At 42.5% G+C, this 72,089-nt stretch overlaps 1 protein-coding gene across 2 annotated transcripts; it reads left to right on the top strand.

Moving 5' to 3' along the window:
* Positions 1–35,258: 35,258 nt before the first annotated feature.
* Positions 35,259–49,539, top strand: LOC140199880 (cytotoxic T-lymphocyte protein 4-like). 2 transcript variants are annotated; one of them, XM_072262388.1, is made up of 5 exons: positions 35,271–35,451; positions 42,957–43,313; positions 45,467–45,555; positions 48,481–48,542; positions 49,066–49,539. In XM_072262388.1, exons 1-5 carry the CDS (start codon positions 35,385–35,387, stop codon positions 49,070–49,072), a joined length of 582 nt encoding a protein of 193 aa, XP_072118489.1. In that variant the 5' UTR covers positions 35,271–35,384; the 3' UTR covers positions 49,073–49,539. The 2 variants fall into 2 exon arrangements, with proteins under 2 accessions (XP_072118490.1, XP_072118489.1); XM_072262389.1 differs by lacking the exon at positions 49,066–49,539 and having other exon boundaries at positions 35,259–35,451; positions 48,481–48,546.
* Positions 49,540–72,089: the final 22,550 nt, after the last annotated feature.

The following is a 72,089-nucleotide window of genomic DNA, read 5'->3' as shown; positions in this document are numbered from 1 at the left end:
TAGCCTAATGGACATTTGAATTCTCTTTAATATTCTTCAAGTTAAAATTCTTAATATATACATAAAAAGAAGCAGATCGTTGAGTTCTATTCATTTGACATAAGTATTTAGTACACATGCGCACTCCCCCGTTAAGCGTGTGCGCGCATGTGGAGAGAGAGGAATTATAGGATGTAAAGGTGATGGCTCTCAGCCTTTGAAGGAGGACGTTGAAAGTAAAGTTGTTTAAACAAAAGAAAAAAAAGAGGAGTCCTTGTTCGAGCGTTAACAATGCACTCTTCCCATTACTAACATGGAGAAACTACAGCTGCCTAAAGACCCACAATCAACATTTTAGGAACAGCTTCTTTCCTCTTTGTCATTAGATTTCCATATGGTCTATGAACTCATCAACACTACTTTGTTATTCCTCTTTGTGCTATTCATTTATTTATTTTGTGGCTTTTAGTAATCTTTATATCTTAAACTGTACTGTGGCCACAAAGCAAATTGCATGATCTATATGGGCCAGATCCGGCCCATGAGCAATTTTTCCTTACTCTGAGTGTTTCACGCGACCACACTGATGGACATGGATGGCGTCTTGTTACACTGGCCCCAGGTTCCATTTTGTTCCAAACCAAACACTGGTATATACAAATGACGGGAAGGCAGACTACCTTATTAATATGTATTAGATACTCTATGTGCATGCACGGGTTTTCAGATGGGATTGTTCAAATTTGTAAACAGAAACAGCATCACTGTGTTTTAACAAGAAATCCACGCTAAATATCCAGATATTTACATGTGCTACAATACTTGTTGAATATCTCGCATCTCAAAATAAAATCAAAGAAAAAAATTCCAATGGTAATGAATGCAAAACGCAGGAAGGTAGACACTGAGTGCCAAAATTTCCAAGACACTTGGACACTAGATTACTTCTTCATCGAGCAGGCTGGGAAACCAGTTTGTCTCATTTGCCTAGAAAATGTTGCTGTGAAGAAGGTGGCAAATATCAGGCAACATTACGAGACCCGCCATAGTGGAAATTTTAAAAAGTTTACCGGGCAAACAAGGAAAGACGAAGTTGAGCGAATGAAGTCTAGTTTTGGGAAAACAAACGTCATTTTTTTGCCAAGAAAAGCAGTGAAAATGAAAGAAATACCCATGCCAGCTACGAAGTCTCAAAACGTATTGCAGAAAAGATGAAGCCTTTTACAGATGGAGAGTTTATCAAAGAATGTTGACCATGCAAAAAAGATGGCATCATTGTTTGGCAGCACTTACCTGTGTGAGCAATTATTTTCAAAGATGAAGCAGACCGAGAACCATTTGAGAACAAGATTGACTGATGCCCATCTGGATAACGTCTTGCTCTTGGCATCAACAAGTCTGACACCCAATATTGAGAAGCTTTCAAGCAACAAACAGCATCAAGTTTCACATTGATTTATCGACTGTTGGCATTAAAATTTTCCTTTTTATTATACTTAATTTATCACCATTCAGTGCATCATGTTCATATGTTTTATGTTTAAAGATTCGTTGTGTCCTTTTAATATATTCAAAAGATGCCTTGATTGAAATAAATTGCAACTAAAATGAATTCTTTCATTACTAATTGGCATCCTTGGTTAAGCACGTGATTTTCTAGCATGTGTTATTCATTAATTTGAGGCAAAACATAACTAGATGTATTTAAATGGATCATTCCCATATTTCAATTTTTTATGGCACTTATCTGGCCCACTGTCTGCCCATTAATACACAATCCAGCCCACAGAGGCAAAAAGGTTGCCGACCCCGAGCAATATCAGTGATGATAAACATTATTTTGAATTGAGAGGCAAGTTTCATGTGGAATTTAATACAGTAAAGAGTAAAGCAATACAATCATAAGGTTTTCATAGCTGGGGACAGGTAGAGGAGACAATCTCCCACTACCTATTAAATGCTCTCAAATGGCCTCTGACGACTAAGTCCAGCAGAACCGCTTCTACTGATACAAGAAGGGGCAAAGGTGGGTTACTGGCACCTTAAAACCAGTCACTTCAGACAGATGGGGCTCGTCAGCCATGATTGGCAGTTCACCTAAGAGAAGGAAAACTCTGATCTCTAACTTCCACAGTCTTGCAGTTATACCCACTCATGGTGAAGGCTTTGGGAGTAATCCCAAGGAAGAATCTGGAGCTGGAGTCCCTAACGCAGTCCTACGTTGAGTTCAACATTGACGGGCAATTCCTGCAACGCCGCTGATGCCAAACAGTATCAGTCTCTGCAAATCTTTTGGAATCAACAGCTGCGTGGAGAAGGAGAGCCTGCTGCATGGGCAATAAGGGTCAACCTTCACTAATCCGGCACCACTGGGACCTGAGGAGTGCCAGGTTAGTGAAAATGCCGAATTACAGAAGGATCACATTAAGCATAATCAGTGCCGGATTATCGAAGGAACCGGATTACAAGTAGTCAGATTAGTGAAGGTCGACCTGTAGTTTGCTCTTCATATCCTACTGCCCTGGTTTGCATATCACATAGACAGCTAGGATGCAATATCCATGGTCAACCCCAACCAGTGGAGGACCTCGATACACTTCAGCAGAGACAACATGGACTAAATGCAGATTGCAAAAGTATATGAAGACTTGAGATTCATAAAGAAACAAAGTATGAAATATGATAAGTTTCATTGACATTGTATAAAACAATGGCTGGATTATACATAGAAAACTCTACTCGCTACACTTCGGAAAGATCTAGATTTTTCAGATATAGATTTACTGTAAAGATTCTAGGAATGAACAATCAGGACTGGAAAGCTGAAAATGTTCTTGTAGAAAAGGTTGAAAAGAGATTTAAGTGTAGTGGACAAGATCAAGACTGGTTTAGAACGTGATAGATAGCAGGAAGCTGTTCTCAATTGCAAATGGTTCAAGGACCAAGGAATACAAATTTATAATTTTGAGCAAAGGACATAAAGTGAAACTATATGAATAAAATATTTTAAAATGCTAAAAGTGATCAGGTTCTGGAACAGAGCAGATGACTGTTGCAGAAAAATAATTCATTTGTGCCTTAAAACTACAATAACCCAGCATTCATGGAACTTTGGTAGAGCTGAACTAGATTTTACTGCTAATATACCCTAGCACACTTCTATTTCATATTTTAAACATGTCATAAGTAGTAGTATAATTTTCCAGTGAACCAACAATTTTAAAAGGGGCAGAAAAATATATGAGCACTCTGGGGCCACAAACCTACCCACGTCTCTCACTACATTGTTCTGTACCCTGGCTTTGGCAGCACTGCACACTCACAGCTCCAGCTACACACCCTTCTTGCCCTCAGGACCTCCAGTGTGAGTGCATGTGCAAACACACTTGAGTGGCTTCAGTTCATAGTTGAGAGGAGTGAAGTTGTTCATGCCAATTCGGGAGCCGGATGATTGTAGGGTAATAACTGTTACTGAACCTGGTGGTATGCGACCTAAGGTTCCTGTATCACCTGCCCAGAGGTAGTAGCGAGAAGAGAGAATGGTCTGGATGACCGGGCTCTTTGATGAGGGATGCTACTTCCTTGTGGCAGCACTCTTTGTAAATGTGCTCAGTGGTGGGGAGGATTTTGCCTGTGATAGACTGGGCTGTATCCACCACTTTCTGTAGACTTTGGTATTTCCATACCACGCCATAATGTAACCAGTCAGAATATTTTCCACTGTGAATCCTTAGAAGTTCGTCAAAATTTTAAATGGCATGCCGAGATATGAAAACTTCTAAGAAAGTAGAGGTGCTGTTGTACCTGTAGTCGATAATTAGCTCTTTGGCTTTGCTAACATTAAGAGGTTGTTGTGACACCATTCAACCATATCTTCAATTTTTCTCCTATACGCTGATTTGTTACCACTTTTGATTCGGCTAACGACAGTGTATTCCCTCTGGATTCTTATTTTTGTTGGTCTGTTCTTTGAACCCATTGTTTTGTGTCTCCTGTGAAAACAGAGTTGTTTAATTCTTCACCCATTTCTTTATTCCTAGAAATAAATTCTCCCTTCTCTGCCTATAAGAAGCCCACACTTGCCCTAGCTTGGTATTTCCCTTTTACATGCCAAGAAGCTCTTTCCATCTGTTTTGTTTCTTACCAGTTTGCTTTCTCATTCTGTCTTCTTTTTCTATCAATTTCCTATTCCATTGCAGAATTCTTTGGTGCTTCCAATCCATTGACCTAACAGATTTTTTCCCTCTAATTTAATGCTGTCTTTAATTTCTCCAACAGCTGTAGATGGGCTACTTTTGTTAATGGCTTCTTGTTGCTTAAAGGAATACATTTCTGTAAATTAACTGCTAGGCAATGCCTTTCCATTATGTATTCCAGTCTTAATAGTTTTGTTTGTTTACATTTAAGACCCTAGGTTTTTGAATTGTTTTTCAAACTGATCATGAAATTCTTTTGTTTGTGGTTTCTTTTTCCTAAAATCCCCCTTACAACAAAACTGGGAATTAACCCTTTTCTCATTGCATAAAGTGAGATCTAAAATATTCATTACACTTGTTGGATCTTAAACAAAGTGATCTAAAATTTCATATCCATTCATGCATTTAAAAACACTTATTAGTTCTTTTGCTGACCACGTTCCTTTTATAACAGGTTATAACAGTGTACCAAGTGTGACAAGAATACACATAGATTACGATGTAGCTGTCCTGTGTGATCAGCAGTTGGTCTGCCACCTGTCTTCAGGAGAGAGAGAGATAAGAAAAACAATGGAGCAGCATTTGGAGATGTGTAATGAAGGGGAAGGAGAGCTGTCAAGAGCGGCTCCCCCTTTGAACCCTGAACTGTTTGAAGTGATGGACAGGCGATACCCCAGCAGGGGGATAAAAAGGGACAGGTTCGCTAAGGCAGGACACACACGACACCCGAGGTAACGAGACCCTGGAAGCAGTGCGCCTCTCACAAGTCAGTGGGAAGTACCGGGCCATAAACGCACAAGGTGGAAAGGCACGATCGGCGGGAACCTGGTGTGTGTCCACCCTTGCCTGGGTGCCAGGTTCAGCGCAGAGAAACGGTCGTATCTGGAAACGGAGGGGTCACGGTTGGTGACCTCAGATGACATCACAAAGGACTCGCCGGAAAGCTGACTGCGAAGGTCTGTGTGTGGAAGCTGTTTTGAATATTCATTTGTTTTGCTCTCTCTCCTTCCCCCACACTGTCCATCTCCCACAGCAGCGATTACTGCAAACTGAACTGAACTTTGCGTCACTTTGAAACTGGTCATTTGCCCCTAGACAACGATAGAGCTTGATTGATCCTGTTATCTGAATTCTGTGTACATGTATGTTTATCATTGCTGAACTGTTGCATTCATTATCCTTTTGATTAGAGTACTGTGTTGCTTGTTTCTTTAATAAAACTTTCTTAGTTCTAGTAATCCAGACTCCAACTGAGTGATCCATTTCTGCTGGTTTGGCAACCCAGTTACGGGGTACGTAACATAAGATACACTGAAAAGCTTTATTTAGCAACCCATTCAGATAAATCATTTCAAACATAAGAACATCAAGGTATTACAAAGGAAAAAGGAAGTAATAGAGAAAGTGCAGTGCAGGTAAACTAATAAGGTGCAAGAGCCACGATGAGGTAGACTGAATTTGTCTTTATTCCACACAATCTGTTTAAGAGTAATTGAGATGTATATGAGTAGAACTGTTATCATGCATCTAATGAATAGACATGCTGAGAGCAGCTTGCAGAGACACCACACACCATTGCTATCTTGCTCTTTATCCTCTGTCTTGATCTCTCTGAAGTAATAGTTTTCCTCTTGTATTCAATCTATACCTTATATGGGTTTTTAAACGTCTCTGTCAAATCCTTCATATTATCTTCTCTGTTCCAAGGAGACCAACCTCATTTCTTAAATATTGCCACACAACTAAAGGCCCTTATTCTCCAATAATTTTACTAAATTTCTAATGCACACAATCTAAAGCCTATCTGTGAGATGTGTAGAAAAAGACACAATACTCCAAATGTATCCAAAGCAGTATTGTTTAGAAATTAGTTGTGATTTGCACATGCTGTTCTGTGTCTAAATTTATAACTCCAAAGGTCCCATATAATTTGTTCCAGGATTTAGGTAATGAAAAATCAAAACACTTTTGTCAGGATAGAATGTAACTAGGTGTGGGAGTGAACCTGCAGGTGATTGTGCTCCAGTGACATACAGACTTAGTTCTTCTGGTAGATGCTTCCAATATCATCTAGACAACTAACTGAAGTGCATCTGTATACATGGTATGATGGCATACAGTACAGCTTCCATGCACTTGTGTTGGAGGAAATGAACATTTTAGGATATAGGGAAAGTTAAACAGACTTTCTGTCTCAAATATTGTAAGGACAGCATTTGTCCAATGCCATTACACTCTTAATCTGACAGAATATTGCATAGTTGATAACCATGCTGCACGCTTACTAATGACACAGAAGGGAACTATTACAGGTTTTCAGCAAATTGTTTGCATTCCCCTCATTCCTCTGAAGCCTTACAGCTTATCTCTCTCATGTGCTATCTAACTCCCTTTTGATTACCTTGAAGTTTACCTACACTGATTGGTAATTTACAGCAGTTAACTTATCAACCAGCACAGTTTTGGGATGTGGGGGACAAAGTCCTCGTGATTACAGGGAGAATTTCCAAAACCGAGAGATCACCTAAAGTTAGGATCAACCCTGGACCCTTGAAGCTGTGAAGTAGCAATACTGTTTGTTGTGCTATATATCTTTTATATATCTTCAATCAGGATGTGCCCTCAGCACAGCTGTAGTTAAGTTTGTCAGATGGTAGTTGATTTCTTCCGCTCTAGAGATTTGAGTACAAAATTCTGACCAAAACTCCAGTGTGGCACTGAAGGTATTAAAGGTCTCTTTGCCCATATATGCCTTCAGATGAATATAAAAGATGCCACCGCACAATTTTGGAAAAGAACAGATGTATTAATCCTTGATGTTCTCATCAATAGTTACCTCTGGGCCAATACACACAAACTCTGATTGTCATCACATCACTGTACTGTATATCAGAATCAGATTTATTACCACCAACATGTATCATGAAATTTGTTAGCAGCAGTTCAATGTAATACATGGTAATATAGAAAGGATAAATAAATAAATTACAATAAGTATGTATGTGTATTTTGAATAAATTTAAAATAGTGCAAAATCAGAAATAACATATATTAAAAAGTGAGGTAGTGTTCATGGTTCAAAGACCCTTTAGGAATCGGATGGCAGAGGGGAAGAAGCTGTTCCTGAATTGCTGAATGTGTGCCTTCAGGCTTCTCTACCTCCTTCCTGAGGGTAAAAATGAGAAGAGATCATGCCCTGGGTGATGAGGGTCCTTAATAATGAACATCACCTTTTTGAGACACCACTCCGTGAAGATGTCTTGGGTACTATGGAGGCTAGCACCCAAGATCTGACTAATTGTATGACTTTCTGTAGCTTCTTTTGGTCCTGTGCAGTAGCTTCCCCCTACCAGACAGTGATGCTCTCCATGGTACATCTATAGAAGTTGTCTGAATTGTTACTGCTGTCAATTATTCCAACAATAATTGCAATTAAAACAGTTATTATAAGCAGTTTAATATAATCTAAGGTTACCAAAAACTAGGAACTTCAGCAAAATAAAGACTTTCATTTTAATTGGGTGTTCATGTTATTAGATGAGCAGACGGACATATAAACAGATGCAGTGTCTACAAGACACCCCTACAGCAACAGGAACATTCATTCCCCCAAATTCTGCTAACTTGAGTAGTTTCATCAAACTAATGAAGATTCTCTTGGAATTGCACCCTGAAGCAAACAGGTCAGGAACTAATTTTTTTTAATAATTAAGGTAAATAACTGCTCTAGAATGTGTATTGTTCTCAATCCCTTTTTGTCTTAAGACTTTTTATCTAAACTTGCTCTCAATTATATCTTGTAAATTCATTGTTTCTAAAATATATTTAATATTTAAAATATTAAAATGTTTAATTTGCATTCCTATACATTACATTTACTTTAGCTCTTTAAATTTTATTTGAATACATCCTGCTTTGTATTTTGTATTCCCAATGTAGACGAAATAGATGCTGAATACACATTTTTTTTGTTTAAAAATGTAATGAATATGCCTTCGAATTTTTCCTCCATTCTTGAAATTACTAACTTCTAGACATTACATCAATGTGCCGGTGCTTCTGTATTTTTCACACGTGAAGCTAGAAGTATTCATTGATAGGCTATTTAAAAATGAAGTGGTAGATGTAGCCAAGCCTAGGTCTGTTATGTTTTCATGCTAGCTTTCAACAAGGAGTGGCAAAATACAAGAATCTTTGTGTATTCCCTCTTGTAGCTTACTGTCTTACTGTCACAATTGGGTCAGCTAACTCAGCTTAAGTTAACCTGTGAATAACTGAGTCGATTATGGATAGTTACATATTGGGTTTGTAACACTTAAGGGGAATCAGGTATAGCTTGCTTTACAGGAGATTACATGATGCACATGCATGCAATATGTAGCTTAACCTTTTATATTTCTATGTTATTGTAGCTGTGAAGTAATTTGTAATTTGATTTGTGTTTAGGAATGATATCATTCAAGCATTAAAAGAAGTAAAGGCAAATAACAAAGGTTTTCTGAGTGGCTTGGCTCTGATCACAATTGTCGAATTGGCATCTGCTATCTTAAAACGACGGTTATCTTCAAATACCAAAGAATAGAGGGTATGTGTTAAGTGTGTCCAGAATTTCATCTTACATTTTCTTGGAGCAGAATTAGTCCATTTGGCCATTAAAGTGTGCTCCACCATTTCATCATGGCTGATCCATTTTCCCTCTCAGCCCAATCTCCTGCCTTCTCCTCATATCTCTTCATGCTCTGAATAATCAAAAGCCTTAGTATACCCAATGACTTGGCCTCCACAGCCACCTGTGGCAATGAATTCCACAGATTCACCACTTTCTGGCTAAAGAAATTCCTCCTCATCTCCATTCTAAACAGGTGTCCTACTGTTCTGAGGCTGTGTCCTCTGGTCGTAGACTCTTAGACTCCCACACCATAGGAAACATCCTCTCCACATTCACTCTATTGATGCCTTTTAACATTTGATAGGTTTCAATGAGGTCACCCTCATTCCTCTAATTCCAGTGAGAACAGGCTGAGAGCCATCAAAAGCTCTTCATATGACAAGCCTTTCAATCCTGGAATCTTATTTGTGAGCCTACTTTGAACACTGTTCATTGTCAGCATATCCTTTCTTAGATAAAGGGCCTAAAACTGCTCAGAGTACTCCAAGTGAGATTTCACGAGTGTTTCATAAACCCTTAATGTTACATCTTTACTTATATTCTAGTTGTCTTGAAGTAAATGCTAACATCACATTTGCCTTCCTCAGCACCAACTCACCCTGCAAATAAACCCTTAGGAAATCCTGCACAAGGATTCCCAAATCCCTTAACACCTCAGTTTTTTTTGTATTCTCTCTACATTTAGAAAATAGTCTACCCATTTATTTCTTCTACCAAGGTGCATGACCATGCACTTCTCAACATTGTATTCTATCTGCCATCTCTTTGTCCATTCTCCTAATCTGTCTTAAGTCCTTCTGTAGCCTCTCTACTTCCTCAAAACTACCTGCCCCCCCACCTAAGTTTGTATCGCCCACAAACTTTGCCACAAAGCCATCAATTCCGTCATCCAAGTCATTGACATAACGTAAAAAGAAGCAGTCCGAACACAGACCCCTGTAGAACACCACTAGTTACGGCAGCCAACCAGAAAGGGTTTCCCTTTATTCCCACTCTTTGCCTGCTGCTTTATCCATGCTAGTATCTTTCCTTTAATACCATGGGCTCTTAACTTGTTAATGAGCCTCATGTGTGGTACCTGGCCAAAAGCCCTCTGAAAATCCAAGTACATAACATCTACTGATTTTCCTTTGTTGATCATGCTTGTTATTTTTTCAAAGAATTTCAATAGATTTGTCAGGCAAGATTTTCCCTTAAGGACCACAGCCTATCTGATGTTGAATTGAAACAGTTTATGAAAATTATTGAGCCTTTTGAAATCTTAGTTGTAGAGTGCGAAGCGTTATTGACAGAAGTATTAATGATAGACAAATGTACATTAAGAAGAAATTTGGTTGCATTGTAATATGGGCCCTGAATTACCATGAACCTATTTTGTACTACTGATGTCAATCAGTTTCACTTCCATTATGTATTAGGCAGATAATTAAACAATTTACTGCTTTATAAACACAAGAGATTATGCAGATGTCATAAATCCAGAATAACTCACACAAAATGCTGGAGGAGCTTGGTAGGGCAGGCAACATCTGTGAAGAGGAATAAACAGTCATTGTTTCGGGCCTAACTCTTCATCAGGACTGGAAAGGAAGAGGAAAGAAGCCAGAATAAGAGGGAGGAGGGGAAGAAGTACAAGCTAGCAGGTGATAGGAGAAACCAGGAAACCAGGTGAGAGGGAAGGTCTGTGTGTGGGAGAGGAGTGTGAAGTGAGAAGCTGGGAGATGATATGTGAAAGAGGTAAAGGGCTAAAAAAGAAGGAATCTGATAAGAGAGGAAAGTGAACTGGAAGAAGGGGAAGGAGGGCACCAGAGGGAGTTAATGGGCAGGTGAGGAGAAGGGGTAAGAGGGGAGCCAGAAGGAAGAGGGTGAAGAAATATCCAGAAGTTAGAGAAATTGATGCTCGTTATCAAGTTGTTTAATGACTTAAGTGTTGTTCAGTGCTTAAAAGGACGACTGTGCTCATCAAACCATGATCCCATACAAGAGTACTTGCTGATTTGTTATAGTGTACTAGTTTATGCAAATACTTTTAAACCATGTCTGCGAGCATTATTATCCTGAAAGTTTAAGTCACCGAAAGATTTTGGCATTTAACTTGTAATTTAGTCACATTTTACATTGCTGATGTTATTCCACCTCTTCCCTCAATTTACTGAAAAATACCAGAGGGTACAACAATAATGTAGTGGGGCAGAAAGATGTAGAGGGAATAATAATGGATTAAATAGACAAAATAATGATAGATTGTATTGTATTGTGAAGAACTGTGAGTCATTGATCCTAAGAAAATAAAATCATTATTTTCTGAATGATTAGAAGCTAAGAACTAGATATACATATATTTATAGATTCTAGTAAAATGGGGTAGTACAAAAATGGGAATAGAATTTTGTCCTCAAGAGCAAAAGCAGAATAAGGTTATATTACAATAGGCACAGATAGGGTCAATATGAACATTCAAGCCCTTTCTCGTAGTTAAGTTGAATACTTAATTTGACTAAATTATGAACGAATGCTGAGGGAAATTATGGCATTTCTGTCACTGCTTAAGCTCAGGTCGATGAATTTAAAATTAACCAGCGATTACGCTGAATAATTTAAGTACTCCCAATGCATTATTATATCCTAGCTTCCACAACTCACTAGGTCATTAGGGGAGCATATACTGTATGGTTGCTTTCTTGATATTTGAGAATTTGAAATGTGTTGTGCTATAAACAAATTAATTGTGCTTTGATGCTTGTTGCAATTTCTTTTCAGTGTTCATGAAGAAGGAGAAACACCACTAATAAGTCCTGATTTCTGTTAAGCTTGAGATGTTTGCAACCTTGCCTTTCATTTTTCATCAGTTTCATTTTGCCTTTGAAGAAATAATCCAGACTTGGAGGATTCTACATTTGTGGCACAATGCTTTTTAATGTTGTTCTGCTAATTGTGTTGATTATTGGACTTGTTATTCTTTTTGAGCTCCTCCTGTTTTGTGAGCATGTTGAATAAATTGATGAGAAGTAAATGATACGTCCACTGAAGTACATTTGCGCAGAATCACTTTGAATCAGAGCTTTGCATAATATTTAATTTCAACTTACATTCTACATTAAGAAAAAAAACCTAAGATTGAACCTTTTTTATAAATCAGACCTGCTGTTCCTGGTCACTATCCTCCTGTTGGAAGTACATGCTTCTTTAGGTAAGGAGAACAAAATTATACACAGTACCAAAAGGACAGAGTATAATCAATATATATGGAGATAATAATTAACAAGCAAAAAAAAAAGGTGGTGAGGGATGAATCAGTGTCATACAACACTGCAACACAGAAACAGGCCCTTCGGGCCATCTTGTCTGTGCCAAACCATTAATTTACTCCATCCCATCGACCTGCACCTAGACAATAGCCCTCCATACCCCTCCCATCCATGTACCTACCAAATTTCTCTTAAATGTTGAGATTTACCGTGATCCATCACTGAGCAAAGTAAATTGCAAAATTAAACTAAAATGTTTGACAATAGACAAACAGTGCAAACCATTGGATCTTGTAAATCAATAAATGTAAAATCCATTGAGAAGTTAAAGTTGCACAGGTAAATATATCCATTAGTAGCGAAGGAGAGATATTATACAATTATTGCACCTCTCTCTTTAGAAGGCAAAGTGTTCCAGAGAAAAATGGGGGACTAATAATTTAAAGATAGTGATGAACCTGAGTATTTAATGTTGGAAACAAAGTTTTTTTAAAAAAAAGGAGTAGACCATCAAAGCCTGTAAAGTAATTTGATGTGACCGTGGCTGATCACACAAACTCAGTCCCCTGTTCAGACATTTTCCCCTATCCTTGATCCATCTAGCCCAAAGAAAAATAACTTTGTTTTAATAATTTGCCTTCAACCTTTTGCTGTGGTAGAGAAATACTACAAGTTTATGATTCTGGAAGAAATTTCTCTGCCTTTCAATCTTAAATGGCTTTCCGTGTCTTTTAAACTGCAGTCCCAGATCTTGGACTCCTACCATTGGGAACATGCTTCATCTAATTCATCCTGTACTGTTACTATTTTATAGGTCCAGTACACTCCTATCTCATTATTCTAAATCCTAAAAAATGTAAGCCTAATTGACCCTATCTCTCATCACTGAGCACCTTATATAGAAAGAATATCTTTTCTTAGATAAGGAGACTAAAACTGCAGATAGTGTTGCAGCTAGGTCTCAAGTAGGTCATATACTACAATTGCAGCAAGATTCCTAAACTCATTTCCCTCTTTTGGAAAGCCAGCATTCTACTTGCCATCTTAGGTTACATCTACACTACGCTGGATAATTTTGAAAACGAAGCTTTTTCTCTTCGTTTTGACCCTCTGTCCACACTAAAACGGTGTTTTCATCCCCCGAAAACGGAGATTTTCAGAAACGGTCTCCAGAGTGAATAAATCTGAAAATGCCTAATAGCCGTTGCAGTATGTACGGGGTAACCGGAGCTTTCTAAAACTGCTGTCATGATGTGCCGCAATAGAAGGCAGCAGCACGGCATTTCATTGTTATTATTATTATTATTACTTTATTGTTGCCAAACAATTGATACTGGAGCGTACAATCATCACAGCGATATTTGATTCTGCACTTCGCAGAACCTAACAATTTCAGAACAGACGGCAACAAGACTGAAGCCAGAAAAGTTAGAAATGCACTCACCAAATACTTTGACCCATAGCTTACTGAATAAATAAGTATACTCACTTTCCCCTGTTTTCTGTCCTTGCTTGTATGAAGGTAAGGACAGAAAACACCCTCTGCCACCTCCAGTTTAAATTCCATGCAGAATATTTTGGAGGATCAAGAACCAAGGTGGTTTACCTATTTATGCAAGTACTTTTCTGACAATAGATGTGTAACAGCCTAATGTAACATTGTATGGAAATACAAGATAACACTGATGCAGACATGTTTTATACATTTAACAAGGTGCTTTATTAATGCAACAGAGTTAGTCAGTTTTTCAATGTTCGTCGTCAGCTGGGTCATACTGTCCATGAACTCCCTGTCAGTTGCCTCCATACGCTCCAGTATTTGTTTTTTTTTAGTTTTAAGTCCTGCGCGAGAGCCAAGAGCAATTCCTTTTAACTTTTTCTACTCCGTAACTGGACAAATGTGCACCAAGTATACCGTTCCCTCTTTGCTTGTTTTCTGTGTGTCCTGCGCATACCCAGTAGGAGGAGATAACGCCCAAATATCCATCTAATGTGGACAGAGATATTTTGAAAAACGCTTAATGTGGACTCCTGTCGTTCTTACTCCAAACTGGCATTTTCAAAATTACCAGGCGTAGTGTGGACGTAGCCTTAATTGCCAGCTTTAGCTGTCATGATTGCCTTTAATAACTGGGGCACAATGACACCCAAGTCCTGTTGGACTTCCTCCTTTCCCAATCTATGTTAATTCAGATCACCTGTTTTTTCTGTTATTACTACCAAGTGAACAACCTCACATTTGTCCTCATTATGCCCCATCTGCTCATTCCTCAATGCCCAATCTCCCACCCAGGTGTGTCATTCACAAACTTGGAGATATATTTAATTTCCTCATCTGAATCTTTGATGTATATCATGAAAAGATGGGTTGCCAGCACTGAGCCTTAAGGTACCCCACTAATCACTACCTGCTGGTCAGAAAAAGACCCATTTATTCCTAATCATTGTTTCCTGTAATCTGCATCTTACTCTCAATCCCCTATGCTTTACTTTTGCATGCTAATCTCTTACCTGGGACCTTACAAATTCAAATGCACCACTGGTTCTCCCTCAATTATTCTGAACTTGTTTTTTTTCTTCCTAAAGGAAGAGAAGACATTGAAGAATATACAACTAATGGGTAATAAACAAATGCTGACATTGGAGAGGGTCCAGAGGAGATTCACAAGAATGATCATGGAATGAAAAGATTAATGTGTGAGCAGCATCTGATGGCTCTGGGCCTCTAATCACTGGAGCTTAAGTTAAGCTTAAAGGGGGATCTCACTGAAATCCATCGAATATTGAAAGGCCTAGAATGAGTGGATATGGAGAGGATGTCTCCTATAGTGGGGGAGTCGTGGACCAAAGGACACAGCCTTAAAATAGAAGGACATTATTTTAAAACAGAGATGAGGTGGAATTTCTTTAGCCAGAGGGTGGTGAGTCTGTGACCAAGTCAATGGGTATAGTTAAAGCAGAGTTTCTTGATTAGTAAGCATGTCAAAGGCTATTGGATGAAGGTAGGAGAATGAGATAGTATCAGCCATAATGGAATAGTAGAACAGGTTCAGTGGACTGAATAGCCTAATTCTGCTCCTATGTCTTATGGTCTCAAATTTTAGACTCTAAATCATGACTAGCATTCCCAGCCTCTGAAAGATCTGGTTGCAACTGGTAGGTGTTTAGTAGATCTTTCCAGTATGTTCCCTAGATTTTAGTTCAGTCCTGGTAGATTGAAGTGAGGAGTTGAGAAAATGGCAATCTAGAACAAAGTTCCTCTACCATCAATAATGACTATCGACCTGTGGATCTGACGTCAATTGCTATGAAGTGCTTCGAGCGATTGGTTATGGCACACACCAACCACAGCCTACCAGTCAACCTTAACGCTTTGCAATTTGCCTACCGGAGCAACAGGTCAACGGCAGATGCCATCTCTCTGGCCCTACATTCCTCCTTAGAACACCTGGAGAATAAAGAAGTGTACGTAAGGCTCCTTTTCATTGACTACAGCTCTGCCTTTAATACCATCATTCCAAATAAACTGATTCCTAAGCTCAGGAACCTGGGCCTTAGCACTCAGATCTGCAGCTGGATCTTCAACTTCCTCACAGACAGGACCCAGGCTGTAAAAATAGAGGACAAGCTCTCTTCTACAATCACTCTGAGCACCGGTGCCCCACAAGACTGTGTACTCAGTCCCCTGCTGTACTCACTGTACACCCATGATTGTGTAGCCAAGTTTCCATCAAACTTAATATATAAGTTTGCTGATGTCACCACAATTGTAGGCCATATCTCGGGTAATGATGAGTTTGAGTACAGAGAGGAAATTAAGAACCTGGAGGCATGGTGCGAAGACAATAACCTATCCCTCAACATCAGCAAGACGAAGGAATTGGTTGTTGACTTCAGAAGGAGTAGTGGACTGCACGACCCCATTTACATCAGTGGTGCGCAAGTGGAACAGGTCAAAAGTAAGTTCCCCGGGGTCAATATCACAAATGACCTGACTTGGTCCAACCAAGCAGGGTCCACTGCCAAGGAGGCCTACCAGCGCCTTTACTTCCTGAGAAAGCTAAAGAAATTTGGCCTGTCCCCTAAAACACTCACTAATTTTTATAGATGCACCGTAGAAAGAATTCTTCTAGGGTGCATCACAACCTGGTATGGAAGTTGTCCTGTCCAAGACCGGAAGAAGCTGCAGAAGATCGTGAACACAGCCCAGCACACCACACAAACCAATCTTCCTTCCTTGGACTCGCTTTACACCGCACGCTGTCGGAGCAGTGCTGCTAGGATAATCAAGGACACGACCCACCCAGCCAACACACTTTTCTTCCCTCTTCCCTCCAGGAGAAGGTTCAGGAGCTTGAAGACTCATACAGCCAGATTTGGGAACAGTTTCTTTCCAACTGTGATAAGACTGCTGAATGGATCCTGACCGGATCTAGGCCGTACCCTCCAAATATCCAGACCTGCCTCTCAGTTTTTTTGCAGTACCTTACTTTCCATTTTCTATTTTCTATTTATGATTTATAATTTAAAATTTTAATATTTACTATCGATTTTTACTCCAGGGAGCGCGAAGCGCAGAATCAAGTATGGCTGTGATGATTGTACGTTCTAATATCAATTGTTTGGCGACAATAAAGTATAAAGTAATTGTCAGAAAATGCAATAATATTATTGCAACAGAATAATCAGAAACTAAATAAATCATGAATCTCTGGTTTTATGGAGGGTAAATCATAATGCAAAAATTGGGAATTTTGAAGACAACTAACAGTGTAGATAAAAGAAAGCTAGAGGATTTAACACTGGGAATTTAAAAGGCACCTGATTTGACACAAAACAAGGTCTTATAGAGATAGAATAACTAGCCCAGATGATAATTAATTAATCAGTAGGTTTACAACAAGTGAGGTACCAAGCAGATCAGGAATTGATCTCAGCAATATAGGATCCATGTTAATGACAAATTAAAAGACAAAACCCTAGAAATTCTAGTCTGTTTTCCTCATGTAGGTAATGTGTAAATGAAAGTCAATCCTGTCACAGTATGTTGACAGGCTGACTAGGGGGAATGCCATACTAGAGCTAGTATTAGGTAACAAACCGGGTCAGGACACAGATCTCTCAGTGGGTGAGCATCTGGGGGACAGTGACCACCACTCCCTGGCCTTTAACATTATCATGAAAAAGGATAGAATCAGAGAGGACAGGAAAAGTTTTAATTGGGGAAGGGCAAATTATGAGGCTATAAGGCCAGAACTTGCAGGTGTGAATTGGAATGATGTTTTTGCAGGGCAATGTACTATGGACATGTAGTCGATGTTTAGGGATCTCTTGCAGGATGTTAGGGATAAATTTGTCCCGGTGAGGAAGATAAAGAATGGTAGGGTGAAGGAACCATGGGTGACAAGTGAGGTGGAGAATCTAGTCAGGTGGAAGAAGGCAGCATACATGAGGTTTACGAAGCAAGGATCAGATGGGTCTATTGAGGAATATAAGATAGCAAAAAAGGAGCTTAAGAAGGGGCTGAGGAGAGCAAGAAGGGGGCATGAGAAGGCCTTGGCAAGTAGGGTATAGGAAAACCCCAAGGAATTCTTCAGTTATGTGAAGAACAAAGGGATGACAGGAGTGAAGGTAGGACCGATTAGAGATAAAGGTGGGAATGGAGGCTGTAGAAGTGAGTGAGGTCCTCAATGAATACTTCTCTTTGGTATTCACCAATGAGAGGGAACTTGATGATGATGAGGACAATATGAGTGAGGTTGATGTTCTGGAGCATGTTGATATTAAGGGAGAGGAGGTGTTGGAGTTGTTAAAATACATTAGGACGGATAAGTCCCCGGGGCCTGATGGAATATTCCCCAGGCTGCTCCACGAGGTGAGGGAAGAGATTGCTGAGCCTCTGGCTAGGATCTGGCTTTATGAAGGGCAGATCGTGTCTAACAAGCCTGATAGAGTTCTTTGAGGAGGTGACCAGGCATATAGATGAGGGTAGTGCAGTGGATGTGATCTATATAGATTTTAGTAATTCATTTGACAGGGCTCCACACTGTGGGTTTATTCAGAAAGTCAGAAGGCATGGGATCCAGAGAAGTTTGGCCAGGTGGATTCAGAATTGGCTTACCTGCAGAAAGCAGAGGGTCATGGTGGAGTGAGTACATTCGGATTGGAGGGTTGTGACTAGTGGTGTCCCACAAGGATCGGTTCTGGGACCTCCACTTTTCGTGATTTTTATTAACGACCTGGATGTGGGAGTAGAAGGGTGGGTTAGCAAGTTTGCAGACAACACAAAGGTTGGTGGTGTTCTGGATAGTGTAGAGAGTTGTCGAAGATTGCAGAGAGACATTGATAGGATGCAGAAGTGGGCTGAGAAGTGACAGATGGAGTTCAGCTCAGAGAAGTGTGAGGTGGTACACTTTAGAAGGACAAACTCCAAAGCAGAGTACAAAGTACAGAGTGGACGGCTATGTGCGGAGCCAAAAGAGATGGGGGAGATTTTGAACTATTTCTTTTGTTCAGTATTCACTAAGGAGAAGGGTATTGAATTGCATAAGGTAAGGGAAACAAGGGTAGTTATGGAAAGTATGATGATTAAAGAAGAGGAAGTACTGGCGCTTTTAAGGAATATAGAAGTGGTTAAGTCTCGGGTCCTGACAGGATATTCTCTAGGACCTTGAGGGAAGTTAGTGTGAAAATAGCAGGGGCTCTGACAGAAATATTTCAAATGTCATTAGAAATGGGGATGGTGCCAGAGGATTGGAGGATTGGCATATTGCTCATGTTGTTCCATTGTTTAAAAAGGGTTCTAAGAGTAAACCTAGCAATTATCGGCCTGTGAGTTTGACGTCAGTGGTAGGTAAATTGATGGAAAGTATCCTTAGGATAATATATAATTATCTGGATAGACAGGGTCTGATTAGGAACGGTCAACATGGATTTGTGCGTGGGAGGTTATGTTTGACAAATCTTATTGAATTTTTTGATAAGGTTACTAGTAAAGTTGACAAGGGTAAAGTGGTGGATGTTGTCTATATGGACTTCAGTAAGGCCTTTGACAAGGTTCCACACGGAAGGTTAGTTAGGAAGGTTCAATTGTTAGGTATTAATATCGAAGTAGTAAAATAGATTCAGCAGTGGCTGGATGGGAGATGCCAGAGAGTAGTGGTGGATAACTGTGTGTCAGATTGGAGGACAGTGTCTAGTGGTGTGCCTCAGGGATCTGTACTGGGTCCAATGTTGTTTGTCATGTATATTAATGATCTGGATGATGGGGTGGTAAATTGGATTAGTAAGTATGCAGATGATACTAAGATAGGTGGAGTTGTAGATAATGAAGTAGATTTTTAAAGCTTGCAGAGAGATTTAGACCACTTAGAAGAGTGGGCTGAAAGATGGCAGATGAAGTTTAATGCTGATAAATGTGAGGTGCTACATTTTGGTAGGACTAATCAAAATAGGACATACGTGGTAAATGGTAGGGCATTGAAGAATGCAGTAGAACAGAGGGATCTAGGAATAATGGTGCATAGTTCCCTGAAGGTGGAATCTCATGTGGATAGGGTGGTGAAGAAAACTTTTGGTATGCTGGCCTTTATAAATCAGAGCATTGAGTATAGGAGTTGGGATGTAATGTTGATATTGTATAAGGCATTGGTAAGGCCAAATTTGGAGTATTGTGTACAGTTCTGGTCACCGAATTATCGGAAAGATGGCAATAAAATTGAGAGAGTACAGAGGAGATTTACTAGAATGTTGCCTGGGTTTCATCTGCTAAGTTACAGAGAAAGGTTGAACAAGTTGGGTCTTTATTCTTTGGAGCGTAGAAGGTTGAGGGGGACTTGATAGAGGTATTTAAAATTATAAGGGGGATAGATAGAGTTGACATGGACAGGTTTTTTCCATTGAGAGTGGAGGAGATTCAAACAAGAGGACATGAGTTGAGAGTTAAAGGGCAAAAGTTTAGGGGTAACATGAGGGGGAACTTCTTTTCTCAGAGAGTGGTAGCTGTATGGAACGAGCTTCCAGCAGAAGTGGTTGAGGCAGGTTCGATGTTGTCATTTAAAGTTAAATTGGATAGATATATGGACAGGAAAGGAATGGAGGGTTATGGGCTGAGTGCAGGTCAGTGGGACTAGGTGAGAGTAAGAGTTTGGCATGGACTAGGAGGGCTGAGATGGCCTGTTTCCGTGCTGTAATTGTTATGTGGTTATATGGTTAAGTAAATGGCAGGATACTTGGTAGTGTGGAGGAGCAGAGGGATCTGGGGGTACATGTCCACAGATCCCTGAAAGTTGCCTCACAGGTAGATAGGGTAGTTAAGAAAGCTTTTGGAGTGTTCGCTTTCATAAGTCGAGGGATAGAGTTTAAGAGTCACGATGTAATGATGCAGCTCTATGAAACTCTGGTTAAACCACACTTGGAGTACTGTGTCCAGTTCTGGTCACCTCACTATAGGAAGGATGTGGAAGCATTGGAAAGGGTACAGAGGTGATTTACCAGGATGCTGCCTGGTTTAGAGAGTATGCATTATGATCAGAGATTCAGGGAGCTAGGGCTTTACTCTCGGGAGAGAAGGAGGATGAGAGGAGACATGATAGAGGTATACAAGATATTAAGAGGAGTAGATAGAGTGGATAGCCAGCACCTCTTCCCCAGGGCACCACTGCTCAATACAAGAGGACATGGCTTTAAGGTAAGGAGTGGGAAGTGCAAGGGGGATATTAGAGGAATGTTTTTTGCTCAGAGAGTGGTTGGTGTGTGGAATGCACTGCCTGAGTCAGTGGTGGAGGCAGATACACTAGTGAAATTTAAGAGACTACTAGACGGGTATATGGAGGAATTTAAGGTTGGGGGTTATATGGGAGGCAGGGTTTAAGGGTCAGCACAACATTGTGGGCCGAAGGGCCTGTACTGTGCTATTCTATGTTCTTGAAAGTGCGTATCATTCATTGCCTGGGCATAACCTAGGGATTAAATATGTGGGTCATTACTTATCATTATTCAGTGACATTCTTACGGGGGTGGGGGGTTGCTCTCTTTTTGCACTAATTTATTTTAAATATATATCAGTGTAATTTATAATTTTTATTATGTATTGCTGCCACAAAACAACAAATTTCACAACATAGCTAAGTGATATTAAACCTGATTCTGATATGCTATTTTTAAAATTAACTCCAGTGAAAATAACTGGCAAAATAGCTATAAGGAAAGTCACACAGCTAGTCTTATTTGCTCTGCCAAAGTGTAATAAAGCAGATGTAACTATAACATTTAAAGAAAGGAGTTTGACGAGTATTGGAAAGAATAAAAACAATTGCTGAGCTATAGTGAGAGGGTAAGAAGGCAAACGGATATAATCATTCTGTGATTCTGAGATACAAGTGCATGTTGAGCAAACTATTTTGAGAAAATGTGGTTTTAGCAATCCTAGAACAGTAAGTTATTCCAGCAGATAAGAGTGTATAATTGGGTAAAGTCACCAAACAAGATCAGCAGTGTTAAGCCACTCCTGTCATAAGCATTTGAAATTTAGGAACCAAAGATATTATACTAGAAAATGAAAATCAATAAAATTACAGCTGCTGGAAATCTGAAGTAAAATGTGTTGTAAATGCTCATCAGGTCAGGCAGCATCCACGGAAAGGGAAAACAATTGATGTTTGGTCAGAAGAGGGAAGGAGGGAAAAGTTACTTTTAAGTTTTAAAGAGGGCGGGTATGATACTTAGAATGCATGTTAACATCTTGGTGCAATTCTTAGGGTTTGCTAGATAATGGTGGCCAGTGGTAACATTCTTGTTGATACCAGTATTGCCTCAGTGATGCATTGTTGATGAAGTTTAATGGTTGATAGGTTAATGTGGGGAATTAGATAGACCAAAAAGGACTTTAAAAGCTGTGAACAGCAAGTGGAGTTAAATGTATACCGATTGCAACTAACTAGATGGTAGTAAGTTAAGCTGAAAGAGGAGAAGCAGCTGTTGAGCAGTTTATAGTTGTGGAAGTGTTGTGGAAGAAAATGACTGAACATTTGGGAATTGGAAAGTGCTAAAGGATAGGTTAAGCATTCTTCAATATTGGTGGATTTTTTCCAATTTTAACTACACGTCTGCACCATGTGAATAAACAATTTACCATTTTTGCCCTGTCTATTTCTCCCTAGTCAACAGATTTATTTCTACAAAGTTTTCCTTTGGTTGGAATCTGCAAAATACTGCCTAGTGTGGAAAAAGTTTCCATTGTGACCTTCACAAAGGAATGAAATAAATACATGGCTAAGAAAAAATGAGCTAAGGTTATGAAGAAGTCGGGGGGGGGGGTGGTGTTGAAACTGAGAAGTTGGTATGATAATGAGCCAGCACAAACATAAAAGATTAATGTCCTCTTTCTAAGCTGTAGCTATTCTTTAGCACTATAGTTTCTTTCTTGAGTTATATTTGGTAATCTTCTGTCCATCTGCTGTTTTTCTACATTGTCAACATTGATGATTTATATTTAGATAGCACCATTATGTAATAAGGCTACTTAATTGGATAGTTATCAAACTGTATTTACCACCAAGGCATGGAAGAAAGAGACCTACTAGTGAAATTATCTAAAATATTGAAGAACAAAACGACAGTCAAAGTAATAAGAAGCTTTCTAGAAAATTGTAGATTTTACGTAGAAATGAATGGAATTAAGAGTAGGTGGCGTCCACAAAAGAACAGACTACCGCAGGGATCAGTCCTGGCACCTCTACTATTTAATGTTTACACAAACGACCAACCACCCTTTCCTAACACACACAGGGTTTATCTATACAGATGACCTATGCATAGCAACACAAGCTAACCCCTTCCAAAAAGCTGAAGTACGACTTACAGCAGCCCTTGAAACAATGAAGCAGTATTATGAAAAATGGTCTCTGAACCTAAATCCATCAAAAATTCAAGTGTGTGCACTCCACCTGAGGAATCGAGAAGCAGCTCAGAAACTCAAGAGCTTCTGGTGTGGGAAGGAGCTCGAACACCATCGGACTCCAATTTACCTGGGCATGACACTGTATAGGATGCTCTCATCCGCCACCCAAAAACTCTAAGGGAAAGTTGTCTCTCGCAGTTCTCCCTTGAAAAAATTAGCAGGCACGAAATGGGGAGCTAATGCTCACACACTCAGATCAACTGCTCTAGCACACTAATGGCCAAAATATCATAATTCCAGGTATTGATCCATGCCCTGAGCTCTTCTGCCTTTCCTATAATGCTTTTTGCATTGAAATATATGCAGGTCAGGACACTAGACACATGCTCAACCTTTTAAATCCCAACTTTGAGGTTTTACCAACATCTCTCTCCACAACCTACCAATAATTGTTCTGCCACACTGGTTCCCATCCCCTGCAACTAATTTAAATCCTACCATGCAACATTAGCAAACCTTCCCACTAGGATATTAGTCCCCTTCCAGTTGAGGTACAAACTGTCTCTTATGTACAGGTCCCACCTTCCCTGGAAGAGAGCCCAATGATCCTAAAATCACATGTTCTCTCCTACACCAACTCCTTAGCCATGTGTTAAACTGTATAATCTTCTTATTTCTGGCCTCAGCATGTAGTGAGGGTAGCAACCCTGAGATCACATCCTCTGAGGTCCTGCCCTTTAACTTGGCACCTAACCCCCTGAACACACTTTGCAGAACCTCATCACTCTTCCTACCCATATCATTGATACCTTCATGGTGTCATACGGTGATGGCTGGGAACGGACCCAAGTGCAGGACACAAACACTGAAGTACTAGGGACAGGACTAGGATACAGACTGAGGGCAAGGACATGGACACAAAAACTGGGAACCCGGAACAGGACTGGACCAGAGAGCTAGGAGCCTGGGCTTGGACTACAGGCCAGAGACTGGACAAGGACCCAGTACCTGGGTCTTGCCTCTGGTTCAGACCCCAGAACTAGGCAAGGATGAGGCTCGGCAGGCAGGCAGGACGAGGCTGGAGTCTTCAGGCTTGAGGCTAGAGGCGAGGTTTGGTAGGAGGCAGGAGGCTGGAGTCTTCAGGCTTGAGGCTAGAGGCTAGAGATGAGTCTTGGCAGGAGGCAGGAGGCTGGGGTCTTCAGGCTTGAGGCTAGAAACTTGGCTTGGCAGGAGGCAGGAGGCTGGAGTCTTCTGGCTAGAGGCTAGAAACGGCTTGGCAGGAGGCAGGAGGCTGGAGTCTTCAGGCTTGAGGCTAGAGGCTAGAGACGAGGTGAGGCTTGTCAGGAGGCAGGAGGCTGGAGTCTTCTGGCTAGAGGCTAGAAACTTGGCTTGGCAGGAGGCAGGAGGCTGGAGTCTTCAGGCTAGAGGCTAGAGACTTGAGGCGAGGCTTGGCAGGAGGCAGGTCCCTCCTGGGCAGGGCGCGGTACTCCTGGGCAGGGCACAGTTCACCACCCGACGGAGGCATGGGTCAGGAAGGGACAGAACCAACTGCAGGTAATGGCAAGACGGCCTGGGTTATCTGATGGAGGCAAGGGACAGGAAGGGACAGAACTAACCTCAGGTAATGGCAAGACGGCCCGGCTTACCTGGGCGGAGGCAAGGGACAGGAAGGGACAGAGTCAACCCCAGGTAACATTAGTGGGATTGTATTACAGACCACCCAATAGTCAACAAGACTTGGAAGAGCAAATCTGCAGAGAGATAGCAGGCAACTGCAGGAAACATAAAGTTGTGGTGGTAGGGGATTTTAATTTTCCATATATTGATTAGGACTCCCATACTGTTAGGGGTCTAGATGGCTTAGGGTTTGTAAAATGTGTTCAGGAAAGTTTTCTAAATCAATATATAGAGGGACCAACTAGAGGGGATGCAATATTGGATCTCCTGTTAGGAAATGAGTTAGGACAAGTGACGGAAGTCTGTGCAGGGGAGCACTTTGGTTCCAGTGATCATAACACCATTAGTTTCAACTTGATCATGGACAAGGATAGATCTAGTCCTAGGGTTGAGGTTCTGAACTGGAAGAAGGCCAAATTTGAAGAAATGAGAAAAGATCTAAAAAGCGTGGATTGGGACAGGTTGTTCCCTGGCAAAGATGTGATTGGTAGGTGGGAAGCTTTCAAAGGAGAAATTTTGAGAGTGCAGAGTTTGTATGTTCCTGTCAGGATTAAAGGCAAAGTAAATAGGAATAAGGAACCTTGGTTCTCAAGGGATATTACAACTCTGATAAAGAAGAAGAGAGAGTTGTATGAAATGTATAGGAAACAGGGAGTAAATCAGGTGCTTGAGGAGTATAAGAAGTGCAAGAAAATTCTTAAGAAAGTAATCAGGAGGGCTAAAAGAAAACATGAGGTTGCCTTTGGCAGTCAAAGTGAAGGATAATCCAAAGAGCTTTTACAGGTATATTAAAAGCAAAAGGATTGTAAGGGATAAAAATGGTCCTCTTGAAGATCAGAGTGGTCGACTATGTGCGGAACCAAAGGAAATGGGGGAGATCTTAAATAAGTTTTTTGCATCTGTATTTACTAAGGAAACTGGCATGAAGTCTATGGAATTAAGGGAATCAAGTAGTGAGATCATGGAAACTGTACAGATTGAAAAGGAGGAGGTGCTTGCTGTCTTGAGGAAAATTAGAGTGGATAAATCCTCGGGACCTGACAGGGTGTTCCCTCGGACCTTGAAGGAGACTAGTGTTGAAATTGCGGGGGCCCTGGCAGAAATATTTAAAATGTCGCTGTCTATGGGTGAGGTGCCGGAGGACTGGAGAGTGGCTCATGTTGTTCCGTTGTTTAAAAAAGGATCGAAAAGTAATCCGGGAAATTATAGGCCAGTAAGTTTAACGTCGTTAGTAGGTAAGTTATTAGAGGGAGTACTAAGAGACAGAATCTACAAGCATTTGGATAGACAGGGACTAATTAGGGAGAGTCAACATGGCTTTGTGCGTGGTAGGTCATGTTTGACCAATCTATTGGAGTTTTTCGAGGAGGTTACCAGGAAAGTGGATGAAGGGATGGCAGTGGATATTGTCTACATGGACTTCAGTAAGGCCCTTGACAAGGTCCCTCATGGGAGGTTAGTTAGGAAAATTCAGTCACTAGGTATACATGGAGAGCTGGTAAATTGGATTAGACATTGGTTCAATGGAAGAAGCCAAAGAGTGGTAGTAGAGAATTGTTTCTCCGAGTGGAGGCCTGTGACTAGTGGTGTGCCACAGGGATCAGTGCTGGGTCCATTGTTATTTGTCATCTATATCAATGATCTGGATGATAATATGGTAAATTGGATCAGCAAATTTGCTGATGATACAAAGATTGGAGGTATAGTAGACAGTGAGGAAGGTTTTCAGAGCCTACAGAGGGACTTGGACCAGCTGGAATAATGGGCTGAAAAATGGCAGATGGAGTTTAATACAGACAAGCGTGAGGTATTGCACGTTGGAAGGACAAACCAAGGTAGAACATACAGGGTTAATGGTAAGGCACTGAGGAGTGCAGTAGAACAGAGGGATCTGGGAATACAGATACAAAATTCCCTAAAAGTGGCGTCACAGGTAGATAGGGTCATAAAGAGAGCTTTTGGTACATTGGCCTTTATTAAACAAAGTATTGAGTATAAGAGCTGAAATGTTATGATGAGGTTGTATAAGGCATTGGTGAGGCCGAATCTGGAGTATTGTGTTCAGTTTTGGTCACCAAATTACAGGAAGGATATAAATAAGGTTGAAAGAGTGCAGAGAAGGTTTACAAGGATGTTGCCGGGACTTGAGAAACTCAGTTACAGAGAAAGGTTGAATAGGTTAGGACTTTATTCCCTGGAGCGTAGAAGAATGAGGGGAGATTTGATAGAGGTATATAAAATTATGATGGGTATAGATAGAGTGAATGCAAGCAGGCTTTTTCCACTGAGGCAAGGGGAGAAAAAAACCAGAGGACATGGGTTAAGGGTGAGGGGTGGAAAGTTTAAAGGAAACATTAGGGGGGGCTTCTTCGCACAGAGAGTGGTGGGAGTATGGAATGAGCTGCCAGATGAGGTGGTAAATGCGGGTTCTTTTTTAACACTTAAGAATAAATTGGATGGATACATGGATGGGAGGTGTATGGAGGGAAATGGTGCGTGTGCAGGTCAGTGGGACTAGGCAGAAAATGGTTCGGCACAGCCAAGAAGGGCCAAAAGGCCTGTTCTGTGCTGCAGTTTCTATGGTTTCTATGGTAATGGCAAGACAGCCTGGCTTACCTGGGCAGAGGCAAGGGACAGGAAGGGACAGAACCAACCCCAGGTAATGGCAAGACGGCCTGGCTTACCTGGGCAGAGGCAAGGGACAGGAAGGGAGCTAGGTGCAGGGTGGCTCCAGGACAAGACTGCAGGCGAGATGAGGCGAGAGTTACCAGCAAGACAAGGCAAGGCTTCAGGCAATGCAAGGCGAGACAGAACTTCAGGCGAGGTGAGAATTACCGGCAAGACAAGGCAAGGCTTCTGGCAAAGCAAGGCAAGACAAGACGAAAATTTCAGGCGAGGCGAGAGTTACCAGCAAGACAAGGCAGGGCTTCAGGCGGGGAAGCAGAAGGCAGAGGAAGGGATACAAGGAATAAGGACAAGAACAATCCAGCCGCTATGCCCTGGTCTCTGAAGGTATTTATGCAGCCAGCCCCAGTGAGCATCAGCTGCCTCAATTAGAGTTCAACAAGAACAGAAACAGGGTAGACAGGAAAACGTGGATCAAGGGTCGATGGACCGGACCGTGAACCGGAATACGGACTTCACGGACCAGACCATGACACATGGACCACAACGTCTTGATTGTTCACCCTCCCACTTAAGAATGCTGAGGACTTGATCCAAGATATCCAAGACCCTGACACTTGGAAGGCAACGTACCATCTGGTAATCTCATTTTTATCCACAGAACCTCCTTTCTGTTCCCCTAACTAACGAGTATCCTATCATCACAGCTCACCCCTTCTCCCCCTTCCCTTCTGACTGATAGAACCAGACTCAGTGCCAGACACCAAACTGCTGTGAATTTCCTCTGCTTGGTCTTCACCCCGCCCCCCCCCCCAAAAAAACTATCCAAGGTGATAGCCACAGGGATACTCTGCACTGACTTTTTAACCCCTTTCCCCTTCCTGACTCACCCAGTTTCCTGTGTCCTTCACATTGGGTGTAATTACCTTGTTATGTCCTATCTACACAGTATCACACCCTCAGCCTCCTGAATGATCTGGAGTTCATCCATTTCCAGCTCCAACTCCTTAATGAGGATTGTTAGAATTTGCAGCTCGATGCATTTCTTGCAGATGTAGTTATTAGGGATTCGGAAGATCTCCCTGCTTTCCCACATCCTGCAAAAGGAATATCCCACTAACCTGCCTGTATCTCTACTGTACTAACTGAGAAAAAATAAAGGTGCCAAACCTTCTACAACTTCTTTTGCCTTCTGACTGAAGCCACGAAGAGCTGAAGCCTCAAATTCTCCACTCTTGATGCTGTCCACTCCAACAATGCCTGCTCTGGTTGCCCCTGCCTTACTTTAATTTGTACTTGCTAAACAATCCCGACCACTGTTTGGCCGCTGCTCAAAGCACCAAAAAAAAAAAAAAATCTGCCATGAATTACTGTCTTTAATACTCGATTAGCCAACCTGTGTTAATTACATTCTTAGGTTTCAGACCTCTCCAGTTGGCCACTGCTCAAAGCTTCTTACTGTGTTGTGAAAACTAGGAACTTACACACGAAATGATAAAGGAGCTCAGCAGTTCAGGCAGCATCTCTGGAGGGATGCGTGTCTATGTCTGTCTAGATTTCCAGCATCTGGAGAACCTCTTGTATCAATGTATACAGTTATTCCTTAATGGGCATTTTATGCAATTCTAGCACCATCTCCATGCTCTGATATGCTATACATATCATCTAATACAAGCAGATATTCCATTGGCCTCAACCATCTTATCAACCCATCATGCTGCTGTCAGTGATTTGTACTCATTCATTTCTGCATCACACTGCTTTGCTCTATTTCCCTATATCCCACCATTTCCTGTGTATTGTATGATTATGCTTGCACTGCCCAAAAGCATCTTCAACTGTATTTTATTTGTTGGTTCTGTCCATCTAAACAATCATTGATACATTTATGAAATGTACAGCTTTCATTCTCACGATTGTCCACCTGGCGATACTTGTATCTATTGCAGAAACAGAACTCATGCTTAAGTTTAGATCGCTGGTTTTTCACCACAACAGTTCTGCAGGAACCCACGATAAATTCTCAGACACTGGAACACTCATCTTCCATTACCTTCTGTCACTGAGCCAGTTCTGGATCTAGTTTGCTTTTTTCACTTGGATCACAAGGGTTTTCACTTTCCTAATCAATCTAGTAGTAATGCAATTACTTGAGTCGAGTATGATGCCTTCCGAAGAGGTTGTCTGTTATTGGGTCCTCAAATGGCTGAAAAGGCCAGTCTGGGATCCACATAACTGGGATGTTAGGATGGATTGCCTTAATTGAGGGTGCCTGTGTGACGAGAGACCTTGTCGAGGATGGTTTGGACCCAAGTACTTGAGTATCCACTGCTGGAATCGAGACACTGTAAAAAGCTGGAGAAACAAAACATTTGATGATCTCTCTAATTGTGTTAATGACTGAGCACAGAACTTCAGTTCAGGTGCACTTCAGGTAGTCAATCCTTTGTAAACCCCAAGAATTGTTGGACTTGCTTGGCACTGGATGGTTGCAGCCAATCTCTGACTGCCTGGGTCTTCATAGGGTCCATCTTGAGATTGCCATTGGAGATGAAACCCAGAAATGAAGTAGTCGTCACATGAAATTTGGACTTCTCCAAATTGACATAAAGGTCAATTTGTATTTGGTCTGGAAGCCTCTAAAATGTCTCGGCCATGAGCAACATACTCCTCTATGGACTTCGAGAAGATTATGACATCATCCAGATAGACGAAAGCATACTTATGGAAAATATCCTGGAGCACATCAATATAAAGGCCTGAAAAAATGTTGGAATGTTTGCAAGGCTGAAGGGCATAACCAGGTACTCGTATTGAATGCAGTCTTCCACTCACCTTCCCTTTCCCTTATACAAACCAGATTGTATACACTCTGTAGGTCTAGCTTAGTGAACACTCTTGCCCCTTGGAGAATCTCAAAGACAGTATTCATGAGAGGAAGGGAGTAACGATTCTTGACTGTTAATGCAGTTTAATCCTTTAATCAATATATAGCTGCAGGCTCCCATCCTTTTGTACAAAGAAGCCTGCGCTGGCTGGGGAGGTGGAGGACTAAATTTATATATTCTTACATTGCGCTTCTCACTGGACTTGAGAGCACGTATAATCGATAAATACCAGGAAGACGATCTATAGCAAAGTCTTAGGATTTGTGTGGTGGAACAGTCAAGGCCTTTCCCTTGCTGAAGAACTCTTCCAAGTCCTTGTATACAAAGGAACTTCAACTGATCTGGGTGTTGCAATTTCTTCTGAACCCTCCTTCAAGGACAACTCCTGAGGCTTCTTAGGTGGCAGGGGTGGTTCGCCTGATCTCCGAGTCTCCTCCCTAGATTCACTAGACTCCATCCGTACCTCCATTCCATGGATGAGTTGTGCTGGGGCAGCCAAGGGTTATCCAGGATCGGGGTATGAGTGGCAAGTCAATAATGTAGAAACTAATGTCTCCCACGTGATCCCCTAGCCTCATCTGCAAAACCACAGTCTGTTGCTGAATCTGCCCAGGACCTTCCAAGAGTTGTGGGCATGGATTGGCTCAACTCTAGCAGTGCTATGTCAAACCAACAGGCAGTTCCCAAGTCCAGAAAATTACCTGCTGCCCAAGAGTCCATAAAAGCCTTCATCTGCCTCAAGTTCTTACACCAGGTGAACTCTGCCTTCAGCGCGAATGGGATTGAGAGTAGTCAACTCACACGTGACCCGCTTCCCCGCAGTAGCAGCCTTCATTCTGACTCTGGGACCTTATTGGCTGAGAGCCTTGCGTAACCGATGTGCATGGGCTCGACAGAGTCCCAAGCGGGAGATGGGCGGATGGGGTGGGGATCGGCAATGGATTGAGGTCGAGCTCGGGCTAGTCCTCTTTGGCCTCATAGTGTAGCCTCTCCCACGCTCTCCCTAACGATTGTTAAGGCAGATAGACTGGTTGATGAGGACCTCCAAGTCCCCTGTTGGCTCTCTCCAGGCAAGGACATCTTTTAGTTCGTCCCGGAGTCCGTGGCAGTACAGAATGGCCAAGGCTTCCCCATTCCAACTACTCCCTTGCACCAAAGTTCGCAACTTAATAGCGTAGTCGGCCGCTGACAGACTTCCCTGATGTAGCTTCATCAGAACGTCCGAGACTCTTTGTGCGAGCTGAATAATAAAATACCTTTTTCATGGTAGTCATGAATTCCTCCGAATCCGCACAGATCTCTGACCTTCATCCCCAATGCGCAGTGACCCAGGCAAGGGCTCTCCTGGTTAGCAGAAAGACCATGAGGGCCACTTTTCCACGCTCCGAAGGGAACCGGGTCAGCAAGAGTTCAAACACTAGTGAGCATTGAGAGAGGAAGCCGCGGCAAGAACACGGGTCTCCATCGAATCTCTCCGGGGTCGGAAGATGTACTGGCTCCGCAGAGCAACCGGCAGCCTCACCGGAGTGTCTCTGGCATCCTCCTCGCGACACCTGATACATGGCGTCCTGGAGGTTATGTATCTCCAAGTTCTGCCTGGAAATCGGCTGGCTGAGGATGGCCACAGTGGCCAAGAGACTCTTAATACCCTGCTGATTCCATGTTGGCTCCATCATACTGTGACGCGAGATCTTGGCGAGGATGGTTTGGACCAAAGTGCTGGAGTATCCGACACTGGAATCGAGACACGGTATAAAGCTGGAATGAGAACTGGGCAAAAGCTAGACGATATCTCTTTTTTGACTCACTATTACGCACCAAACTCAGTTGAAGTTCTCTTTAAGTACTCAATTCTTGGCGCTCAAAACATAACTGCCATTTAGCAGGATGGTCCTGAACCCTTAAAGGAGCTGGGCCGGAGAGTTACAGCTTCTAAACACCAGAAGCTGGCGCAGTTGGGTGCGTGTCATAACAGCCTGTGCGTGACCTTGTTTAATGTGGAGGGCCTGATGCATGGGCAGCCACCACACAGTCCTTGACAGATCAGGATCAAGGTCCAGTGCAAGATGACTGGGGATCTTTCACTGCTGCAGCCTTCCTTTGCCTTCACTGGCATTTGATATGTCATCATCTTCTGTCAGCTCCACAGTCGAGTTCTTGGTTGGTTTGCTCTTTGGAACTTCTCCCTTGACCCTTACCACCATGGGTGACCCTAAGTGTCAAATGGCTAAACTCGAGAGAGCATCATTCTCGGGATCTCAAGAACTCACAGGCCTCTCCACCACGATCTATCGTGGGGTTCCAGATAGAACAGCTTGCTAAAATCCACAAAGGCAACATCAAAAGAATGACATGCATCCATGCTCCTTGTTAAATCAATGAATCGACAGTGACTGTTCTTGAATAGATGGTGGTAAATTATTATTTTTCTGTCACCAAATATATTTTCTAATAACTTGCCCACCCACTGATATCAAGTTGATTGGTCTTGTGGTTACCTAAAGTGTCATAAGGGGACGATGGGAACAGACCCAAATGCAAGACACAGCCACTGAAGTACTAAGAACTGAACTAGGTTTGTCGAGAAAGCAAGGGAAGAAATGACACTGGACATTGACACAGGCCCTGGATGAGACTAGGATTCAGGGCCTGGGCTAGGACTTGGACTAGACACAGGACCCAGAGGGGGAGCTAGGAACAAGGAGCCTGGACTAGGAACACAGAACTCCGGAACCAGAGCCTGGACAAGGACCCGGAACCCGGGTCTTGGTTGGGACCCCGAACCCAGGTCTTGGTTGGGACAGGGAACCCGGGTCTTGGGTCTTGGTTGGGACTCGGGACTAGGATCCGGGCAAGGACAAGACATGGCTACAGGACTGGACGTGGAACTCCTGCACAGGACGAGGCACATGGACAGGATTAGAACGCAAGGGCTGGGACCCCTTCTTGGAGCGCAGTGCCGGGACCCTTTCTAGGATGCAGGGCCGGGATGACACTTGCCGAGTTAAACTGCCAAGGTAAACTGTTGGGGGTTCGGATGGGGACGATCCAGCACAGGATGAGAACACGAAGCCTTGACTTGGATAGGACTGGAACACGGTGCCTGGAACTTAGAACACAGGAACACAGAACACAGAGCCGGGACCCCTCCTTGGGAACAGGACATAGGGCCGGACTCTTCTAGACATGAAACACTAAACACGAGGACACAAAGAGACAGTTCCAAACTCAACGATAGATAGTTCTTTCTCTTGGCGTGGCAAAGCTCCAGTCTCACTCTGGCAGTTGAACTTGATGGAGATACTGCTGAGGTTGCAGGCACAGGTGTCAGAAGGAAGGGAAGGGAAGGGAACAGTCCAGCCAACAATTCTTGGTTTGCAGAGGTATTTATGTCCCAGCCCGAAATGAGAATCAGGTGCCTCAATTAAACACCCAACAGAACAAGGGAGAAAACAGGAAAACCCGGAACAAGGATCGATGAACTGGCCCATGAACCAGAATACTGACTTCATGGACCAGACTTTGACAGTACCACCCCCTCCCCCCCAAATAGGAGCCTCCTGGTGACCCAAAAGGCTTCCCCATACCATGGACTACATGGGCGGGTGGGGGGGAGGCATTCAACAGGAGAGAACCCAGGATGGCGAAAGTAAAACGACAGTGTCTGTGTCGCTGGGTCTATGCTTGGCTGGACTGTTCTGTCGCAAGGGGCGCTGGTAGCGGACCCAAATGGAAGACATAGACACTGAAGTACTAGGAAATGAACTAAGATTATCAAGAATGCAAGGAAGTTGGGAAGAAACGACGCTGGACATGCACACAGGCTCTGGACGAGACGAAGACACTGGGCCTGGGCTAGGACTAAGACTAGGAAAGCGGGACCTGGACGAGGAACTTGGAACTAGGAGCCTGGACTAGGACTCCGAGCCAGAGACTGGACAGGGACCCGGAACATGGGTCTTGACTCGGGCTCGGAACACGGATCCAGGCGAGGACTCGGGACAAGGAACAGACTAGACACCAGATTGTACTGGCAATACGAAGCCTTGACTGAGACTGGACAAGATTCTAGGACGTGGCTTGGGCAGGACGAGGCTCTTGGACTCGGCTTGGTTAGGCTCTTGGGTGCAGAGCCGGGACTCCTCCTTGGAGCGCAGAGCCGGGACTCCTCCTTGGAGCGCAGGGCCTGGATCCTTGCTAGGACGCAGGGCTGGGATGCTTTCGCAGGGCTGGGACCCTTGGACGCAGGGCCAGGATGACTGCCGAGGTAACTGTCGGGGATTCAGATGGGGTGCCTCGCCCAACCCGGTGCTGGAGATTCCTCGTCCTGTGCTGGATCGTCCCCATCTGAATCCCCTTGAGTTTCCCCTGAGTTTTGACTAAGGGCTTGGTTCCTTGTTGTGTGGCTCCATAGGTAATATTTATTTGTATTCTGTTTCTCCACTATCGTCGTTTTGCTTCTCTCCCCCACCCCCCGTCTCTCTCTCTCACGCACATACACTTCCTTTGCCACTGTCTTTCTCTTTCGTGACGACATTCTCATTCCGTGAATGTTATTCTCCCTCTCCTTTCCAGTGAACATCACACTCATGCTCTCTATCATCTGCCACGATCTCTTTCTGCTCTATTTTCCACACTGTTTTTCCATTCATAGTGTCTATTACAAACCACTTCATATTTTTTCTCTCCCCCCTTCCCCCCTCTCCCCCCTCCCCCCGACTTTCTGTCTCTGTCTCCAATAGTCTTATGTTTCTCAGTTATAAAACTATAATCTATTATTTTCTGTTAGGTTCTCTTTCCTTCTTACTGCCTGGCACATTTCCACCCTCCGTTGATTTTCCATCACACCCTTTCTCACATGCGTTTTCCATCAAATACTCTCTCTGCCACTCTTTATCGCGTTTTTTATTTGCATCTTCTAGCAAGCCGTCGTGAGTGAGGGAGCGCTGAATTAATTGTGGGCCAGTTCGGCAGCGGAGGCTCTTCCCTCCAGTACAAACTCCTGGCGCAGCACAACATACCGTGACGGCTGAATGGGTTAGTAAGGGAAATGAGAGTCTTAGCATCAATACTTCCTTTACAGACTGCAATTTCCGAAACTCGCAATTTCCTTTTTGCGCATCATCTTATTAAATCAAAGACTCCTCTACAGCCCCGTTCACTAGAAGCGAACAGCGGATAGGACCGAGATCTTCAGACTAAATGGAGCGTGTCTACTGTCTACTCTTCTTGGCTCTCTTTTGGAATCACAAGTCTGTGAGGGCGAGTGGTAAGAGTATACTGAATTCTCCCCCTAGACAATCCGTTAATTCTATTCCCATTGCAGTTGTCTAATATTCACTGATCGGTCTGCCCTGCCGGGAGCGGTTAATCTGGCGGACACGACTTTTCCTTTGGATAAAGATAGAAGGACGGATGCACCGTGTCAGAATGAAACACAAACAGGAATTGATGGAAACGCTTCGCAGATGGCAGTATCTGTGGAAGCAAGAACAAAGCGTTGCCCCGGCACACGGAGCCTGTTTCTCTCTCCACAGATACTACTTGATAGCTGAATGTTAACAGCATTTTCTGTTTTATTTCCGAGTTGCAGCTTTTTTTAAAATTTCCACACAGAAGACTGGAAACCTAATACTACTAAACCCAAAACAGGATTTAGATTTCTTTAAGTGCTGCTTTGATCTAACACTTGCAGTGTTCTGGACTGCAAGCTCAGGAAAGTAACAGAATAAACTTACTGGGCTAACAAGCAGTATTCTAGACCATTGACACAGTGGCATAGGTTCAGCATTTGGGGAATATTCAAGTAATTAATGCCTAGATGGAGCACTGTGGTTATGTGGAGAGATTGAGTAGGCTGGGGTTGTTTTCTCTGAAGTGGGGGAGGTTGGTGGGTGAAATATTGGAGGTATATACATAAGATTATGAGAGAGTTAGAAAGGACAGTAAAAAAAAAATTGGTGGTTGTATCTATGTAAAGAGAGCATAGGTTTAAGGAGAGAGCATTTTTTTTAGGGGACCCAAGGTGATACCCCCCCCCCCTCCCACAGAGGGTGGTCAGAATCTGGAATGTGCTGCTGAGGAGGTGTTGGAGGGAGATACCCTTATGGCATTTATAAAACAGGTAGAAAAGTACCTGGATTGTACAGGCTTAAAAAGCTACATGTCTAATGTTAGTGAATATGCTGAGTAGAACCAGGCAGAACAGACATTGCAAGCTGAAGGTTCTGTTCCTGGGCTGTACAGCTCTAAAATGCTGATTCTATTTGTGAGAAAACAGTAAGCACCAAAGTACCTAATCATTGGAAAACCCAACAGCTTCACTTTTTCCCTGAAGTAAATTAAATCTGTCACCCCTACCCAGTCTGGTCTATGTCGACTTCAGACCAGCTATGTGCCTCTGCAATTTACAGACGGGTAGGGGTTGACACTAAATACCAGCAATGTCAGTGATCCATGCCCCTATAAATTAATCTTTACTTTTAAATAATGTGACCAGATAATTATTTTTGGTTGTTGTTTGTGGGGTGGAAATGGATCCCCAGGGTTTTTAAGTATGTCACCCAGATTGCAGGATGGATGCTGGGAAATGCTTTCCAATAGTGGACGGCATGACTGGAATCTTCCCGCAGCTACTATCAGGCAAGAGGTTACAGAATCCTGATGTTCTGCATCATCAGGTTCAAGAAGAGCTACTCCACCTCGACATTCAGTTCCGGAATCAACCGGCACAATCAAATCACTACACTCGGGCCACTTTGATTATTTTACACTAAAATAGACTTTGTTTCCTTTTTTTTGTTCTAATTGTGTTCTTGTAAATATGTTCTTTCTTGTAAAAATGTGTACAAATTATCTTTATGATTTTCCCATAAATGCTACATATAGATGTTATGTGCCTGTAATGATGATGCAAGTAAGTTTTTAATTGCACTTGTGCATAACATGCACTTGTGCAGATGACAATAAACTCAACTTACTTAACGAATCTAGAAAAGCACAGCATAATTACCAGGAAGAGCTAAGTTTCTTTATATAAACATGTTTTACTGGCAAATCGAGGAATTGAAACAAGGAATGGGAAGTGACTGGAATATTAAAAAATTATAACACTGAAGGAGGCAATAAGCCTATTGTGAATGTGCGGTTTAAAAGGGTTTTTGTCTTTAACACCCTTTCAGGTACAGGGTTTTGTACCCTAAAACCTGCTGGCTGAATAGGACTTTCCTATTTCCCCTTGAATAATTTCTTTCAGCCTATGTCCTCTAGTGTCTCGTCCCTCCACTAAGACACGAAAGAGAGTGGTGAGGATCCTGATGAAGAGTCTCAGCCCAAAACATTGACTCGTTATTCCTTTCCATAGGTGCTATTTAATCTGCTAATCTGCGGCATTTTGTGTGTGTCACTCTGGACTCCAGCATCTGCAGAATCTCTTGTGTTTAGGACAGAATCTGTCCTTGAGCCTGGCCAAGAGAAAATGACAAGACAGGAGGAATTTTTAATTATATTGGCTGTGAAGAGAATAAATTGTAGAGCCAGAGGGAAATAGAAGTGTGTTTATGGAATAAATGGGGTTGCTTGCTGGGGAGCCAGAATGATGTCTTCCATGTATTTATAAGTACAAAGTCCACATTTCTCAACATCCTCTCATTAATTGTTCATATCTTTTCTTACTGCACCTCCACAAAAGTATTAGCTTGCAGTTCTCTGGATCAAAAGCACTGGTTCACACCTTTCTGCATTAAATTAACATTAATTCACAATTATTTGGTTTGCATTAACATTTAAACCTTTTCCAATTTACTAAACCATAAAGTGTAAGGGCCATAATGAGGTAGTTTGGGAGATTACTGAGCAGATCAATAGATTCCACCAGTCCATACATTATACTGGGCAGATTAATGGGAATATACGAACAAATCCCTACAAATATTTTGCTGGTTTAATGTCAATATCCCACTGGTTAACCCTATTTCAAGAAGGGCAAACTAAGATCACAATCTAAAAAGGCATTATTTAAAACTTTGAGCACTGACCAGAAAATGAAGTATAGTTTTTGAGGTAATGCTCCCCACCATTGAGCACATCTTTGAGGAGCACTGCTACTTGAGAGCAGCATCGAGACAGCAGCACCATCATCAAGGAACACACCACCCAGCCCTGCTTTCTTGTTGCTGCCACTGGGAAGGAGGTACAGGAGCCTTAGGTCCCCCCAACCAGGTTCAAGAACAGTTATTACCCTTCAACCATCAGGCTCCTGAACCAGTGTGGATAACTCAAGTCTAAACTGATTGCACAACCTACAGACAAATTTTCAAGGTCTCTGCAATTCATGTTCTCTGTATTATTTATTTATTTATTTATTCATTCATTATCTTTGTATTTGCACAGATCGACTTCTTTTGCACATTGGTTGTTTGTCAGTCTTTATGTGTAGTTTTTCATTTATTCTATTGTATTTTTTTTTCTAATAGTACAGCACAGTACAGGCCCTTCGGCCCACAATGTTGTGCCGACCCTCAAACCCTGCCTCCCATAAAACCCCCCACCTTAAATTCCTCCATATACCTGTCTATCAGTCTCTTAAACTTCACTAGTGTATCTGCCTCCACCACTGACTCAGGCAGTGCATTTCATGCACCAACCACTCTCTGAGTGAAAAACCTTCCTCTAATATCCCCCTTGAACTTCCCACCCCTTACCTTAAAGCCATATCCTCTTGTATTGAGCAGTGGTGCCCTGGGGAAGAGGCGCTAGCTATCCACTCTATCTACTCCTCTTATTATCTTGTACACCTCTATCATATCTCCTCTCATCCTCCTTCTCTCCAAAGAATAAAGCCCTAGCTCCCTCAATCTCTGATCATAATGCATACTTTCTAAACCAGGCAGCATCCTGGTAAATCTCCTCCATACCCTTTCCAATGCTTCCACATCCTTCCTACAGTGAGGCGACCAGAACTGGACACAGTACTCCAAGTGTGGCCTAACCAGAGTTTTATAGAGCTGCATCATTACATCGCGACTCTTAAACTCTATCCCTCGACTTATGAAAGCTAACACCCCATAAGCTTTCTTATTTCTCTATTCTACTGTGAATCCCTGCAGGAAAATGGATTGCAGGCTAATATATGGTGACAGATACTTACTTTCATATTTACTTTGAACTTTAATAAGTAAGACACTGTGACTTCTGAACCAAGGATGGAGACTGTGGAATAGGCAACTCTACAACAGAAAACTCAATTAGTCAGCTATGAAACAAGGAGCCTATCACTTCGCCCCCACCTCCAACTCACAAAAGAAAGAAAAAGTTCTGATGATTGTAATCTGTAAAATTGTTGCTGTCTGGGTAAACAATTTGTTCTGAGATGATTAATATAAGTTATCTATGCTGAAGTAGTCCAGCGGATGTGCACTGTCAAAGAATTTCACCTAATTAGGGTTTAGAAACCAATCCTGGGCTGTCAGCACAAAATAAATGTTGAGTCTTTCTGTATACAGTGAGCAATTTTTAAATAGTGAGTTCAGTTTCTCATTCCACAGATAATGCCCGACCTGCTGTTGTTCCCGGCTGTCTCTGTTTTTATTTCTGAATTTCCAGAATCTGTGTTTGTTTGGTTTTGCACCCTTTCATTGGACCCCTCCTGTGGAACTTCTGATTTCTTTGTTTCGTGTGCTGCTGACTGGCAGATGTTGTTTTTATCTGTGGCTGCAGAGGCTTGGTTGCATGAGTGGGTGAATTCAGTGAGTTCTCACGATGTTTATTCCCCTGCCTGTCAGAGTATTGAGTGGCGGGTGAAGTGTACACAGAAAGTCAGCCTGACTCTGCTTTCACCAAACATATGTTCACCATGCCCTCCCTAGATCAGGGAGCAATGACCAATTCCAAAATTCACTCAATGTGTAGCAATCCTGCTCTGGATTTGGGTAGGCACAGGTTCCACAGCAATTTCTGATTTCAACATTTATGAGAGATTTGGATGGGGAGGGTATAGAGGTTATGGTCCTGTGTAGATCAATGGGGATAGTTTGGCATGGACTAGATGGGTTGATGGTCTGGGTTTCTGAGCTACAGTGTTCTAAGACTCTATGAACTGGGCACCACACAGCTGTAGATAGATGCACGAATCTAGTTCCATACTACCCTATTGATGGTGCTGTCTTTCTAATGTGACATTAAACTGAGCCCATGTTCGCTCTCTCAAGATGAGGAAGATTTCATGAGGTTATTTCTCAGAAAAGCAGGGGATTTTCCTCATTACTTTCTCCTCACTTGTTAGCCAAAAAAAACCAGATTATATGTTTCTTATCACACATCAACTACTGAGACATCTCTTTATACAAAAGCCTGATTCATTTTTTCATATTGAGAGTGTGCTCGGAGGTGAAATGTGCCTCTGCACCCTCCCACTCAGTCTCTCTCTATTCCTTTCTACCAGGTGTTCGTAGCTTCGGTTTCTCCCTTTTTGGACACATTCTGTACGAACCATCTGCCTTTGCTTCTTGCCAAGCTTTCATGACCATTACCTGAGACTCCCTCATGCCCCACACAGAACTTCCAAAAGCAGATAGGTTGACTTCAGCCACCCAGTGGGTTCATTTGAGCCTCTCACCTTTCCCAAATGGTATTTTTAAAATAAGAATAAATAAGGCTCTTGAACAAACCTCTTGTATGATAAAGCTAAACTCTTGATCTCATAACCTACCTCATCATACTCTTTGTGCTTCATCTGTTTCCCTGCACTGTACTTTCTCTGTAACTGTAACACTATAATTCTGCATTCTATTATTACTTTTCCTTATTACCACCTAGTTATACTGATGAAAGGAATGCTCTAATTGGATTAAAAGATTCAAAGTACATTTTTGTTGAAGTATGTATGCAGTATACAACCCTAATATTCATCTTCCCCACAGACATTCACAAAATGAAGAACCACGCGACCGACCCATTCAAAGAAAAACATCAAACGTCAAACCCCCCCTCCCCCACGTACAAAAAAATCGTACAAATAGCAACAAAAAAAAAGCAAGCAAAAACACAGAATATAAAAACACAAAATCAAAAGATCATGTGAGGCTTTCTCCCAGGGCTGAAATGGCTAACATCAGGGGACATAGTTTTAAGGTGTTTGGAAATAGGTACAAGGGGAATGTCAGAGGTAATTTTTTCACACAGAGAGTGGTGGAAGTGAGGAATACACTGCCAGTGATGGTGATAGAAGCGGATACAATAGGGTCTTTTAAGTGATTCTTAGATAGGTACATGAAACTTAGGAAAATAGAGGGCTCTGCGGTAGGGAAATTACTAGGCAGCTTCTGGAGTAGGTTACGTGGTCGGCTCAACATTGTGGACTGAAGGGCCGTAATGTGCTGTAAATTTCTATGTTCTAAAAGGCATATTTCGGTATAATTCAGCTCAGTGTTCATTATTGCTCCGATTCAAATATCGCCAAAAAGTAGTCACAAAAATGAGCGACCAGAACTAGAACTAGAAACTAGAACTCATTATAAACCTGAATTAGAGTCCAAATTAGAATCCGCATTGATTAAACCCTGATCCAGTACCATCCGCCGACAGCATCGACGGAGAGAGAGATCACTCAAACACAAGGACCTTCCCTTGGGAGAGGCAAGCGAGAAACCACCACATGCAGACACCTTCTCGGTAGCAGCGAGCGGAGAGGCTGTCAGATGGCGCTGAACGCTCGCTCGCCCTTCGCACCTGCCTTGATCATTCCAATCTTCCTCGGTGCTGAGATCAGCAAGAGATGGCGTCAATCGTGGGCTCCTGCCCTCCACGCCACATGCTTCTGCTCACAGCCCCGTGGAACCCTCTCGAAGACAGCAAAGCACCAGATCGCCCAATCGACCTGAAAACCCAGTGCCAGGTAACAGGCTCCAAAAGCAGCAGAAAACTGCATTTGAAATAAAAAGAAGGCGAACAAGAAGTAAAAGGAATTGCTTCGTGCACTGTCTTGAGGATGACGCTTTTCGTAGTGTTGTTCGCTGGCGCCATCTTCTTCCAGCGTACAAATAATGTTTTTGCTGTATCTCGATACATGTGATAATAATAAGCAATTAACAACCAGTTGAGGTGTATTAACTAAATAGCATGTAAAGTGTGTGTAAACTCAGACAGGTTTATAAATGGTATACACAGAATCCTGGAGGATGAACTCAGCAAGTCTGGCAGCAACTATGGAAAAGAGTAAAGAGTTTCTATCTCAGGGTGGGACCCTTCATCAGGACCCCACTGTCTGGTGAAGCAAATCCTGATGAAGGTCCCAGCCTGAAATGTCCACGGATGCTGCCTGACTTGTTGACAACATCATTTTGTGTATGCTGATCTGGATTTCCAGCATCTGCAGGACCTCTTGTGTCTATAAATGGCATGATCATTTGTAAATAGATAATGGGATACTTACTCATTATGGCACAAAAGGAGGTTGTTTTCCCATTAAGTTCTCGCCAGCCATGACAGATCATTCCTCCTCTCCCTATTTCCCTGTAACTTGTTCTCTCTCACAAGCCCATCAACATCCCTTTTGATTCTTTTGGCTCTACCTGCTCTAACAGGCTACAGGCAATCCTACAGGGGCCAATTAGTCTACCAGTACATCTCTGAGAAGCCAGGGAAGTGTTCAGACTCTGTGAATCCTGGCTGGTCACTGGATGTTGAGGTAGCAGCACTACCCATTGCAACATCAATTGTAATGAACATAATAATTCCATCCAAGTGAATGTTTTTCCTTTCCTTCTCTCCTCATAGAACTGAATGTTTCTCAGCCTGCATGGCTGGGTGTTTCAAGCACAGGCCAGCCTGCTCTGGAATGCATGCACAACTCCGCAAATAACACCGAGCTGAAACTAACAATTCTCAAAGGGAATAACAAACTTACTGTTTGCTCTGGTACCACAACTGCAACGGGACAGTTTATCAGCTCAAGTGAACTCCTTCGCTGTCACTTTGAACGGATCCCAAACAAAGTCTCCGTCATGATACTTGGACTGAACTCTTCATTGGTTGATAATTATTACTGCATGGTTGAGAAACTGTATCCTCCACCTTATGAATCCAGCCTTGGAAATGGTACACTCATCTACATCAGAGCAGAAGACATGAAATGTGAGGACATTTTCTTATTAATATTGGTTTCCTTTTGTGTTAATCTGAGTGTTCGTCAGCATGAGGCAAATCAATTGAACCCTTTTAATTTAATATTCCTGGAGTGACTATCAGAGTGCAAGTACAATTAAATTAGATAGAGAATTAAGTTCTTCATTGTTCCAATAGCACTAAATGGCCACTTTATTCGGTATATCTGTACACTTGCTTGTTAATGCAAATATATAATCAGAAAATCATGTGGCTCCAAAACAATGCATAAAAGATGCAGATATGGTCAAGAGGTTCAGTTACTGTTCAGGCCAAACATCAGAATAGGGAAGAAAAGTGATCTAAATTATTTTGACAATGAAATGATTGTTGGTGCTAGATGGGGTGGTTTGAGTATATCAGAATCTGCTGATCTATGATTTTCAAGCACAACGTTCCCTAGAGTTTTCAGTGAAAAACAAAAACAAAAAATCCAGTGAGTGGCAGTCGTTGGGTGAAAATGCCTTGTTAATGAGAGAGGTTGAAGGAGAACAGCTAGACTGATTCAAGCCAACAGGAAGGTGGCAGTAACTTAGATAACCAGGTGTCACCACAGTGGTGTGCAGTAGAGAATTTCTGAAAGCACAACATGTCAGACCTTGAAGTAGGTGGAGTACAGCAACAGAAAATCAGGAGGTACCTAATAATGTGGCCACTGAGTGGATATTCCACAGCCACACCTCCAGGAAATGCCCTCCTGAAGTACAGATGTGGTGCTTATCCCTTCCCCACACCGTCTGTCATTTTGTCTGGAAGGCTTCTGCCAAACTAGATGTTGTTTATGTTTCTGGACACAGATATCAATATCAAGTTGAAGGTGTTTTTTCAGGCCTTTAAAATTTAATTTTGACCATAAGACAAAGGAGGAGAATTTGGCCATTCGGCCCATCAAATCTGCACCACCATTCTGTCATGGTTGATTTGTTACCCCTCTCGGCCACATTCTTCTGCCTTCTCCCCATAACCTTTGACACCTTTACTAATCAAGAACCTATCAATCTCCACTTGAAGGATGCCCAATAACTTGGTCTTCGCAATGAATTCCACAGATTAACCATCCTCTGGCTAAACGATTAATTCAATTGAACTAAATTGATTTCTAACTCTAGATTTTAGCTTCCATTAAAAGAGTGAATTCCAGAATCATTAATAACTTTGTCTTGATAAGTCAATTCGTATTACAGGAAGTTCCTGACAATAACGTTGACTTACTTTGGCTCTCCTCTTGCTCTCCTTCAATTACACTTGATTATCCTGAGTAGTTTTATTTGTAATTCTAAATTTTCCTGTGGAGCTTTGGTCACTTGCAAAAGCGCACTAGTCTTTGAATTAAATTACAACTGCAATGTGCTAACTCTTTGAGATTGTTCGACCAAATGTACATCAGTTGACAAAAGGGACTTGAATTTATAAATTCTAGGCTTCCACTGTTGTGTAATAAGGAAGTAAACACAATTGGAGGCGCAGTATTTTGGATGCCATGGGATAACAGTGAGGAAGGAGATTACTTTGTTAAGATCAAATCACCTTTTGATCTGAAAAAGTTAGGCTTTGTTTTCCCACAAAAGTGAGTTTGCTTCAAGTGTCTTCCCAGGATGGGAGGAAGAAGAGAATGGAGAAGCACAAAATAAGTACCACTCTTTAACTTGCCAATCAAACAAGCTAGTATGATAACTCTTCTTTGCCTAGCATATTTATCCCAAAATCTGGATGTCCATTCTCCAGTGACCATGAACCTCCGTCTATACGAAGCAGTTGCCCCAGAATCCATGATCCATTATGGGCAAGAGTTTGCTATTTATACCATGCACCATCTGGTAAAAGTGTTCTCCAATTTTGTACCCGGGTTCCAATACTGAGGTTATTTCACTTTGCTTTAGATTCTCATACCTGAAGGAAGAGCATTCCCTTTTTGGCTGCAGAATCCCCTAACCCCTTTGGTTAATTCAGTAGGAAACTGTACTCTTTTGAAGACAACTCCGAAGCTTAATAGGGAGTGAGGTTTTGTGGAAGAGTGGTGCAAGAGACAGAATTTCCCTGCCTTGGTTCCATTAAGGTTGACACAACTGAGATGACCAAATCTCCAAAGTGCTTGCAATTCATGATGTTTTATTGTATTTCAGGTTCTCGGTTTCCCTTCTTCCTGATCGTGGGCATTCTAATGCTTCTGCTTCTAATCTGCTTAGTTTCCACCATCATTCTGATAACCAAAGTAAGTGGAAAAGAAAATATTCTGATTGCTTGCTTAAGCAGAGATGAGCCAAGGGTGCTTTATTGACTCTGTGTATACTTCCCTCTGCCTCAGGTTGGCAGCCATTCTCCCCTCTCTCCACCTCCACCAGACAGAAGATATTGAAGTTTGACAACACACAGCACTGGGCTCAAGCACAGTTTCTATCCTGCCATTATAAGACTCTTAAACAAATGTTTTTATGATAAAGATGAACTCTTGATCTCTCGACCTACCTCACCATGGCCCTTGTATACCTTTATTAGGTACTCTAGAGACTGCTGTGCGTGAAAATCACAGATCAGCAGTTTATGAGATACCTCAACCACCCCATGTGGCACCAACCATCATTCCAGGTCTGAAACATTGACTGTTTACTCTTTCCCATAGATGCTGCCTGATCTGCTGAGTTCCTCCAGCATTTTGTGTGTGTTGCCTAAATTACTTAGCATGGCTTTTTATGTTACCTGTGTCAGAAGGTTTGATAATAGTTATCCCGGGGAGTTGGGGTGGGGGGGGGGGAATTAAATTATTTATGGAAATAGACATCTGGAGCTGTCTTGTTTCTACACCAATGAAATTCAACAATTCCTCTTTTCCATTTGGAATTTTGATCCCAACCTTACCCAGCCCTATTTGACAAAGATAGAACATAGAACATAACAGCATAGTGCAAGCGCTTCGATATTGGGCCAACCTTTTAACCTACTCTAAGATCAATCTAACCCCTCCTACATATCTCTCCATTTTTCTATCATTCATGTGCCTATCTAGGAGTTTCTTAACTGCCCCTAATGTATCTCCTCTATCACCACTCCTGACAGGACGTTCTACTCACTCACCACTCTCTGTGTAAAAAACATACCTCTGATATCCCCCTATACTTTCCTCCATTCACATTAAAATTACGCCTTCCTGGTATTAGCCATTTTCGCTCTGGGAAAAAGTATCTGGTTACCCATTCTATCTATGCTGCTTATCATCTTGTACACCTCTATAAAGTCACCTCACATCCTCCTTTGCTCCAAAGAGAAAAGCCCTAACTCACTAACTTATTTTCATAAGACATGCCTCGCAGTTCTTGAACTCAGTCCCCCAACTAATGAAAGCCAGCACACCATACACCTTCTTAACAACCCTATCAACCTGCATGGCAACCTTGAGGGATCTATAGACGTGGAGCCCAAGATCACGCTGTTCCTCCACACTGCCAAGGATCCTGCCTTTTAACCTTATACTGTGTTTTCAAATTCAACTTCCCAAAATGAATCACTTCACACTTTTCCGGGTAGAATCCATCTGCACTGTTGAACTCTGTCCATCTGCTGAGCCAGCAGTTTAGATCAGACTATGCCAAATGATCTTAACATCACAGGCCTTGAAATATGACTGGCTACAGCCACTCTTCCCACACTTACCCACATCTCCGTGGTTCGGGTGCCTGTGAATTATTATTCTCTCTCCACTGAAGGCTGGAAGGATGGCGGGATGGAGGGGAACATTGGCCGTGGAGCTCATAGTCCAAGACCATGCTCACCCATTGACTGAAGTTCAGGAATTCCTCTCCCAGGACATTCCCAAAACTCTCCTGCCCTGCTCATTCCCATCCATCCAAGAGATGACAAAAGAACTGTAAGTCAGGGGGTGGGGGGTAAGGGAAAGTCGAGTCTAAAAGGAGAAAGGGTATCTCTTCCCTCAATCCTGAAGTCTTACTACCTCATGATGATTTAGAACATCAAACAGTACAGCAGTACATGATCCTGTTGGACCCTGAGGTTAATTTAAGCACCACATCTGCGCACAAGTGATCTATATTCCTCTATTCATGCCTGTCAAAATGCCTCTCTTAAATATTGCTACTGGATCTGCAACCGCCACCTCTCCTGACAGCATGTTTCGGGTGCCTACACCATCCTTCCTGTAAAATGACTTGCCATGTAAATCTTCTTCAAATTTTCCCCTTCTCACATTAAAGCTATCCTCTCTATAATTGAACATCTCCAACCTGGGAAAAAGACTCTGACTTTGCTTATACCTCTCATAGTTATAGAAACATAGAAAACATACAACACAATACAGGCCCTTCGGCCCACAAAGCTGTGCCAAACATGTCCCTACCTTAGAACACCTAGGCTTTACCCATAGCCCTCTATTTTCCTAAGCTCCATGTAGCCATCCAGGAGTCTTTTGAAAGACCCTATCGTCTCTGCCTCCACCACCGTCGCTGGCAGCCCATTCCACGCACTCACCACTCTCTGTGTAAAAAAACTTACCCCTGACATCTGCTCAGTACCTACTTCCAAGCACCTTAAGCTGTGCCCTCTCATGCTAGCCATTTCAGCCCTGGGGAAAAGCCTCTGACTATCCACACGATCAATGCCTCTCATTATCTTGTACACCTCTATCAGGTCACCTCTCATTCTCCGTCGCTCCAAGGAGAAAAGGCCGAGTTCATTGAACCTATTCTCATAAGGCATGCTCCCCAATCCAGGCAACATCCTTATAAATCTCCTCTGCACCCTTTCTATAGTTTCCACATCCTTCCTGTAGTGAGTTGACCAGAACTGAGCACAGTACATCAAGTGGGGTCTGACCAGTGTTCTACATAGCTGCAACATTACCTCTTTGCTCTTAAACTCAATCCCACGATTGATGAAGGCCAATGCACTGTATGCCGCCTTAACCACAGAGTCTAGTAACATAATATTCACATTGGTGTTTCAATATCCTTCGTTGTGGGGTTTCATGCATCTATCTTCTCCAACGCCCTATTTCCTTTGCCCCATCAGTAAGATCTTTCCCTCATCTGAAGATGCAGCTTTAATGAAAATCATTGTTTTTCTTGAACTGGTTGCTGGGTGTGTCACAATACTAATTTTGTTAAATGTGTCTTTCTTCTTCCTGCAGAAAAAAGTGAAGAAGACCAACGTGAACCCTGTGTACGAGCAGATGGCACCCACCAGAGGGAGGTAAGCACAGTAGAACGGACACCAAAACCACTAATCCTTCATACATCTTCTGAATTAAAAAATATGATAAGCAGGTAAATACATGGCAGTAATTACATTTCACAAAAGATTATTATGTTAAGGTATGGGCTAAATCCCAACTCAAAGATAAAAAGATTAGCTTTATTTGTCGCATGTACCGTACATTGCAACATCAAAGCATACAGTGAAATGCATTGCTTACCTCTACAACCAACACAGTCCGAGGGTGTGGTGGGGGCAGCCCACAAGTGTCATCTTGCTTCAAGCACCAACGTAGTATGGTCGCGACTTACTAACCCCAAACGCTAATGTGGGAGGAATGTGGAGCAGCTGGCGGAACCCCACACAGTCACAGAGAACATGCAGGCGGCAATCGCTGGCGCTCTAAAGGGCTATGCTAATTGCTGTGCTACTGTGCCGCGCTTACTAAAGAGAATAAGGCAAGAAATTGAAAATAAGATGAAAATAATTTTCAACTGTATTATTTTTGTTTGGTGTTCAGAAAATAAAATGGTGGTGCAGGCTGATGGAGAAGCGGTACGACACAACCTACATGTACACAGCTAACAATTCTGGGAAGCACACAACTACAGTTCCACGATGAATTTGATTGCAAATCCTACCTGTGATTCGGTACCTGTTGGAATTGATTGGAGGATTGTGAGATCCAGCTCTTCACCATATGATGATCTTCAGGAGTGATGCTGTGCACAGTGTAAAATACAGCTCACGCAAGTTACCAAACTGCCACGACAGAGGGCTGCCACCACCGTACGGGATACAAATGGGATTTTGTTTGAGTTGGGAGGTGGGTGTAGGGTAATAACTTTGATGTATCACCGGCTGTCTGTTCAGCGTGACTATGCTTCATGCTCTGGTTATGCAAAATTAAAGGTCGTCCCCTGAGTTTGTTCGGGGACACCTTCATGATGATGCTGCCTGATCTGCAAGTGTTGGCAGTTTTTTCCTGTTTCTATTTGTAATTAAAAAGTATTGTATGTTAAACTCAAAGTTCTCTTTTTTCTTTTAAAAAAATACACTTAGTGGCCACTTTATTAGGTACAGTTGAAGTCAGAAGTCTACATATACCTTAGCGAAATACATTTAAACTCAGCTTTTCACAATTCCTGGCATTTAATCTTAGAAAACATTCCCTGTCTTAGGTCAGTTAGGATCACAACTTTATTTTAAGAATGTGAAATGTCAGAATAATAGTAGAGAGAATGATTTATTTCAGCTTTTATTTCTTTCATCACATTCCCAGTGAGTTAGAAGTTTACATACACTTTGTTAGTATTTGGTAGCATCGCCTTTAATTTGTTTAACTTGGGTCAAACGTTTTGGATAGCCTTCCACAAGCTTCTCACAGTAAGTTGCTGGAATTTTGTTCCATTCCTCCAGACAGCACTGGTGTAACTGAGTCACGTTTGTAGGCCTCCTTGCTCGCACACGCTTTTTCTGTTCTGCCCACAAATTTTCTATCGGATTGAGGTCAGGGCTTTGTGATGGCCACTCCAATACCCTGACTTTGTTGTCCTTAAGCAATTTTGCCACAACTTTGGAGGTATGCTTGGGATCATTGTCAGTTTCGAAGACCCATTTGTGACTGAGATTTAACTTCCTGGCTGATGTCTTGAGATGTTGCTTCAATATATTCACATAATTTTCCTTCCTCATGATGCCATCTATTTTGTGAAGTGCACCAGTCCCTCCTGCAGCAAAGCAGCCCCACAACATGATGCTGCCACCCCCATGCTTCACGGATGGGATGGTGTTCTTCGGCTTGCAAGCCTCACCCTTTTTCCCTCCAGACATAACGATGGTCATTATGGCCAAACAGTTCAATTTTTGTTTCATCAGACCAGAGAACATTTCTCCAAAAAGTAAGATCTTTGTCCCCATGTGCATCTGCAAACTGTAGCCTGGCTTTTTTATGGCGGTTTTGGAGCAGTGGCTTCTTCCTTGCTGAGCAGCCTTTCAGATTATTTTGATATAGGACTCGTTTTACTGTGGATATAGATACTTGTCTACCTGTTTCCTCCAGCATCTTCACAAGGTCCTTTGCTGTTGTTCTGGGATTGATTTGTACTTTTCGCGCCAAGGTATTTTCATATCTAGGACACAGAATGCGTCTCCTTCCTGAGCGGTATGATGGTTGCGTGGTCCCATGGTGTTTATACTTTCGTACTATTTTTTGTACAGATGAACGTGGTACCTTCAGGCGTTTGGAAATTGCTCCCAAGTATGAACCAGACTTGTGGAGGTCCACAATATTTTTTCTGAGGTCTTGGCTGATTTCTTTTGTTTGTAAACTTCTGACCCACTGGAACTGTGATATAGTCAATTAAAAGTGAAATAATCTGTAAACAATTGTTAGAAAAATTACTTGTGTCATGCACAAAGTAGATGTCCTCAACGTCTTGCCAAAACTATAGTTTGCTAATATGAAATCTGTGGAGTGGTTAAACAATGAGCTTTAATGACTTCAACCTAAGTGTATGTAAACTTGCAACTTCAACTCTACACCTATATGCAAATATCTAATTAGCCAATCACGTGGCAGCAATTCAATGCATAAAAGCATGTAGACATTGTCAAGAGGATCAGTTGTTGTTCAGACTAAACATCATGTATATTGCAACATCAAAGCCTACAGTGAAATGTACTGTTTACCTCTACAACCAACACAGTCCGAGGAAGAAATGTGATCTAAGTGACTTTGAACATGGAATGGTTGTGGGTGCTAAATGGGGTAGTCTGAGCACCTCAGAAGTTGCTAATATCCTGGGATTTTCACGCACACAAGAATTTACAGAGAATCATATAAAAAACCCACCCAGAGAGTGGCGGTTATGTGGACCAGACATCTTCTTAATGAGGTAGGAGAATAGCCAGACTGGTTCAAACTGACAGGAAGGTGACCAACTCAAGTAAACCATGCATTACAACAGTGATGTTTAGAATAGCATCTCTGAACTCACAACACGTCAAACCTAGAAGTGGATGGACTACAGCCTGTACCTAAAAATGTGGTCACTGAACATGTGTTTTCAACAAAGTTATGCAACTTGCGGTATGTAATTGCCAAGGTGCACCTATAATTTGGTAAGTTGTATCTAAACATGTTGATCCTACTTATCTAAAATTAGGCTTAATTTTCTGAATTTGGGACAGACAGAGACAGGTTGGAAAATCACCATTCCTGTTTCCAAATTGTCAAAAGATTTCCGAATGAACTTCAGAGCTCCAAGTCATTGTGAGATGTGTTTATGAGATCAAACAACAATCGGTAAAGAAATACAAAGCTCTCCAATGACCTCAAGGGTGACAGATACTTTCTGAGTCAAAGCTGAAGTGAAAGTCTGATAAAGTAAGTTAAAAACTTACTAATATAATTGACAGCAGCTATAACCAAACCTGCAACACTTACACAGGAATTTGGGCAGACAAGAGTCACAGGATTAGGCGCTGAGGCCAAGGTACTTGATTTTTGTTCCTCCTCATCGCCCTGCCTTTAAACTGGATCATTGAAATGAGAGGAAGCTGTTTGGCCTATCTTTAAAAAGGTGATGCCTCAAAAAGGTGGCACCCAGCACTAAGGAGCCCCATCATCCAGGACATGCCCTCTTCACCTTGCTTCCGTCAGAGAGGAGGTACAGGATCCTGAAGACACCCGACATTTTACAAATAGCTTCTTTCCTCTGCCATCAGATTTCTGAACGGACAATGAACCATGAACACTTGCTCAGTATTTTTGCTCTCTTCTTGCAACATTTATTCAATTTAAAATGTTTCAATATATATTTCTTACCATAATTTATATTATTTTTATGTATCGCACTTTCATGACATATGTCAGTGATATTAAACCTGATTCTGATTCTGAGCTCTTTGACCCAATTTTGTCATCCAGTTAGACCCTGGCTAATCTGTTTCACCTTTGGATCTGTAATTGCTGATACAGCTGCTTAACCTGATGAACGGTCTCTGACTGGAACCATCTTTCTCTTCCCACGGATGTGAACCAATCTGCTGAGTATTTCCAGCATTTTCTGTTTGTGGCTGAACTATGAGTCCCGATTTTGTTTTAACATTTTCAATTTGGCTTCAGACATTTCAAGGGGCAATCAGACATTCCCAGATTTCCACAACTTGAGGTCTGAAGTTCCATGACCCAGAGTTGCTCAGAGACCATCAGAAACAATTCCCGCACAGAGCAATGAATTAACAGAAAACTGACACTCATGATTTGTCGCTGAGATTAATCCAGTCACAGGTAAAGCTGCCAGCAACCAAGGCAGGAAGGAGAGCAAATTTTTGCCTATCTTTTCTGAGAAGTACTTCAATTTTTTTTGCCCTCTGCTAATCTATATTTTAGATCAAACAAATAATGGCACGCCACTACACTCATTTCTAGGTCTCACGGTATGTTATGCTTTCTGCTGCCACAGTGTGCTGGTCTAGTTCTGTTCATCTCTTGTGAAACTGATGTACAGTGTTCAGATTGGCTCAGTGACCCACCCGTTCAAGCAGGCTGCTGGGAGGGCTAAGGTGGGGTGTGCACAGATTTCCCAGGTCTGAAGGACTGCTACAATCACAACAGTTATGTATGTAGAAATCAATTTGGAAGCAGTGAGGGTTCAGTGGGAAGGAAGATTGTGTGGGGCTCTAGAACCAGCACCATTCTACTCTGCCAGTGTAGTGCCAAGCCAGTGAGGAATGCTGACCCCCTGTTAAGAGCAAGTCATAGAGGCAGGGAGCACTGCAGCACCCGACTCTTTCCGCCCTTCTAGTCCAACTGTTGTTCTGCCTAGTCCTATTGACCTGTACCCGGACCATAGTCCTACAAACCCCTCCCATCCATGTGTCTATCCAAATCGAGCCCGCACCCACCACTGCCACTGGCAGCTTGTTCCACAATTCTCACCACCCTCCGAGTGAAGAAGATTCCCCCTCAGGTTCCACTTAAACATTTCACTTTTCAGCCTTAACCCAGGGCTTCTGGTTATAGTCTCACTTAACCTCAGTTGGAAAAGCCTGCTTGCATTTACCTTATCTATACCCCTCATAATTTTATATACCTCTGTCATAATTTTATAGACTTCTCCTACGCTCTAGGGAATAAAGTCCTAAGTTACTCAACCTTTTCCTTTAATTCAGGTCCACAGGTCCCAGCAGCACCCTTGTAAATTTTCAAACTTATTGATTTCTTGCGTCTTGTGAAATGGGTGGCCATGGAGGAGGAAGAACAGCCCAAAGGCATAGCTGGGAGAGCTGCTGCCTCACCACTCTGAAACAAGAATTATATCCTGACTGAGTGAGTGGTTGGAAGCTCTGCAAATTGAGTGAGGAAGTGTGATGTCATGCTCTTTGGTGTGAGAACAAAAGCCTGATCATTATCTAAGTGGAGAGATACCAGAACAAAATAAAGCACGGAGAGATCTCAGTATGCTTGTGCGTAAATCACAGAATGTTACGCAGGTACAGCAAGCAATTACGAGAGTGAAAATAGGGGACAAGCTCTCCTCTACAATCACTCTGAGCACCGGTGCCCCACAAGGCTGTGTACTCAGCCCCCTGCTGTACTCACTGTACACCCATGATTGTGTAGCCAAGTTTCCATCGAACTCAATATATAAGTTTGCTGATTACACAACTGTAGGCCGTATCTCGGGTAATGATGAGTTTGAGTACAGAGAGGAAATTGAGAACCTGGTGGCATGGTGCGAAGACAATAACCTATCCCTCAATGTCAGCAAGACGAAGGAATTGGTTGTTGACTTACATCGGTGGTGCGCAAGTGGAACAGATCAAAAGCTTTAAGTTCCTCAGGGTCAATATCACAAATGACCTGACTTGGTCCAACCCAAGCAGAGTTCACTGCCAAGAAGGCCCACCAGCGCCTTTACTTCCTGAAAAAGCTAAAGAAATTTGGCCCGTCCCCTAAAACCCTCACTAATTTTTATAGATGCACCGTAGAAAGCATTCTTCTAGGGTGCATCACAACCTGGTATGGAAGTTGTTCTGTCCAAGACCAAAAGAAGCTGCAGAAGATCGTGAACATGGCACAGCACATCACACAAACCAATCTTCCGTCCTTGGACTCACTTTACACCGCACGCTGTCGGAGCAGTGCTGCCAGGATAATCAAGGACACGACCCACCCAGCCAACACACTTTTCGTCCCTCTTCCCTCCGGGAGAAGGCTCAGGAGCTTGAAGACTCGTATGGCCAGATTTGGGAACAGCTTCTTTCCAGCTGTGATAAGACTGCTGAACGGATCCTGACCCGGATCTGGGCCGTACCCTCCAAATATCCGGACCTGCCTCTCAGTTTTTTTGCACTACCTTACTTTCCCTTTTCTATTTTCTATTTATGATTTATAATTTAAATTTTTAATATTTACTATCGATTTGTACTCCAGGGAGCGCAAAGCGCAGAATCAAATATTGCTGTGATGAGCGTACACTCTAGTATCAATTGTTTGGCAACAATAAAGTACGAAGTATAAAGTATATTGGACTTTATTGCAAAGGAGCTGGGAGTCTAGTACCAGGGAGTTTCTGTTTCAATCATACGGGGTGTCAGTGGAGTCTCACCTGGAATACTGCACACAGTTTTGGTCCCTTTACCTATGAAAGGTATAGTAGCATTGAAGACAATGCAAAGGAGGCTAAACCCTAGGATGAAAGGGTTGTCCAGAAAGAAAGGTTAGACAGCTTGTGCCCGCATTCTTTGAAGAATGAGGTGCAATCTTGTTGAAATATTTAAGATGCTAGGGAGGTGATGTAGGTGTGGAAATCTTCCACCAGTGGAAGAGTTTTAAATGAAGGGAGAAAACTACAAGATGAGATTCCAGTTTAATACCAAGGCATGTAGAAGTCTCTTCTCACATCAGTCGTGAATCATGGATGTCACGTTGAGTTTTATAAGGCATTGGTCAGAACCCGTGGAGTATTATGAGCAGTTTTGGGCCCCTTACCTAAAAAAAATTGGATAGAGTTCAGTAGGTACACAAGAATGATTCCAAAGAAAGGCTTAATAGACGAGGAGTGTTTGATGCCTCTTAACCTGTACTTGCTACAGTTAAGAAGAATGAGGGGGATCTCACTGAATCCTATCAAATATTAAAGGCTTAGGCAGAGTGGACATGGAGACAATGTTTCTTACAGTGGGGGAGTCTAGGACCAGAAGCCACAGTCTCTGAATACAAAGATGTCCCTTTTGAACAGAGATAAGGAGGAATTTCTTTAGCCAGAGGGCGGTGAATCAGTGGAATTCATTGCCACAGATGGTTGTGGAGGCCAAGTCATTGGGTATATTTAAAGCAGAAGTTGATAGGTTCTTGATTAGTAAGGGCACTGATGGTTATGGGGTGAAGGCAGGAGAATGAGATGCTCCTTTCCAACCCCCTTCCCCTGCCTTCTCCCCGCAATGTTTGCAAGTGTCACCATGCTTCCAGTGCCAACAGAGCATGCCCACAACTCACTAACCAACATCTTAACTGTATGTCTTTGGAATTTAGGAGGAAACCAAAGCACCCAGGGGAAACCCACATGGTCAAGGGGAGAATGTACAAACTCCTTACAGACAGCGACAGCAGATGAGCCCTGATCAGTGATCACTGGCACTGTAGAGCTGTGCACTAACCACTACACTGTCGTGCTGCCGAACATAAAGGAAATAGTTAGAAAAGCATCCCTTCACCACCTGAAAACATTCTAAAGAAGAAGCAAAAACATCCTTTTATAGAACAGCTTAAACATCCCAATGTGCTTACAGGAGTATGATCAGGGGAGATATTTGGAAGAGTGACTGAAAGGTTCATTGTGAAGATTATGCTCTGAGATGGGTCTTGTAAGGATGAGAGGGTGAGAGAGACACAGGGATGGAGTTCCAGGACTTAAGTGCATAAGGCTGCTTAAAGCTGTAGAGGAGTAGAGCTGGGATATGGTGAAGTCCAGACTTATGACATTGAACATTATAGCACAATACGGGCCCTTTAAGCCCATGATGTTCTTTCAACCTACTCCAAGAGCAATCCAACCCTTCCCTCCTACATAGTCTATTTTCCATGTGCCTTGCTAATAGTTTCTTAACTGTCCTTGATGTATCTGCCTCCACCACCATCCCCGGTGGCCTTGAATCATCACGAACACTCACTTCTGGGAGAGGCAGCATGAGGTTTAAAAAGAGCTCAGGGCCTTCTGGGTCTTTTCAGTGGCCTTTGTGGGAGAGGTGGTGCAAGGTTTAAAAGGAGATCAGGGCTTTTCAGGAACTTTTTGGCAGCTTTCAATCATAGCAAACCGTTAGGCACTTGGCAAAGCCAATAAGAAGACAAGAGGTGTGAGCAGAGCAGCCATTGTGGGAGCGGCCATTGTGTGAGTGGGCCAGTGTTAGAGTGGTCAGGCTTTGACTCAAAGAGGCTGAGCGAAAAAGGACAAAAGGGCAGGCAGGTAGGCAGAGGGGAAGGAAAGCCACTGTTGGTAAAAAAAAAAAATGAAATCAAATTCTTAGAACAAGGTAACATAGGATTGGAAGATGTAGAATTCCTGGGGATAGAATTAAGAAACCACAAGTGTAAAAATACCCTGATGGGAGTTTATACAGACCTCCAAACAGTAGCCAGGATGTGGAGTGCAAATTGCAATGGGAGATAGTAAAGGCATGTAAAAATGGCAATGTTACAATAGGCATGGGAGATTTCAATCTGCAGGTACATTAGGAAAATCAGTTTGGTGCTGGATACCAAGGCAGAGAATTTTTAGAATGCCTATGAGATGGCTTTTTAGAGAAGCTTCTAGTTGAGGCCAGCAGGGAAAAAGCAATTCTGGATTAGGTGTTGTGTATTGAACCAGATTTGATTAAGCAGTTTAAGGTAAAGGAACCATTAGGAGCCAGGGATCATAACATGATAGAATTAACCTTGCAGTTTAAGAGTGAGAAGCTAAAGTCAGATGTATCAGTACCACCATGTAGTAAAGGGAATTACAGAGGTATGAGAAAGGAGCTGGCCAATGCTGACTGGAAGGGGACACCAGCAGGGATGAAGACAGAACAGTGTTGGCTGGAGTTTCTAAGAGTAAATCAGAGTGTGCAGGATAGATACATCCCAAAGAAGAAATATAAATATTCTAAAGGGTGGATGAGGCAACCGTGGCTCACAAAGAAAGTTAAATATATCATAAAAGGAAAAGATAGGGCATATGATACAGCAAAAATTAGTGAAAAGTTAGAGAATTTGGAAGATTTTAAAAAACAACAGAAGGCAACTAAAAAAGTGATAAGGAGAGTAATATGAAGGTAAGCTAGCCAATAATATAAAAGAGGATATCAAAGGATTTTTCAGATATGTATATAGAGAGTAACAGAGAAGTGACAGTGGATATCGGACTGCATGAAAATGAGGCTGAAGAGGTAGTAATGGGGTCAAAAAAATGGTGGCTGAACTCAATAAATATTTTGCATCAGTCTTCATTGTAGAAGACACCAGTAGTATGCTAGAAATTTGAGAGTGTCAGGGGCAGGAGTGAGTGTAGTTGCTTAAAGAGAAAGTGCTTGGGAAGCTGAAAGGTTTGAAGGTAGATAAATCACTTGGACCAGATGGATGACACCCCAGGGCTCCAACAGTGGGAGCTGAAAATGTTGTGGAGGCATTGGTAGTGAGTTTTCAAGAGACACCAGATTCTGGAATTGTTCCAGAGGACTGGAAAATTGCAAATCTCACTTGAGAAGAGAGAAAGGCAAAAGAAAGGAAAATATAGACTAGTTAGTCTGACTTCAGTAGTTGGGAAGATGTCAGAGTCTATTATTAAAGGTGAGGCTTCAGGGTACTTGGAAACACATGATAAAATAGGACAAGTCAGCATGGTTTCCTTAAGGCGAAATTCGCTTGGCAAATCTGTTTTAATTCTTTAAGGAGATAACAGGCAGGATAGCCAAAGGAGAGTCAGTAGATGTTGTTTACTTAGATTTCCAGAAGTCCTTTGACAAGCTGCTAAACAAGATAAGAGCCCATGGTATTACAGGATAGATAGTAGCCTGGATAAAAGATTGACTGACTGGCAGCAGGCAAAGAGTGGGAATAAAGTGCCCCCTTTCTGGTTGGCTGCGATGACTAGTGGTGTTCTACAGGAGGCAGTGTTGGGATTGCTTCTTTTCACGTTATATGTTATTGATTTGGATAAGGGAATTGAATACTTCATGGCCAAGTTTGTGGATGATATGAAGACAGTTGGACGAGCTGGTTGTGTTGAAGAAGGACTTAGACAGATCAGGAGAATTGGCAAAAAAGTGGCAGATGGAATATAGTGTAGAACACTACAGTATACGGTCATGCACTTTATTAGGAGGAATAAAGGCAAAGACTGTTTTCTAAACAGGGAGAACATTCAGAAATCAACAGTGCAATGGGATTTGGGAAAAGATGTGTTGGCATTGGAGACGGTCCCAAGGATGTACACAAGAATGATTCTGGGAATGAAAGAGTTAACATAAGAGGAGTGTTTGATGATGTCTGGGCCTGTAATCACTGGAGTTTAGAAGAATGGGGTGGGGGGTCTCATTGGAACCTATTGAATATTGAAAGGACTAGATAGAGTGGACGTGGAAAGGATGTTTCCAGTAGTAGGGAAGCCTAGGACCTGATGGCACCACCTCAGAATAGAGCGATATCCCATGAGGACAGAGATGAGGAGGAATTTCTTTCACAGAGGGTGATGAATCTGTGGAATTCATTGCCTCATACGGCTGTGGAGTCAAATTCATTGGATATATATGAAGTGTAGGTTCTTGATAAGTAAGGGCATGAAAGGTGACGAGGAGAAGGCAGGAGAATGGGGTTGAGAGGGATAATAAGTTAGCCATGATGGAATGCTGGACCAGACTCAACGGGCGAGATAGCTTAATTCTGCTCCTATGTCTTATTATATTATGGTCTTATTGCAGGGTGTTCCACACACCCATCACTCTGTGTAAATATCCTGTCTCTGATATCCTCCTTTCCTTTCCTCCAATGACTTTATTATTACGCCCCCTTTGTATTAGCCAACTCCGCCTTGGGAAAATGTCTCTGGCTGTCCACTCGAGCTATGCCTCTTGTCATCTTGTACACCTCTAGTAAGTCACTTCTCATCCTCTTCCACTCCAAAGAGAAAAGCCTCAGCTCACTCAACCTATCTTCCCAAGACATGGTCTCGAGTCTAAGCAGTTTTCTGGTAAATCTCATCTGAGCCCTGCTAAACCCTCCACATTCCTATAAAATTTCCATCACTTCTTGGTGGCCTAAAGGTGTGGTGAACATTACAAAGGAAGAAGAGTGAATGAGGTCATGGGATGTTTTTAATACAACTTTAGGGACACTAAAAAGAGAGGGTGAGCTGCCAGAAGAGCTAATAGCATTAAGCATCATTAACAATATTTAAAAAGCATTTGCTCAGTTACATGGATTGGAAAGAAAAAAATAGGAATTGTTTATTTAGATAGGCATTGTAGGGTTCTCAGTAATATTAACTGTAATGTTAACTGCTAACTGCTAATAATAAAATGGCTTCTCTGAAGTGTTATAATGAAATGGCTTCTCTGTAATGTTAACGGATGAGGTAATGTTCGTTGTAGCTGAAATGTTTGGGTTATAATTGTAGATAACGGGGAATTAACCAATGGAAGTTGTTGTTCTATCTGTATGTGTGGGAACCTGAGTGAATGCACGGGAAGTTTGGTGAGGAGAAGCGAAGAAGGAGGACGCGTAGGAAGTGCTCTGGCAGACCACCGTGGTTGGTCCCAGTCCGAAGGTCGTGGAGTTCGGAGGAAACCGAATGGTGGACCGAGGATATTGCGTGAGCTCCAACGTGTGCATGAACTGTATCATCTCTATTCTTGGCGCCTTTTTATTTTATATTTTTGTTTCTCTACTAACACCATAGTCACAGTAGAATTTATAAAGTGTAATCGTTTAAACGTACATTCTGTACTGACTGATGTTTTACGCTGTGGGTTTGTGCTGGGGTGCATTACACAGCATCTACACAAACGTGAGACACAGTTTGGCAGGCAGACGGCGGATTCCCCTGGATGAACATGGGCTGATAGAGCTGAGCTTGGTCAGCCCGTATGAGTTGGGTCAAAATGCCTGATTCCATGCTGAACAATTTAATGAATCGATGAGCATTGCAAGTCCAAAGTGAAGAGGGGATTTGAATAAGGCCAGCAGGATTGTAATCAAAATTGACGATGAAGCCTCTCACAGAACAAGAGAACCTACATCAATACTTGTGAGCTTCAACAGATGTGCAGCGGAAAGCATCCTAGCACTTTGCATCACTGTGTGGAATGGAAACTGCACTGCAGTGGACAGGAGGGCTCGACAGTGGATAGTTAAAACTGCCCAATATTAGTCACCGGCACCAGTCTACCCAACATCCAGGACATACAGTGCCTATCAAAACTATTCACCCCTCGGAAGTTTTCACATTTTATTGTTTTACAGCATTCAATCACAATGGATTTCATTTGACTTTTTTGACACTGATCAACAGAAAAAGACTCTTCCTTGACAAAGTGAAAACAGATCTCCACAAAGTGATCAAAATTAATTACAAATATAAAACACAAAATAATTGATTGCATAAGTATTCACCCCCGTCAAGTCAGTATTTAGTAGATGCACCTTTGGCAGCAATTACAGCCTTGAGTCTGTGTGGGTAGGTCTCTGGCTGCTTTGCGCAAATAGACACTGCAATTTTTCCCCATTCTTTACTACAAATCTGCACAAGCTCTATCAGATTGTATGGGGATTATGAATGAACAGCCCTTTTCAAGTCCAGCCACAAATTCTCAATTGGATTGAGGTCTGGACTCTGATATGGCCACTGCAGGACATTAACTTTGTTGTTTTTAAGCTATTCCTGTATAGCTTTGGTTTTATGCTTGGGGTGATTGTCTTGCTGGAAAACAAATCTTCTCCCTAATCACAGTTCTCTTGCAGACTTCACCAGGTTTTCCTCCAGGATCTTCCTGTATTTTGCTGCAATCATTTTACACTCTACCTCCACAAGCCTTCCAGGGCCTGCTGCAGTGAAACATCCCTACAGCATGATGCAGCCATCACCATGCATCATAGTACGCATGGTGTGTTTTTGATGATGTGCGGTGTTTGGGTTATGCTAAACAAAACTTTTAGTCTGATAGCCAAAAGGCTCAATTTTGGTTTCATCAGAGCATAGAATCTTCTTCCAGCTGACTTCAGAGTCTCTCACATGCGTTCTGGCAAACTCTAGCCTAGATTTCATGTGAGTTTTTTTTCCCAACAGTGGCTTTCTCTTTGCCACTCTCCCATAAAGCTGTGACCGGGCAACAGTTGTTGTATGCGCAGTCTCTCTGAAGCTTGTAACTCCTCCAGAGTTGTCATGGGTCTCTCGGTGGCCTCCCTCACTAGTCTCCTTCTTGCACAGTCAGTCAGTTTTGAAGACTGCTTGCTCAAGGCAGATTTACAGCTGTGCCATATTATTTCCATTTCTTGATAGTTGACTTAACTATAATTCAAGGGATATTCAGTGATTAGGAAATTTTCTTGTATCCATCTCCTGGCTTGTGCTTTTCAATAACCTTTTTGGAATATTCCTTTGTCTTCATGACGTAGTTTTTGCCAATATACTGACTCACCATAGAACCATAGAATATTACAGCACAGAAACAGGCCTTTTGGCCCGCCTTGGCTGTGCCGAACCATTTTTCTGCCTAGTCCCACTGACCTGCACCTGGACCATATCCCTCCATACACCCCTCATCCATGTACCTGTCCAAGTTTTTCTTAAATGTTAAAGGTGAGCCCGCATTTACCACTTCAACTGGCAGCTCATTCCACACTCCCACCAATCTGTGTGTGAAGAAGTCCCCCATCCCAATGTTCCCTTTAAACTTTTCCACCTTCACCCTTAACCCATGTCCTCTCGTTTTTTTCTCCCCTAGCCTCAGTGTGAAAAAGCCTGCTTGCATTCACTCTATCTATACCCATCATAATTGTATATACCTCCATCAAATCTCCCCTCATTCTTCTATGCTCCAGGGAATAAAGTCCAAACCTATTCAACCTTTCTCTGTAACTCATTTTCTCAAGTAGAGGCTGTTCCAGAGTCTGACGGTACATGCTTTCTGATTTTGTGTCTTTTTTCCAATGGAAGAGAAGTGAGAATGGGGTGGGGTCTTTGATTATGTTGGCTGCTTTGCTGAGGCAGTGAGAAGTGCAGACAAAGTTCATGGAGGGAAGGCTGGTTCCTGTGATATGCTGAGATGGTTGAAACTAATGGTGTTATGATCACTGGAACCAAAGTGTTCCCCTACACACACTTCTGTCACCTGTCCTAACTCGTTTCCTAATAGGAGATCTAATATTGCATCCTCTCTAGTTGGTACCTCTATATATTGATTTAGAAAACTTTCCTGAACACATTTTACAAACTAACTCATCCAGACCTTTAACAGGATATGATGGATAAGCAGGAATAGGGCACTAGGATGGCCAAAGATGGGAGGATAAAGTGTAGGTTAGGGTATATGTGTGTGTGTGATTGGGTGAAAGGGTTTAGAATGTAAGTCTATTGCACACTCCAGAGCAGAAGGTGGCGGTAATGCACCATTAAGCTGGGGGCCAACCGCTGTAAAACAAGACCGAGGAGAAGAAGAAGACCGTTAACAGTATGGGAATCCCAATCAATATGTGGAAAATAAAAATCCCCTACTATAACAACTTTATGTTTCCTGCAGTTGTCTGCTATCTCTCTGCAGATTTGCTCCTGACTATTCTCGCTGACTATTGGGTGGTCCATAATACAACCCCATTAATGTGGTCATACCTTTCCTGTTTCTCAGCTCCACCCATATGGCCTCAGTAGACAAGCCCTCTAATCTGTCCTGCCTGAGCACTGCTGTAACATTTTTCCTGACTAGCAAAGCCACTCCCCACCCTTTATTCCTCTGCCTCTATCATATCTGAAACATCGGAATCCTGAACCATTAAGCTGCCAGTCCTGCCCCTCCTGTGGCCAAGTTTTGCTAATGGCTATAATGTCGTAATTCCATGTGTCAATCCACGCGCTCAGCTCATTAGCCTTCCCCACAATACTCCTTGCATTGAAATAGACACACCTCAAAAGATTATTACCACCACACACAGCCCTTCTATTTGTGACTTTTTATGAACTTTTAACATCATTTATTTTCATCCCCGCTCCACTTTCTGCTCTGGCTCTGGTTCCCATCCCCGTGCAAATCTAGTTTAAACCCTCCCCTGTAGCACTAACAAACCTCCCTGCAAGGATATTGGTCCCCTTGTAGTTCAGGTGTAACCTATCTCTTTTACAGGTCCCACCTGCCCCAGAAGAGGTCCCAATGTTCCTGAAATCTGAAACCCTGCCTCCTACACCAGTTTCTCAGCCACGTGTTCATCCACCAGAGCATCCTATTCTTACCCTCACTGGCACGTGGCACAGGTAGCAATCCTGAGATTACCACCCTCGAGGTCCTGCTTTTTAACTTCCTACCAAGCTCTCTATACTCACTCTTCAGGACCTCCTCACTCTTTCTTCCTATGTCATTGGTACCGATGTGCACCACGACATCTGGCTGATCACCCTCCCACTTCAGAATGCTGTGCATGCGATCAGAGACCTCCCTGACCCTGACACCTGGGAGGCAACAAACCATCCGGGAGTCTCTGTCACAACCACAGAACCTCCTGTCTGTACCTCTAACTATCGAGTCCCCTACTACTACCGCTCTCCTCTCCTTCCACCCTCCCTTCTGCACTGCAGAACCAGACTCAGTGCCAGAGATCTGGCTGCCAGCTTGTCCCAGGTAAGTCATCCCCCCCAACAGTATCCAAATCAGTATACTTGTTGTTGAGGGGAATGGCCACAGGGGAACCCTGCTCTGCCTGCCCTTTCCCCTTCCCTCACCTGACGGTAACCCAATTACCTGTGCGCTGCTCCTTTGGCGTAACTACCTCCATGTGGCTACGATCTATAATCTCCTCATTCTCCCGAATGATCCGCAGGTCATCCAGCTCCTGCTCCAGTTCCCTAACGCGATTTGTCAGGAGCTGCAGCTGGATGCACTTCTTGCAGGTGTCGTTGTCGGGGACACCGGCGGTCTCCCTGACGTCCCACATCCTGCAAGAGGAGCATTCCGACATCTTGACTGACAATCTCTCTACTCTAAACAAACAAAACAAAGCTTACTGGAATCTGCCCTCACCTCTACCTGTTCACTCCGAAGCCTGTTCAGCCAAAGCCGTCCCACTCTGCTCCCTCTCACTCCACTGCCCGCTCTGAACGTTGCCCACTGTATATGGTGGCCTTTTTTTAAACCTTTGGCACTCTATGTCACATGCCTGTGCAGTCTAGCCTCTTTTCCTCGAGCAGTGTAAAAAAAAATGACTTCTCTCCGAGATTCCTTTACTCCTTCACTCCCAGCCTCTTGCTCCGATTTTGTTGGAGCTTCCAGATACAGGAAGACCAGATTGAAACACCGCGACTGCACACAGGTGATCTCCGTTTAACTAATTATGACTTCTAAAAGCAATTGGCTGCACCAGTGATGATTTGGTGTGTCATTTTAAGGGGGGGGTGAATACTTGCACAACCAATTATTTTGAGTTTTATATCTGTAATCAATTTAGATTACTTTGTAGAGATGTGTTTCTACTTTGACATGAACAAGCATTTTTCTGTCGATCAGTGTCAAAAAAGCTGAATTAAATCCACTGTGATCCAATGTTGTAACACAATAAAACATGAAAACTTCCAAGGGGGGCGGTGGTGAATACTGTTTACAGTCACTGTATATACAGAAAGATGCAGGAAATGGCCAGTAATATCATGAAGGATCCACCCACCCTGCCAATGGTCCGCTTGCCCCATACCCGTCAGGAAAGAGGCTACACAGCATTCACATCAAGATCACCAGACTGAAAAACAGTTCCTTCCCCCAAGCTGACATGCTGATCAACACCTCCACCCATTAATGTGTGCAGCAAGATGTTGGAGATCTTTTACCAGTCTGTTGTTGCGAGCGCAGTCTTCCTTGCAGCTTTATGTTGGGGCAGCAGCATCGGCACTGGTGATGCAAAAAGAACCAAATAAACTCAGTAAAAAGGCTGAATCTGTCCTTGGCTACAACCCGGACTCCTTTGAGTTTGTGCTGGAGAGGGGGTCTGCTAAACAAACTGTTTCCATTATGGACAATCAGGCACATCCTCCATGACCTACTGAATAAGCAGCGGAGCACCCTTTTGAACAGGCTCATTCAGCTCCGCTGTCACAAAGATTGTTACAGAAAATCTTTCCTACCAAATGCAATAACAGGAGAACACACATCACGTACAGTAGTCTCCGTTTTATTATTTTGTACATTATTATTGCACATTATTGTGTATATTACTATTCCGTACTTTATTATTACTTATTATTATATTTATTATTATTGCTAAGTGTGTTTCCAAATGGTGCTGCTATAACAAAATAGTTTCGCACTCAGGATCAATAAAGTATTATTATTATTATTAAACCCCCCACCACTCTCACTACTTTCACATCACCTAGCATCATTTTATGTATTGCACATACAATCAGTCTATAACAACAACAATCAGTATATAACAATTACCTGAACATTGTGTTTTATGGGATTGCTTTTACATTATATTTATTATGCTTTTATGGTTATTGTGTTTTTCTGATGCTGCATCAGACTTGAAGTAACAATCATTTCATTCTCCTTTACACTCGTACGCTGAAAGATGACAATAAGCAATCTTGAATCTTGAAGATAACGGGGAGCAAAACTGCAGAGGAGCCTGGAAGTGTGATGATGAGGTACAACTGGATATTGTCAGGATTCCTGTGTTACCGAGGAGTGGAGGGTAGGCAAGAAACAGGAGCAAGATGGTGGATAACATGTGAAGCTCTTGAGGTCACTGTTGCTGGAGGAGTGAGGAGGAGACAGGTGATTTTCACATCCAAAGGGACAGGAGATGGTTCGAAGCCTCAGTTTACACGCTCACAGGCCACAGATGACTGATAGTACCAGACCTGAAATGCAGGAGTACTTAGGGACAGAGAACAATGACTGAACAGCTGAACAGCAAGGGGAGGAATTCATTTTCTTGCAGGCATTCACAATAGAGCAAAGAAATACATTGATTTTATCATGCTTCTTTGTTCTACTGTGAATGTCTGCAAGAAAATCAAAGTTCAAAGTTCAAATGTATTATCAAAGTACATATTTGACACCATATACAACCCTGAAATATATTTTCTTGTGGGCATACTCAATAAATCCATAATAGAATAATAACCATAATAGAATCAATGAAAGACCGCACCATCCTTAGCATTCACCCAGTGTGCAAAAGACAACAAGCTGCAAATACAAACAGAAAGAAATAATAATAAATAAATTAGCAATAAATATCGAGATCATGAGATGAAGAGTCCTTGAAAGTGAATCCATAGGTTGTGGGAACATTTCAATGATGAAGTGGTTATCCCCTTTGGTTCAAGAGTCTGATGATTGAGGGATAATAACTGCTCCTGAACCTGATAGTGTGAGTCCTGAGGTTCTTGTACCTTCTCCCTGATGGCAGCAGCAATAAGAGAGCATCTCTGGGTGGTGGGAGTCCCTGATGATGGATGCTGCTTTCCTGCGACAAAGCTTCATGTAGATGTGCTCAGTTGTGGGGAGGGCTTTACCTGTGGTGGACTGCGCCATATCTACTACTTTTTGTAGGATATTCCATTCAAGGGCTTTGGTGCTTCCATTCCAGGCTGTGATGCAGCCATCAATATACTCTCCACTACACATCGATAGAAGTTTGTCAAAGTTTTACATGTCATGCCAAATGATCGTAAATTCCTAACGAAGTAGAGGCAATGCCATGCTTTCTTCATATTGCGTTTACGTGCTGGACTCGGACAACCTGGTTATTTGAGTTACTCTCACCTTCCTTTCAGCTCAAACCAGTCTGGCCATTCTCCTCTGACCTCCCTCATTAACAGGGCCCCTTTTCCCACAGAACTGCTAACTGGGTGTTTCTGTTTTTCTTACCATTCTCTGTGAACTTTAGAGACTTCTACGTGAAAATCTCAAGAGATCAACAGTTTCTGAGATACTTAAACAACTCTGTCTGGCACCAACAATCATTCTGATGGTTAGTCTGACCAACAGCTGAACCTCTTGACCATGTTTGTATGTTCTATGCATTGAGTTGCTGCCACTTGATTGGCTGATTAGCTTTTGCATTAACAAGCTAAATGGCCACTGAGTGTATTTGTACTTTGATCATTCTGAACTCTCAGCACAGAGGTGATTAGCAGCTTAGTGCAAAAATGTGAGACCAAGAGACAGATCCTACAATTATAATGATCCAGGTAGGAGAAGATGGAAGAAACATCAAAACCATTATTAAGACTTCAGCAGGCAAGAATGATAGCGTGGTAGAATAGGGGAGATTAGAAGCCACAAGAAGCAACCAAACAGATGGCTCTAATCTACCGGGAATTATTCACCGAGTTCCTCCTCCTACTTAACCTTGATCTTGGAGAAACCATGGCAAAGGAATCTGTTCTGGTAGTGAGTAAAGGTCTGCATTTGAGCAGGTAGAAGTGAGATGCAGGAGAGAGCAGGGTGAGAAGACTAGGGTCATATGACATGAAATTTGTTGTTTTGATGCAACAGTACAGGTGCAGGACATAAAAATCTCTAAATTCCAAAAACAAATAAATATGGCAAAGAAGGAGGAATAGTGAGATACTGTTTATGGTTTCATGAACCATTCAGAAATCTAATGGCAGAGATGAAGGTGTTCCTAAATCATTGAGTGTTGGTCTTTAGGCTACTGTACCTCTTCCTGATGATAGTAACAAGAAGTGGTCATGTCCTGGATGGTGAAGCACCTTAATGATGGATTTGCCAATTTCTTGGGCCACCACCTCTAGAAAATGTCCTTAATGGTGGGGAGGGTTGTGCCTGTGATGGAGGTGGCTAAGTCTACAACCTCTTGTGATTCTGTGCATTGGATGTTCCACACCAGTCAAAATGCTAAATGCTCTCCATGGTACATCTGTAGAAGTTTGTACGGGTCTTTGGCAGCACACCAGATCTCCTCAAACCTCTTAACAACTCCTAGCACGGCTTTTTCATTGTTGCATCAATATGTTGGGTCCAGGATTGATCCCCTGAGATGTTGACACCCAGGAACTTAAAGCTGATCACCTATTACACTTGTGATCCTTCAATGACGATTGGTGTGTGGTCTCCCGACTTCCCCTTGCTGACATTCACAATCAGTTTCTTGGTCCTGCTGAGCTTGTAGCTGTGACATCACTCAACCAGCTGATCAATCTCACTCCTGTATGCCTCCTTGTCACATCTGAGGTTCTGCCAACAACAATGGTGCCATCCACAAGTTTATAGATGGCATCTGAGCTTTGCTTAGCCGCACAGTGACGGGTGTAGAGAGCGTAGAGCAATGGGCTGATCATGCACCCTTAAAGGGTACCGGAGTTGATTATCAATGAGAAGGAGATGTTATTACTGATCTGCGCTGACTGTGACCTCCCAGAAAGGAAGCTGAGGGTTCAGTTGCCAAAGCTATAGAAGCCCAAGTTTAGAAAGTTTGGTGATTATACTGAGGGAATGATGGTATTGAATGCCAATCTGTAATCGATGAACAGTAGCCTGATTTATGTCTTGCAGTTGTCAAGGTGCCCCAAAGCAAGGTGGAGAGCCAGGGAAACCGCGTCCACTGCGGACCTATTGTGGTGGTAGGCGAATGACAGCGGGTGCAGGGGGTAAGCAGAGTCCTGCCATTTCAGGAAGAGGCAGCTATTTCCAGCCTTTTATGTTCCAGTTCAGTCAAAGATTCATACAACATGTAAACAGGTCGTTCATTGAACCATATTTGTGCTTGGCATCATACTTATCTGTACTGATACTATTTACCAGTACTTGGTTCTTACCCATCATCATCATCATGACAATTCAAGTGCTTGTCTAAATCTTAAATGTGGAGAGTGTCTCTTCCTTCACCACCCACTCAAGCAGTGTGTTTCAGATTCCAACTCACTCTCTGGGTGAAAAAAAAAATTCTTCCTCAGATCCCCTCTAGAATTCTTTCTCCCAACAGGCAGAAGATACCATAGGTTTAGAACATGCACCGCCAGGCTAAACAACAGCTTCTATCCCACTTCTAGAAGACTTGAATGGACCTCATGTACAATAAAGTTGAACTCTTGATCTCTCAATCTACATTGTCCTGCCCCTTACACCTTAGTTGTCTACCTGCACAGCATTTTCACTGTAACTGTAAAACTATGTTCTGCATTCTGCTATTGTTTTTTCCCTTTGTACAACCGTGATACACTTATGTATGGATTAATCTGTCTGGATAACATGCAAAACCAAGTTTTACACTGTATCTTAGTGCATGTGGCATTAATAAACCAGTTATCAATTTTAAATCTTCTCCCTCTCACCTCAAGCCTGAACCCTCTAGTTTTCAGTTCCCTTTTCCTGGGAAAACCACCCTGTTCCTCATTGCTGTTTACACCTCTGTAAGATCACCCTTAATCAAAAGGTACACAAGAATCCTTTAGAACATAGAACAGCAGAGGTTCTTTGGCCACAATGTTTATTTTTATTATATATTTATTTAGCGATTAGAGCACAGTAATGATTTCTTCTGGCCCAACGAGCCCATGCCAACTAATTACACCCATCATTATTATGTGCCATCACATGCCATGGGCGATCGTGGTGTCAGAACCTTGATCGTTCTTGGCATATTTTTCTACAGAAGTGGTTTGCCATTGCCTTCTTCTTCCGGGTGGTGTAATTACAAGACAGGTGACCCCAGCCATTATCACTACTCTTTAGATATTGTCTGCCTGGTGTCAGTGGTTGCATAACCAGGACTTGAAATATGCATCAGCTGTTTTCACCCATGGCTTATGTAACCCTGATCAGGTAGCTAAGCAGATGCTACACCTTTCTCAGGGGCGATCTGGAGGCTGGCGAAGGGAAGGAACTCCTTACACCTCCTTTGGTAGAGATGTATCTCCACCCCACCACCCACATGACAGTTAAGTAGGTTAATTGGTATATCTTTGGAATGTTGGAGGAAATCGGAGCACTCGGAGGAAACCTATGTGCCAACCTTTTTATCCCACTTTAAGATCAATCTAACCTCTTCCTCCCATATAGCCTTCCATTTATTCTATCATCCATATGCCTATCATACCAAATGCCTTTCAAAACTCCTGATATACTGCACCTCCTCTCCCATAAGTTACATCTTCAAAAATACTGCTGTTTGTGAAGACCATAAGATATAAGAGCAGAATTAGGCCATTTGGCCCATCGAATCCACTGTGTCATTCCATCATGGCTGATGTATTATCCCTCTCAACCCCATTCTCCTGCCTTTTCCCCGTCACCTTTCACGCCCTGACTAATCAAGAAACTCCACTTCATATATATCCAATAATTTTGCCTCCACAGCTGTACGAGGCAATTAATTCCACAGATTCACCACCCTCCAGCTAAAGAAATTTCATCTCATTTTTGTCCTAAAAGGACGTCTCTATATTCTGAGGCTGTGCCCTCTGGTTCTTGACTCACCTACTAGAGGAAACATCCTCTCCACATCCACTCATTCTAGGCCTTTCAATATTCGATAGGTTTCAGTGAGATCCCCCCACCATTCTTCTAAACTCCAGCGAGTACAAGCCCAGAGCCATCAACACTCCTCATACGTTAACTCTTTCATTCCTGGAATAATTCTTGTGTATGTATCTCCTCCATACTCTCTCCAATGCCAGCACATCTTTTCTTAGATAAGGGGCCCAAAACTGCTCACAATACTCCAAGTGTGGTCTGAACAATGCCTTATAAAGCCTCAGCATTATATCCTTGCTGTTATATTCTAGTCCTCTTGAAATGAATGCTAACATTGCATTTGCCTTCCTTACCACTGACTCAACCTGCAATTTTACCAACTCAACCTGCAAATTAACATTTAGGAAATTCTGCACAAGAAGCCCCAAGTCCCTTTGCACCTCTAATTTTTTCACTATTTGGAAAATAGTCTACGTCTTTATTCTTTCTCCCAATACCCATTACCATACACTTCCCTACACTATATTCCATCTGCCACTTCTTTGTCCATTCTCCCAATCCACCCAAGTTCTTCTGCAGTCCCTATTTCCTTAACACTACCTGCCACCCCCACACCCCCACCCCCAACTACCTTTGTATTGTCTGCAAATTTGGCCTCAAAGCCAACAACTCCATCATCCAAATCATTCACATATAACGCGAAAAGAAAGTGTCAATGCTGACACCTGCAGAACCCCACTTGTTACCAGCAGCCAACTAGAATAGCCCTCTTTGTTCTGACTCTGCCTCCTGCCAATCAGATTAGCTTCTATCTTTCCTGTGATACCCTGGACTCTCATCTTGTTTAGCAGTCTC

The sequence above is a fragment of the Mobula birostris genome, chromosome 6 (genome assembly GCF_030028105.1).
Source record: "Mobula birostris isolate sMobBir1 chromosome 6, sMobBir1.hap1, whole genome shotgun sequence".
NCBI classification, from domain to species: Eukaryota; Metazoa; Chordata; class Chondrichthyes; order Myliobatiformes; family Myliobatidae; genus Mobula; species Mobula birostris.
The sequence above is the reverse complement of the archived record's forward strand: the minus strand, read 5'-3'. Positions and strand labels throughout refer to the sequence as shown.

What these genes read in the sequence shown, in the direction of transcription:
- LOC140199880 (XM_072262388.1), top strand. Translation starts at nt 35,385, where the DNA reads ATGGAGCGTGTCTACTGTCTACTCTTCTTGGCTCTCTTTTGGAATCAC. An exon ending in CAAGTCTGTGAGGGCGAGTG is followed by an intron (nt 35,452 to 42,956) that starts GTAAGAGTATAC and finishes CTCTCCTCATAG; the next exon opens with AACTGAATGTTTCTCAGCCT. An exon ending in CAGAGCAGAAGACATGAAAT is followed by an intron (nt 43,314 to 45,466) that starts GTGAGGACATTT and finishes ATTGTATTTCAG; the next exon opens with GTTCTCGGTTTCCCTTCTTC.